A 70489-nucleotide genomic window follows, 5' to 3' on the forward strand; every position below is an offset into this window, starting at 1 on the left:
AAGTGTGTTGTGGTTTTTTTGTCTCTGTTTTGTGGTTTTGTTTGTCTCTGCAGGACTATGTGTGTATGTGTGTCCCTCTCCAAATCTGTAAATGAAAACCACGGTTAAAGTCAGGATGTCATGTTCAGTCCTTCAGGGTATGTTGTGTGTTAAAGTGTGGCACCTGTTAGGAAAACACACAGCTCTTTCTGGTAAAGTTCACATTGTCGTGGGCTGAGCGGTTCCCGGCAGACGTCTTTGTTAAAGCTGAAATGGCAATTACACCTTTGTTTGGCATAAAACACCAAAAACCTGCTGGGTTGGTAAACGCGTCTGTTTATTCTGGTTGTCCACCAAAGCCATGGCGCAAGATTTCTGAGTATTGCAGTGTTTAAATTTGAAACAGTTTCAGCTCGTGTCCATCTGGTTCCACCAACCTGTGACTCTGATCAGGCAGCAGTGAGGGGTCGGGCACACCAGCATTTCAGATAGTTTGTGGTGAAAGCGATTCATCTTGATGTGGGGGTGGGGGGAAAACATGTTGAGGTTAACTCACTGGTGTCAAGTCTTGCATCGTCTTGCAAATAAAGTTCTTGATTCTTGATCTAGTTTTATTTAACTTCCTTTGTATGAGTATTATTCTATCAGAGAAGTTCTGTACTATACGTGCTGTAAGGCTGCAACCATAATTCTTTTCATTATCACCACATATGACGGTTATTGTCCATGAGACATGCGTGCGTTTGAATGGAAGCTCTTGTTGTCTGTCCTCCTGTGGGTTTACAGTCATTGTTTTCAGTTCCACAGCTCAGAGGCAAAATGCTGGGTTGTTGATCCCAGCGCATGATTTGTTATATTTTTCACATAATGTTTAACTCGTTCTCGTTCCACTCATCTTTTATGACCTTTCATGACTGCGTCCCCTGGCATTTAAATATTTCAAAGTGGCTGTAAAAGTTTATACTTATGACCTCCAGCTTGAATTTATGTCATTTCAGTGGTGAAAAAGAAAGTTCCAGAAACTTCTCAAGCCGCACAACTCACTGGTCCACTGTCTATTTGTGTTATCAGTATGTCCCAAACTTTCACAGTACTGTATGGCAGAATACAGAGGCCGTCCGAACAGTTCACTGCACAAGCAACAAAGGGAAATTATGCAAATCTGCATTTAGACATATTTGATTTCTAAATGCACATGCTTCCATCGAGGGCACAGATTTATCTGTAAAGGGACAATACAGATGGCTCAGACTGAGCAAATGTGTTTACATGTATGCCCTGACATACATTATAGGTGTACATGTGTATAGGCTGTGGCCTTCAGTCACCAGATCTCAGTCTAACAGCTCAGGAAGTGATGCACCTCTCTCCGCCACCATCACAACACACCAAACGAGGGAAGGATTAGTCTTCAGGAGGTTTGTGGTCGAACAACTTTTTTTCCTTAACTTGTCACATTTCAAGAATCCAGAAAATTCTGTTTGCATCAGCTGAAACCCGCTGGTCAAGACTGCCACACCTCAGAGTGACACAGGGTGTGATTAGGTGTGGTCAGAGATGACAAGTCATGAGAACCACATCTTACAGTGACGTTGGCTGTGATCAGAAAAGACTATTGACTGTAAACGTAATAAAGTCACTCAAACAATGCTGTTTTATTTATGGCTCTGAGTAGCTCTGCCCTCAAAGAAGCATTTTAACAACTGGTCTGTCTACTCGAGTGACGTACTTCAGGCATACAAGAGCGTGGAAGTGGACCTGGAGTTGAGATTTGTCAAAGGCAGAGAGAAAGAAAGTGTAAGACTGATTAAATATTAGCAGTAAATATAACGAATTATCATAAGGGTCATGGAAAGAGTTATACAACAAACATATTAAAAATCTTGAGACACATGAGTCCAAGCAAAAAAAATAAAGTTTAGGGACACTGACAGCGAGACCGCTTTGCCTCCAAGTTTCAAAGAGCAGTTTTAAAACCATACAAGGACATAAGTTCCTGAAGTTTTATGCCCCTGTAGTAAAAAATGTGCCAGTCAGAGAGAGTCAGCTCATTTTCTCACAGTTCAGGATGGACTCAAGTTCCGGGGCGTAAACTGGTGTTATCAGCTTTATGACACCAAAAGGGCCAGGAAGTGAGTAGTAATCAGTTCCACCTTGGCAAACTTCAACAGCAAAAAAGAGGGTTTACGTGTCCATGTATATGTCACTTGTAATTTATTCCCTTACATCATGGTAAAACTCTGTTTGGGTCTCAACCGACTCCCGAGGAAAATGTTAGACTCTTTAGCTGCTAAATGTTTCACTGTGTTCGCCAGCTAGTTGCTAACTGTGTGTCTGTCTGCTGTTTGCTGCTGGGCAGGTAGAGCAGAGTGTATTTAATAGAGCAGGTGCCAGCAAAATGTCCTACAATAGACCTTTGACTTACCAGGCATGTGCTCCACCTGCTGTAACCACACCTAGCAATGAAACAGTTTGTTCTTATCGACTAACCCATGCCATGAATCTTTTGCCACACGTAATTTTCATTCTGTCGGTTTATAGCCTGAAATTCAACATTAAAGGGGGACACAGCAGCACCACTCCTCACTGTAAACAGTCCATGACTTTGAACACTGCAGTCTGACTTTTTGTTCTGTGTTCTCTTGCAGACAGGATGAGGGCAAATACTTGATACTGAGCACGAGGCAACAGGTTGGTGCCGGCTCTGCGGTTTAATTAGTCAACGTCCTGACACAGTGGAATGTTTCTCATGTGGTTTGTTTGATATTCATTTCGTGTTTGGTGCCAAGCTGGATGAAAAACGCACAACATTACAACCACGCAGTGAAGTCAGCGAAGGACATGGCTTGTTTGCTGTGAACACAGTCAAATGCACACACACACACACACACACACACACACACACACACACAAAGGAGAAGTTGGAGAATGGTCTGCATTCTTTCCTGAGACAAAGACCTTTTGTCTGCTGGTCTCTTATGATCACGTTAACCCCCTCTGGTGGTGGAAAAATCCATATAATGACTGATTTTACAAGAATTACATCTATTTTCCTGTTCCATTAAATGAGGAAGCAGGTACATACAACAGTGCTACATCTGGTTTCTGCTTTGAAGACGTCAGTGAGAGGAAACAATGCTGACGTTGGTGAGAAAAGCAGAAGAATGAGGACAGTAGAGCAGTGTGGATATTTGTTATCAGTTTTCAAAAAAATGGAGAAGAGAGAAGAAACGGAGCCACAGATGTCGATTATTTAGTTGCCGCCCCAGAGATTCTTCAGCTTGTAAGACTTCCTGTTAAAAGTGGGAGAGCCCCACATCCCCTATTTGCTTTCCTTCTGAGAGTTAGATGAAGATTGATGCCACTGTCATATCTGTACATTAAATATTAGCACTAACGTCCACTGTTCCTCTGTTTATCTTTCTCTCTCAGTCTTGCTCTTCCTGGCTTTTTCTGCATCGTTCTTGTATGTTCTCTCTCAGCTGCTCCTCCCTCATTTACTGAAATACGCCCACAGCAGGCACGTATGACACACACACACACACAGAAAGGCACGTATGACACACAGAAACCCACAAACACCGTTTTTTTGAGAGAAAAAATTCCATTACCATAAATGTTATGTGTGGAATTTTTTAACACTGATCATTCTGTTTTGGACTGACTGTAAACCAGAGAAAAAACAACAACATATAATTATTGTTACAATTAGAGTCAAATTGAAAATGAGAGTAGGAGGAAGCTGACCTTGAGGGGGAACTATAAAGTCCTTCATAATAACACCACTGCTATAAAACAATGTAGAGTTTATTGACTTTATTGACGGTAAAGTTCAAAACATTTGGGGTTTTTACTGTAGATCCTCCTCACAAAATATTTCACTTTGAAACCTGTTAGAGATGGCAACGCTGTGGGAGCATGACATTTGAACACTGAATGAAACTCATGTTTCATGACCAGAATCTGTTCCTAAAAAAAAAATAAAAAAGAAATTCCCTTAAACACACACACACACACACCTTTTCCACCTACACACTGTCCAGAAAAGCAGAGGGTTTCTGTTCAGTGATCAGTGGTTTTGGACTGGTTTCTTTGGTTGGATAGAAAGTGGTTCCAGCTAAAAATACCCGGTGTGTCTGTTGACTGTAGAAGAGACCAGGTCAAATTTCATCATTTTCAAACTTAGGTGTTTATGCGACAAAATGAAAAGTGCAAGCGTTGTGAGAACTCAGGTGTTTTTCCGTTCACACGCGTTGGAGCGTGTGCATGACCAAAAACAAAAATGAATGAATGCCGAACACTCCTCGTTTGTTGTCACCGCAAGATCTAAAAGACTGAGAATGTGGCCAGGTAGCTTTGTAGGTATCAAAGACATGACTGGAATTCTGTTCATATGCAATCAAAACCTTTAGAGAGCACATACTGTACATCTTTTACATTTGTACAGCTCTTACTCATGATTTCATTAATCGACATATATCACTATTGGGATAAAAACTAATTGAAAGGATTTGATTGAATGGAGTCTGGTATCACAGGAAATGAATTAATTATCAGTACAATAAGTTTGGAGCTGATGGCAGATTTGTTCCTCCAATAATGTGCCCACTGTTGCTCACTGCATGCCTTGTTTTGCTCAGTAAACCCTGTAGCTGATTAAATGTCCAAGTGCCAAACACTGGAAGGCACTTGGACAGTGTTGCTTGATCTCAAGCAATTATTTCATAAGAACTTCAAAGCTGCTGTGTTTAAATTGTGTTTATCTGCTGCCATCTAGTGGTGATAGAGGAGTAGAGGTTTGTGGAGGTGTATCTTCCATGACAAGTGAAGGTGTGTTCCATGAAACGTGTGTGGCTTTTAACTGAAAGAGGATGTATAATGAACAGTTTCATGGAAATTCACATCTGTCCTAAACAAAGTCTTAAAACTGCACTAACCAATGGGTTATTTATTCAGGGAAAACGGGGGAATTACAGTGGAAGTTTGGTGAAGTGCAGTAATCAGTTTCCCTCCAGGGGAGATTTTATCATGTTCTTCTTAAATGACAAAGCTGGGGATTACTGTTAGGTAATGGTGCTACTGCAGTATGATGAGAGATATCTGACAGAGTCATTTGGATGTTAGATGTTGATTGAAAACGAAAGAAATGTGAAAGCAACAACAACAAAAAAGTAGAACAGAGCAAAATGAGGCTACAGGGAACGAATGAGGATCTGAATAGAAGGACAAAAGGAAGAAAGATGAGTTGGAAGACGAGTGAAAAACAGAAAAATCAAAAAAAAAAAAAAAAAAAAACGGGTTTTGAAATTTAAAAAAGAAGTGACCCTTTAAGCTGACCAGCTATTTGTAAATCTATTATCTATCAAGTTTCAAATCGATTTGCTAAATAAATCAGGGTCATATCATTAGAGCAGAGTCACTGTCTCCCCTTCAGCATGAGCACCTGCAGCCACTGCTAATTGCTGGTTGTGGTTTTGGCCTCTAGGTGGCGTCAAGGTAACACAGCAACTCAACACAGCAGAAGAACACACATGGCTAATGTGTTAGCTGCCACTTTACACATCCACCAGCCACAGAGCGACATTAGCAGCCGTTGGAAGTGGTTTCTTTTGTGCACCCGGCCAAAGTAAGTCAGCATTCACTCACTATTCACTCTGCTTTGAGCTTTGCTTTGGTCTTCACTGGCGTCCGGGGAAAATACCTGGCTCTTTAGCTGCTACATGCTGCTACCTTCTACAGCAGTTTGTGTGTCTGCAGCCTGGTACTGACCAGGTAGAGCACAGTGGGTGTATCAGAGCTGGTTTCCAGAAAACAGACACTCAGCCATGCAGGAAATGTGCCCGAAAAATAAAACAGTGAGCTAAGCTAGTTAAATGACTTTTATGTTAAACACAAAGCTTTAAAATGCAAATCCCCATGTGCAGTAATGCAGGATGTCACTGACACTTATTTACAATATCCAGGGGAAAAAAATCAAGATACAAATTCAATATTTCTGTCTATCTGTAAAATGTCTTCGTTATTTCCTCCACTGTCCATTAAAGAGTAAAATTAACAACATTAACAAAAGAGGTGCAGAGTTTTTCAGGATCATCAAGTGCAGCTCAAGTCAAACCACTAGATGTCAGCCCTTCTCTTTCTGTCCGATTTCATTCAGTTTTAATTGAATGACTGATGAGCACATGAGTTCATGCCCCACTTCCCTCTCTCTCTCTCTCTCTCTCTCTCTCTCTCTCTCTCTCTCTCTCTCTCTCTCTCTCTCTCTTACATGGCTCTCTATACCTCCCCCACCCCCCCTCACACAGCCAAAATAATAAAATGCTGACTTCTCAAAGTGCTGTCAGTATTCCTGTCTCAGCATAGCAGCCCTGAAGCCTGACACAAGAAAGAAGAGAGAGAGAGAGAGAGAGGAGTGAGAGGGGAGGGGGGGCTGAGAGAGTGACAGAAAGGAGGGTGGGGGGGGGGGGAAAGAGAAAAAACTTTCTGTGGTTTCTAAGTTCTCTGCCTTGCCGAGGGGCTTCAGCACTGCGCCTCTGAGAAGGTAGGTGTGAGGCTGCTTCCTTCTGTCTCTGTTGTTCTGTGTGTGTGTGTGTGTGTGTGTGTGTGTGTGTGTGTGTGTGTGTGTGTGTGTGTTTTGGATGGGGGGGTCCTTCTGGCATGTTGGGGCGATCCCAACTTTAATCTTTCCTTCTGGGTTGCCTGTTTGGAGTCGAGGGGGGGCTCCATGTTAAAGCGTCTTCTGTGAATGTGAGATCCTGAGGTTGTGGAATCAGATGTTTCTGTGCAGATGTTTGGTGACTTACTGCTCTGCTGGATTTGATTTTGTTTAATTTTGATGAGTTTCCAGGCTGAAACTCTCATCGGGAGCAGGTTTGTGGGAGGCTTCTGCAGAGGGTCAGCTGAAATCTGAAATACGGACTCTCACATGAAGCGATCATTGTGGCACGTGCAGGGGTCAAGCCTTCTAATTGCTGTCCATCGGTGTGCAGCTTATTCGTCACAGGGGATTTGGAGATGTTGTCTCCGGTCGCTGTACAGTTTGGAAACCAGGGCTAAGTCGGCTCCCCCCCTCCAGCTAGGATCCTTGACATTTGCGTACCTGTCACTGGATCAGATTGTCTTTTGGGGCCTCATGGCTGAATTGTCATGGAAGATAAAGTGGGGGCCTTGTTTTAAATGTGGACCTTACTGCAAATTTAGCTCAGCTGTCAGGAAGAGTTGTTGTGGTCTGTGTGTGTGTGTGTGTGTGTGTGTGTGTGTTGAAAAACACTTCCACTTGTTGCCTCTTTGTGATAATCTGCATCAGTGGCCTGCAGCAGTTGCAACATGGCACTGTTTTAGTAGAAAAGAAAGAAAGAAACCTGGCTGCCGTTTTCAAAATGGTGCTCCAATACAGTCTCAAGGAGAAACCCAAGCCGTGCTGGATTCATACGGCTGGAAGTAGCTGACCTGTGAAGCTAAAATTAAGCTGAGGACTGATTTGGAATGTTGCACTTGGGCGGTAAGACGTGGAGAAGACGACCCGCGGATGGTGACAAATCTCCTGAGCTGTCTGTGGCAGAGTGGAAACCTGCTGCCTGGTCAGTTAAAAGTCCTCTCTTACTCTGCTACTGTTACAGGGAAAAAAAAGCTGTAAAACCAAGAGAAATGACTTCAGAGTTTATTTTCTGTCCCAGTAAAAACAAACACTCGGGCACAAAAGTGGAGTGTAAATCATTGTAGAGCGTTTATGAGAGTATAACCTTTGTCACTGTGAAATCTAAACCCTTGTAATGGTCTTTGACTTATAAAACACACAGTAACTCCTGTGCTGCTTGTCTCAGTGCAGCACTTCTGACATGGAGTTACTGGAGCTCCTTCCCATTAAGGACAATAAGAAATTGTTGCAGTATATCATGGTTTTACTGCGTCTATCTACAAATTAATTTGCTTTTTCTCTGCTGTGCAATCAAGAAGCTCCAGTTAGTGTGTTCTTCAGATGACTCCATAAACATTTACTAAATCCGACTGAAACACAAGCCATGAAATCTCTGGATAGTCTGAGACCACTGTGACCCAAGAGTTCATGCACATGCTCGAAGAAGCTCAGCAGATGGTTGGAGATGGAAGGGTCAGAATAATCAGCACAGCTGAGACAGTTGCCTTTCCCGTCAGATCAAAAACATTTGCTCCTCGTGATTTCTGTCATGTTAGATGTAATTTGTGATGATTGAGCCCAGCTCCTCCTCACACAGATAATGTACAGTCACATTACGCCTCCCGCCCTGTTTCCCATGCATCTGTTTTGAAGCCTGCATGACGGACAAATTCAAGCATGTGTTTCCTGTTTTGGTGTGATCTCCGCCCGGTTCCAGCGGACTCGCAGGTCAGGGTTCACCTTTGTTCAACTTTGACCAAAGCAATGTGCTTAGTCAGCCGACAGTGATGCTGAATGTTTACAGTTTGGGATCAGTCTTTAACTCCTGCAAACATAACGCACACAGGTGTGTTCAGCGGCTCAGGTTGAATGTCTGTGGCTGAATTCCAGTTCACACTCTGGTCATGCTTTAGCCAGCAGTAAATTGAGATTTCAGATGCTTAGTCATTAATTAATCATGGTCATTTTGCATCATCATCACTGGCAGGCGAAACTGGCCAAACTTTTAGTTCCAGCTTTGTTTTGGTTTGTTTGAAAGGGTTCAGATTCAGCTGATCTGGTATTAACTGGATTTAATACACACTTGAGATTTTATTAAACACTACCTCACTTATGAGTAAAAAATAAAGTGTCAAAGACCGAGATCAACAAGTGGCTCAGGGTTAATTTTATTTGTCTAACCTTTTGGAAAACAACATTTCTAACGGCCATGTTCACACTGGAGGCCGTCATTTTCTTCTTTTTTTAAAAATAGTTCCAGATATGAATTTTAGTTCATACAAAACTCCAGCTCACTTCCGACTAAAATATGAGTCTCTCCTGGATTCAGTATTAATTTTCCAAACTTTTATTTTAGTTACAGAATGATCCCTCGGGTTTTCTATTAATTTCGGCTTCTAATTAAACCTAAATTAGTTTGGTTCTCGGTTCCCTCTTGTGCCTCTTTGTCCTACATTAGTTGTAATTATGGTGTTTGTCTCAGGAGAACGTTAAAAACACTCACTCACTGCTGGGGTACTGATGAGAAATTCTGTTGCGACTTGCTAAGAAGAAATCACAAGGAGGTAACATGTCTCTGGATGTGATTTCGTGTAACTTGTTCCAGGTCAGAAGTCCAAAAAAAAAAAAAAGAAAACATTAGACCTGTGTCACATACGATGGAGAAATCAGACCTGGCTGAAGTTTGAACATAGTCAAAATGCTATAGAGACAATATACGGTAACTGTCTTTAATCCAGTCCCAATAAAATGTAGTCATACAATTATGACCAGGCTCAGCTCATGTCATGACTCCCATAAAGACAGCAGCTGCAGGTGCAAGAGATGATTGAGATTTAAACTGGAAAAAGAAATGCCTGGAGCCAGCTGGCAGCAGCAGGTGACACCACTCTGTTCCACTCCCAGTTTGTTGTGGTTCACGTAGAAACCCTGTTGGGACTGCTGGGGGGCAGATTCACATTCACAAACGTCCAGTTGGTTTCCAGTGTGGTCGGAGGCTTCCTGGAACGTGGAACGTGCCAAATTAAATGTCAAAACAAATGAAAACACAATGATGGCGCTGGATGTTTCTGTTTTCTGTTTTCCAAATGTTCCGTCAGCACTGTAAAGTATTGATCTAATCTGAAACTGTAGGTATCTGTAAAATACTAGAGGAGGAAATGTAATGTCAGAAGACTCCACAAACCAAAGTCAGTATGATCTCTCTCTAACACTGTATGATGATCGTCAGTTCCTTAACTGGCAGGCTGCTGGTACGCAGTTGTCTGAGTCCTCACTCTTAGCTCAAGTGTCAGAAAACAGCCACGTATTTAACTCAACAATAAGCGCGGCTCAAAGGCTTCGCCGCACGCGAATCACATGAGCCATGTTTGGAGGGAGCCCTGGGTCACATTCACTTCTTAAGTCACAGACAGGGGAAACTACGGGGGAAACTATTTAAATGAAACTTCAAATGTTCTGTCTGATATAGTTTTAATTATTGCTTCTTTTTTTCATTCCAACAAATGTGAGCTTTAGATTTAGAAACATCCTTAAAATGAAATGAGAGAGAGAATCTTTGTGATTTATGAAAACCAGGCATTTGAACAGTGAGAATGTTCACTGTTTCAAACCAGAAACTCCTGAAAGTTTTTGTTAAAAATAAAAATATACCATTTATACTATCATACCATCATTTAATTTTGTATGGTAGTTTCATAATGAAGAGGGGAGTGTAAATCAACCTCTCAAGATTTAAAGTCTGATTTTTAGCCTGAGGCTGATAAAGGCTGGTAAAACCTTTTATCCCTGATAAAAAGTGAGTTTAGGTAGATTTATCCTCCACCTGGTTTCTCTGAGCTGCAGCCTCCTTCCCCTCATCCTTTAAATCTCCTCCATCTTCCTCCACACTCAGCGGTGTGATCCGGTGTTTGTGTCACTGGCTTTACGCATTAGAGCCACGCAGCTTCAATGAGCAGCAGCAGCTCCTGTGTCCTGTGTGTGTGTGTGTGTGTGTGTGTGTGTGTGTAGCTGTCTGGTTTGTGCATGCAGGTGCACACAGTCACAAGAAGTGTGTATTCTGAGTTTGTGTATGAATGTGTACATACGTGTGTGTGTGTCTGCTCAGACACAGACTGTGTCCTTGACTCTGTACTTATACCAGGGATACCACAAACACACACAGTTACAAGACACAAACAAACAAACCCATGCACTGACTGGAAAACATTCAGTTCTGTATTGAAGTGCAGTAGAATTTAACTGACACCGGCAGAAATGTTAACGTGTATCTGCCAGAGAGCAGACAGGTTGATGGTAAATACCAGCAACTCGTCACAGACGTTATCAGTTATCAGATTTGCTCCCTGAGCATAAACATGGTCGTACACTGAAGCAGAAAGCTGCCTGCTGTGAAATGCTTGAACTCGTGTTGCCATCACAGATGCCTGCTGACATAGAAGCAGAGCGGCTGGATGAAACCACGTTCTGTGACCTGGACTGTGATGGGTTTTCTTCTGTGGCCAAGTTGGGATGAAATTTGGACTGAAAATGAAAACATTGCACCTCACAAACCTGATATCTGCATTACTCATACTTTGACCCAGAGGTGTACGTACAGTATGTGATCGTTGTGGTATTTCCTCGTCTCAGGGCTCTGCTGTGTCGTTTGAACTTGCTGCTCTTTGCTGTATTAGAGAGTAAGTTGTGTTTGTCATTATGTGTGTGTGTCCAGCTTTTCACCGGGTGCAGATATGGTTTGGGTGGGTCCACTACTGTATGAACAAATGTCTGTCAATGATAAGTCAGAGATTGCACTTTCCACCCCTCTCCTCTCTACGTTCTGCTATTCTTAGTGTGGTGAGCTCAGGGTTTAGAGTTACAGAGACTTTGCTCACGCTCTATTTTTCGCTTTCTTCGCTTCTCTGCCTCCTCGCCTTCCTAACTGCAGGGCATCAGCGGTGGCGGCTGTTCACCTCTCGTGTGTTTTGAGGAGAAAATGAAGCTTATGTAAGAATGTGACCTGGAGGCTGCAGCAGCATATTTATACAGACTCTGCCCTCCTGAGAACTGCACATTTATTTTTGGAAATGCATCTATTATTATCATCGTCACATTATTGAAGCGCTCTGGATAGGGCAGCCGATAAGCTGAATGAAGATCATGAAATTGTTTGGCAAGGTCAGCGATTCACAAAATGTGGGGCAGGGGACCCCTGTGCGGTACTTGACAGGGCTCCTGGACTGGATTGTATGAACCAAAACAGAATTTTCAATACAACTGAAATTGATTAAATACTCACATGATATGAAATGAAACGGTATGAGACTGTAAAATACATTGCAATAAAATGTTTCAGCTGAAGTTAAGTCAGCTTTATTTACACTAAACCTTGTGGTAAGGGCAGAAACAGAGGTTGGGGTGCAGATCCCACCGTACTGAATGAGCAGGGATATTTTGGACACAACACCAAGGCCACAGGACACTATAAAAAAACTAAATGTGACCCCCCCTCTCCTCTCTCTCCCCCTCCTCTCCTCTCTCGTAGTGCCCTCTCACCCAGGGGTGTGTAGCGGTGTGTATGAGTGAGTGTGTGTGCGTGTGAGCCGGAGCCTCAGGAGCCATGTCGGACCCCAGGGACATCGACGAGGATGCCATCCTCAGGGGCCTCAGTGCTGAGGAGTTGGATCAGCTGGAGTATGAGCTGCAGGAGATGGACCCCGAGGTAGGAGGAGGACTCAGTTTGTCTTAAGTTCGCCAGGCGGTCGGCTTCTGATCACTTTCTCCAGCACCAAAGGAGCTTGATGGTCAGATCTGGTGCCAAAAGTCCACAAGTCCTGCAGGCTTTTGTTCCCCCAGGTGGCCAGTCAGTGTGTTTTTGTACACACAAAACACACTGTACAAAAACCTGCGGGGTATAGGACATCAAAGAGATGAGAGGTGTGTTTGGTCCTGCTTAAACACAAAGTGTCCCGATGTGTCATGATGTCCACCAGCAGCCCTCACAACCATTAAGAGGAAAATTGGCCATTAAACACTTTCCCTAATTTAAAATAATAAAAGAAAATAATAAATAAAAATAATAAAAGAAAGTGCTTCAGTTTTTTTTTCCTTCAGTGTCTACACAGTTTGTAGAGTACACACTGAAGATGAAATTCAAACAGGTGAATGACCTTTGTTTTTCTTTCACAGCATCGAGTCGACCATTTCCTTCTCAGTTTTGATTGTAAATGTAAAAATTAGCTTCGGTTTGTAGCCACGGTTCCTTCCCGTACTGCACCAACAGTGTGCAGCTTTCACAGCGTCATGCTGCTCTGCACTGGGGAGCACACCTCATGGTGTGGGCAAGCCTTTCATGCCCTTGCTGGAGGGAAGGAAAATTATGGAAATCAGGGAGGATGTTATTGCTACGGCTGGACCGGCTGGTTGGAGTAAAGATTTATAGACTCTGGCCTCCTGTGCACATGATCATCCATCATCATGTTCAGAAACTGGTGATACATAAAAAATGATGTAATGCATGAATGTGGATTAATTTTTCAGCTGTACATTATATGGCGTCGTAAAATGAAATACCACAGATACAGTTTGCAAATGACCTTTGTACAAAGCCATGATTGGATGTATCCCATTTGCAGAGCCATAAAAAGCCAGTTCAGAGTTTTATTCAACACGTGGGGCTTTGTTGGTCTAAGAAAAATTCAAACTCATGTCATTTATTCCCAAAGAAATTGGAAAATAAAACAGTTGTCACTTTGCTCTTCTACTCTACTCCAACTTTATCCATCCAGGCACACAAGCAACGACCCCACTCTCTCTGTTCTCTTAATGCTACATCAACATAACCTTTGACCTCCTGTTCTTCCAGAATGCCATGCTGCCAGCTGGCCTCCGGCAGCGTGACCAGACAAAGAAGAGCCCAACGGGTCCATTTGACCGTGACGCCCTGCTGCAGCACCTGGAGAAGCAGGCCCTGGAGCACCAGGACAGGGAGGACCTGGTGCCCTTCACCGGGGAGAAGAAAGGTGGGGGAGCCAGTGCTCCGTCCGAGGAACTCGGCCAGATACAGATAGTTTAATGCTGCATTCAGTCTTGAACCAGATTTTTATGAACAATACAGAAAAAAAATGGAAGTTAAATTGCTAATTTATGAACGGAGCTGGCGCCACATAGATCATGTATTTTCTTTGAATTAAGCTAAACAAAAGCAATATAATGTCAAGTTTTCAATATCCTGTCATGTCATCAGATTTAATCACAGTGCAACCAGATGCCGAGGTTTCATCACAGAATTTCCGTGGGCCTATGTACTGGATATATAAAGAAATGGTTGAGTAGGCCTTCAGTCTCCGTAGACTTTTTGGCTTCCCCCTCAGACAGCTGTACAGTATTGTACTTTGTGATGCACCAGTGCACAGCAGCTCAGACTCTCACTTTCAGGTCTGTGTGGGATTTTTGCAGCTCACTGAGTTTCAGGGCCATTTTCATCATAGTCCCAGAGGCAGAGATGTCCAGACCAGCACCGGGAAATGACTTGGCTGAGATCATTTGTGCTGTGGTTCCCGTGCAACACTTCGAATAAATGAAAACCATTAACGCAGTAGTCATTTTCAGATCCATGTCTGGAATTGTGACGATGAATGATCAAAGTACGAAGAAAAAGATGAGAAAGCATAATCTGATCTAATTTACATTCTGAGCCATGTAGACTGCAGAAGATTTGAAAAAAGAAAAATCATTGTGAAATTTGGTTTCCAGACGAATACACTGATTTGATCAAGTGGACAACAGAACCTCTTACACACAGTCTGACTCCATCTCATGTTTCTGTTTGTCTTCTCGTCTTTTTTTCTGTGTTTTCATCGTTTCTTTCTGTCCATCCCCAGGAAAGGCCTTCGTGCCCAAGAAAGCAGCGGAGATCCCCGAGCACGAGCAGGTGATCCTGGAGCCGGAGCTGGAGGAGGCTCTGAAAAACGCCACGGATGCTGAGATGTGTGATATCGCAGGTTAGACAAACAACATTACTGCTACTATTACTATTAACAGAAGTAGTGCCAGCAGTACAGTCTATCCATACGTTCTCCTGTTTGGGTCGGGAGGGCTGGAGTCTGAGTGTCACCAGTCTAACAAACATCCACTATATACATACTGTATATTTCTAAAATTCACAGCAGTACCTCACAGCTTTGTCAGTGATTTCCGCACTGGTGGGGGCGCATGGGGGGGAAATGTGAGAGAAACTAAAGATCCGGAAGCTTTTTTCTACATTAACTGCTGCTTTAAAACAGCAGAATCGAATTGGTCCCTGTGCAAGAATGACACAGAGAACAAGACAGACGAAGAAGGAAAAAGAAAGAAAAGAAAAAGAACAATGATTCTCATCAAGCTCAAACATGAAGTTTAGTCTCAACATAGTAGGAAAAAAATGTTTTCATTTCAATAAATTCTACTTGACTGCTTCTGTTTGTAGTTTCCCCGGTTTTGTTGTGGGTAAATAGAAATGCCGTCACTTTATTAGTCGTGACGTTTTTTCAGCCAAAGGGGGAAGTGACAGAAAACCGGTCTGTTAATCACCGATCTAGATAATCTGAGACAGGAGAAACGATATCATCGTCCTTTATATCCATCCGTGATGGGACAGTGATGCTCCAGCTGTGATGGACACCTGGTTTCACACTTTGATGTGTGTGATGGCAGAGTTTTTTTTCACAGCATGAAAACACGATGCGTTGGTGAGTCAAACGGCGTGACGCGACGTGCCAAAACGCCCGCTGTGAAAAAGGTCTGCTGTGATGTCATCTGTTTGTCCCGACGCTGTTTCCCAGCAGCAGGTGTTTATTAACCCGCTACGACACCGACAGCGTGACCTCAGTGTTTTCATCACAGTGGCTCTGACCCACATAGTTCTATTATACAGACCCAGTTATCTCTCTGCTGCGGCTTCACCGTGTTTTCCCTCAGACAGACGCTCACTAGTCCCAGGCTAACAGACATGGCCAGACATGCAATGGGGTCCAATTCCCCAAACTCAGCAACACAAAAATAAATGAGCCTGGCCCCCAGGCTACCAAAGGAAGGGTGGAGTGGATGTGGGGATGGTGGGGGCAAAGATACTGTATCTCTTTAAAACAGACAAGTGGGAAGTTCCTGTGTTCTGAAACTTAAAATCAGCTGGGTAATGTTAGAGGTCTCATGAGTGACTTTTGGAAATGGTGCTTTATTTAGACATGACCTCAGACAATGTGTAGATCTGACATTTCATCTTTATGCTGCACATGAAGGTCTTAGAGTAGCTGTAACTACAACAATATAAAGGGTAGAAGCTTAAATTAGAGCCGACAAACACGTGTGCTCTTGTGTTTTTTGGTTTTGGAACGTTTACAAAAAGACACCACCCACCAAATATTTTAATCGCAGAGTAATGCTCCACTGAGACAGGCACACCTATCTGGCATATGGAGAAATTAAAAGCTTGACAGGCCTGCATCACCGAGATAATCAATGGCTGAACAGTCGCTGTGTGGGGGACGCGTTTTAAAAATTGGTCAGTCGCTTCACTTTATGTGCATTGTCCCCGATTAATACATAATGAATGAATACATAAAGATTTCTCAACCCGGATCAGGTAATATTATGTTAGTGGATACTTCACTGGATAGCCTTATTGATCCATCTGAAAATCCAACCTTTTATAAAAGCCTCTAAATGTTATGCAGCATGAATGTTACATGGTATTTTAAACAAGATCAAATTGAGTCATAAAACATGTTTCCTCTATTGAGTGTGATGCTCTGAACCCAGTGAACACCCGGCCAAACAGGCAGGCATCCGGAAAGGCCGAGCAGGGGAGCCTGTTTGTCCGGCTCCATCAGCCTGTCAGAGAGAAACCGCCGTTTTAACCCTGGACACAGTCCAACTGAGGATTAAACCTCAGTTAGCCTCTGTCAGTCTTTTGTTTGGGCTTTTTGGCAAACAGACTAAAAGGGGATGAATAGCCTGGCCGACCCGCTCCACGGGCTCAGAGAGAGCGTGGGGCCAACAAGTCACCCTGGAGACTTAATTTTCACATTTTATTTATGATATTAACACGTTGCTATATTGAGCTTCTTAGTTATCTGCAGTCTAGTTTGTGCTGTGAAGCTACTGTGGGTTATTCTCAGGGCCAAACCGGATGATGTGGGGGTGTTTATGGCCAGTAACCCCCCCCCTCCACCCCGAGCAGGCAGCTGTCTCCCTGGCCTCCCTCTCCTCACAAGGCCCTTCCCATGGTTCCCCAAACCGGGTCAGGAGGCTGGTGGGTGGGAAGGTGGGAGGACGAGAGGGGGGTTGCTGTCGCAGCAGTTGGCATATGACACACTTTGGTGCTGGCAGGTTACAAAAAGAACAAGTAAAGAACCGAGAGGGTGCAGGTCTGCCCCCTCCTGGTGAGAAACAATATCAGCAGGGGAACAAGAGGAAATTGTGTTATCGGATTAGTGTTTTTTTTGTTTGTTTGTTTTCCAATACATTGTCACTTAATCTTCAAATCTGATCTGTATATGAAATATAATGCAGTGCTAAAGATTAAACTACAGCAGAATATAATGAAATATGAAAGAGCAGGTGCCACTCTGTAGCTTTTACCACCTTTCTAGGCTCGGTTTGCTTTGGTTTTACAGCCGCGACACAGACTCTTAACTTTCTGTTTTATGACAAATATAGATTGGACGTCCAAGACACTGAGAGTGTTTATAAATTGTGTGTGGTCCTTTAAAACTGACTCAACGTCAACAAGAATAGTCCTGAGAAACTCATAGGTCCACCCCCTCAGCCTGAACCCTGTGTATTGTGTGTGGCATCATTACCAGTGGCTCCCCTGGAAACTGTGAGATTACAAGTTTCCTGCTAAGCTCGGACAACAGTATCTTTATCTCATCACACAGACACACGTAGTGGTGCCACACATGAGATGGGGAAACACCTAACTGTGCCTCTTTCTGAGCCTCTCGGAGCCGGATCCATATCAGAAACATTTTCTTTTCCACTGCAGGAATATACTCACAAACACAGGGGTTAACAAATAAGACGTAAATGCAGGGACACACCAACAACTCAGACTGTAAAAACAAACATGACGAGAGCGCAAGCCAGGGTCTTATTCAGATATCACAGAGATATTTCTACCTTTGCCTCCCTGACGTGTATTGATAGTGATTGTTTTCTTGTACTTGCAGCTATCCTTGGAATGTACACGCTGATGAGCAACAAGCAGTACTACGATGCTCTGGGTACCACAGGAACGATCGCTAACACAGAGGGCATCAACAGTAAGTATGACATCATTTCACAAACAAGTTCCGCTTTTTTTATTGGCAAAGATATTTTAGAAACTAATATTGAAAGTCATAAGAAGACAAGATGAGTTAAAAAGTAAACCGTGAACCAGATTCCTAATCTTGTTTACTTCCTCTTTTTTATCAAATATTTCCTTGTTTCAATCGTTATCTTGTCAGTTTAAGGCTCCATTTCAACAACTGTGTGACTGTAACTCATTTTACTGTGCCGCTCTGTAGCTTCAGCTGTGATGTTGTTTCTCCTTCAGGTGTGGTGAAACCAGATCCCTTCAAAATGTTTCCCGATGAGCCACCCAACCCCACCAACGTGGAGGAAACCCTGGAGAGAATCCACAACAACGACAGCAGCCTGACAGAAGTCAACCTCAACAACATCAAGGTCAGCACAATGGGATGCTACAGTCCAGAGAAAAAAATCTGATGTTAACGGGCCTCAGAGATAAAACGACGTATCGCTTCAGCTTTTTGCATCAGAGTGAACCCACTGAACTTGAGGCTGAATTCCACAATCTCTCTTCAAACCCACATTGTTTTAATTCCTGGTCATTTACAAGCTCTGGGCGTGTGCATCCTACCGTGTGCCATGACAGCACTACACTAGATTTTGACTTCAGAACCAAAGCTCGTCCCTTTATCGTTCCTGCAGGACATTCCCATCCCGACGCTGAAAGAGATCTTTGAGGCGATGAAGGGAAACTCTCACGTGGAGTCTCTGAGCATCGCTGCGACCCGCAGCAACGACCCTGTGGCCTACGTGAGTGTATTGCCCCACGAACACAACGCCGTTAATGTTAAACTGTGATATGATGTGACATCATCCTTTTTGGGACTGGTGTCATTATTATTTTTATGACTGTATAATTTTTGATAGTTTTATCAGATGTATTAAAGTATCATGGGACATAAGTAAAAAATACATGACTTCTTGAATAAAGTCAATCAGTCAATCACTGATGATCCTGCGGTGGTGATGGTACCATCCACCATCTCAGCTTGGTTCCAGCTGAGAACATTTTGTACATGTGTGTGTGTCTGTGTGTGTTTCAGGCATGTGCTGAGATGTTGCAGGAGAACACCAGCTTGCAGAGTCTTAATATTGAATCCAACTTCATTACTTCAGATGGCATGATGGCGATCATCAAAGCGATGGCCAACAACGCCACACTGATGGAGCTCAAGATTGACAACCAGGTCTGAAACATGAAATACCTGTAACCCTGTACGCGGTGGAAGACAAAGTTATAGTTAATACATGTGTTAACAACAACAAATCATCACTTTCATAACCTAAAATGTTAATTTTGACTTTTTCTAACTGTATATTTGATCTTTTAAATGGCTGAAATTCTCAAACCCACACATTAGAGTTAAGAAATCATTGTGAATGATGTGCTTTACCTCTTACTGGTACAGAGGCAGAAGCTGGGAGATTCAGTTGAGATGGAGATTGCCTCCATGTTGGAGAACAACTCCAGCATCCTCAAGTTCGGCTACCACTTCACCCAGCAGGGTCCCCGTGCCAGAGCTGCCATGGCCATCACACGGAACAACGACATGAGTGAGAAACGCTCTGACTTCCTGCTCAGAAAATCTTTTTTAAATGTGCATGTACAGTTCTGTTAAAATGGGAATAAATACTTACGGAATGTTCAGCAAGAATAGACACCTGGTGCCACTTTAAGATTTAAATGTGTGCTAAATACTGGTTTTTGGGGCATTGTAAATATATCTTAAGCAACTCCAACCATCATTTTGTTAATTTCATGTCATATTTTTTTCTTATTTCTTCTCCTCATCACAGTTCGCCAGCAGAGATTAAGATGAAAGCATGAAGGAGAAAACAGACGAACAACCACTTCGGCCCCCTGGAACCTGAAAAGACTGCCAGCGACAGCCTCTCGCCAGCTTTCTCAACGTGGTGCACCAGAGCTGAATGAATCCTCCCAAATCAAGCATGGGTAGCGTGCATCCACTAACGCGACATTCACGTCCAACCATTTCATTTCATTTACCGCGGCCAGCTTTTTGTAGACTGCTGAATTCATCATAAAGGCATGTATAGGTCACAAGCAAAACGTGAGGTGTCGTTTTTTTTTTTTGTGCTTTTTAGTTTGTGCATCGTCAACATCATCCCAAACAAAAGGTTAACTCTTTTCATTCATGAAAACATCTTCAATGTGGTGCTATCTATGGGAAGAAAAGCAATCTGTAAATACTTTAAATAAAAATATATATATTCAAATATTTCCTGTAAATGTTTGGCAAGTTTAATTTTATTGTTTCTACACCTTATTTAGATATGAGTATTTATATTGGACACAGGAATATTATGCTCAAGAAATACAAATGCACATTTAATTATGTGACACCAATAATTCGCACTGATAATGTTGCCACTGCAACATTGCTAGTCTGAATTAGATGAGCAGGGTTTCCGTCCACAAATGAAATATTTACCATCAGACAGAAATTCTGTGGCAAAAACTGGGACGTCGAGTCTGAACAGGTCCATCATTTACAAAATTATACCATGTTAAAAAACTGGATTCTGTATATAGCGAACGATAAACACTAAGTGATGGTAGAATCCCACGTTTGACATATACTGCAGCATTTTACACAGAATCACAGCTCTTTAATCTCTTAAAAGTCTCTTCTGATCCTCTGACTTCCCCCAAGCACCTGAGCTATTTTTACCCCCCAGCCCTGATGGGAAACGTAACCTAGTCCACCGGGCTTGAGTTACCTTGTTCCAAATATAAGACCCAACTTTGAGAGGGTTGCACCCATGTGCACCCGCTGAGATTTATGAACAGAAACAGCTGTTAACCTCTGAGGATTTTGACAGCATTGCTGGGGTCCCTGATGCCCCCCCCCCCCCCTCGGCCATTTCTTTAACCTATTCTTCATTTCTTTAAAGCGCTCTGGCTTAATACCAACTTTGATATTAATACAAAGTAATAAGCAGACTAGCAGACTTCTCAAAGGTCACATTTTTCAAGCCATGTAGACTTCGCTGACATTTGGCACCTTGAAATGATTTAAAGTCGGCGTTTGCCACAATCTATTCTGAGAGTTTCTCTTCCCTTTGAACGTTGTTTTGCAGTAAAACAGAGGTGTATTTTTGGATTGCAATGCTGGATGCCACGCATGCTGTGACAGACGTATTCACCATACTGTGTTCCATTTCTTTCTTTTTTTTTTGGTCAGATTTGCGTCAGGAGGATTGTGTAAGTTGTAACATTGAAAGGGCAAGCATGATATTAAAGGTCATCAGAATTTAAACATCGATAAATTTGTCTTAAAAAAAAAAATCTTACAACATTTTATATTTCATCCTGCCAAGTCTCCATGACGAGCGAGAAAAACCTTACGCATACAGAATATTAAGTGCGTCCCCATGTGGTGGTGACGCCTCAAGCTCCAAAATAATGAAGTGAGCTTTCCACACATATTAGCGTTGTCATCAGAAACTAACCCATGTTAAGTCCCTCTGTCCCCTCCCATTGACCCTGATGGTATTATCCAATTTATACCAACCGTGCTGTGAAGAATGCTAACCAGTGGCTTCTCTGCCCAGATTAGCACCAACGCTGCCTATCTGCTGCTGATTTATAGTAAAGCTGACTGAGGATTAGTCCAACCAGACAGAGGTGACTGGACTCTATTGAAAGGGGTAAAACAGACAACAAAGGGTGATGAAAATAGACTTCGCTTATTCTGTGGGCGATAAGAAATATTCAGCTTCAGCTCTCAGTGCTGCTCTTTAGGTGTCAGTGAACAAAACAAAAAGCTGATACTGGTGAAGTGAATATGGTCCAGTCAGTGTGTAACAGTGTTTGAACTCACGGGAGAGCAACATTGCAGTGACACCTCTCTGTGATGTTTCCTGTTAGGGCAGGATGACGGATCATGGTGGAATGAGGACCTGTTCAGAGAGGGGTCACACCCTAACTGAGAGGTTATTACTGACAGTTCAGGTGCACTTATTTTCAACTTCACCTCGAAAAGAAGTGATTGAATTAATCTGGATGAACTGCTGGGCTTGTTGTCTGACCGCTTGTTTCCTCAAAGGACTTTGCCGCAGAAATGTCTCTGTGCTCTGAGACCTCAGACACTACTTCAGTGTCAGCATAACCAATAGAAAAGATGGTCAAAACTATAAAAACAATCCTCAAGTAGAAATAAACCAGTTTTATTGTCTAACGGTTTGTTAGACAATAAAACTGGTTTATATCTTATTCTGTCAATTATATGTTATGACATACAAAATGTTGAAAGCAACGTTCTTTTTATTAAATAGTGAGTTCTCTCAAAGCTATAAAAGCATAAAGAGTTACAGCTGATGATCACTGGTGAGTAGCAGGTTTCTATTACAACTAAGGAGCGACTCCACAGATTACACAGTCGCTGTAGAATGAACACAAGAAAACCATGTGATTGAGTGAAAGGTGGCTGGTTGGTATGAATCTGTTACATAAAGTCCTTGTACACAGAGCTGCAGCACTGTGGCTTTTGAACATACCACTGTGGTATAAGTTAATCTGTGCTTTTCCCACAGTTCTTAGTTCTCTCAGACACTGGTGGGTAGGCGGGCAAGCGAAGGAGGCTCCTCCTCATCTGAATCAAACTCCACACTCTCGTCTTTAATCCACTGGCCACTCCGGTCCTGTAGCCACCCATCACTATGAAAAAGACAAAGGTGAAATACACTGTAAACTATCAGGTCGGTCCAGTGAAAAATACTGAATATTCTGATACTGAAATACTGAATTCTAGTAGTGAGAATGGTCAACTTCAACCAGTAACACTTAGGCTCAGTTTAAACCAAAAAGAAACCTGTTTTGTACCTTTTCAGTTTGAGGTAGTGCTCCAGCTCTCTCCTCCTCTGGGCTGTCATGGGCTCGGCCTGCTGTGCCCCTGTAAGCTGAGATCCTTTCATGTCTTTTGATTGATGTAACTCTTTATTGGCTACAAAACAAAAAACATCACCACAGTTAAAGCATGATTGGGCCTGGGTTTTCTTTAACACTAAATCTGAAAATAACAAAAAAAAAGATTTCCTGTGACAGGCTTTACCTGTTATGAAGCCACTAGAACTGCCTGGTGGTACACTGTTTGAAACTTCAGATTTCCAACATGCGCTGTGCTGCTCAGGTGGCGTTTTGCTGTAAGCGTTGCCACTGGGATCTGAACTGATGCTCACTGGTCCTTTTTCTGATTTTGTGCTTAAAAATAACAGGTTTGGGTTTAAAGTTGTGTTTCTTTTCTGAGTTTTAAAGTTTATTTGGTAATTTCTATATTAAACAGGCAACTCACTCACCTGGTTTTTCTATGGCAACTGTTGTATGGTACAGTCTTCAATAAAGCGTGATGTGTAAGCTTCCGTGTTTGTGCCAGTAAAGGGGCTGAACTGGAGGGTTCCTAGAGTCACAACAACATAATTTATATGCGATTATATGGACTGTAGACATTTCTCGAATGATACTGGGAGCTCACTCACTAACCATTTCTACCAAATTCTCTTTCAAGTATTGTTTATGTTTTCCACAATAGACAACAACTTTAAATTGGCTGGCAGGATGTCACTTGTCAGGGTCATATGATGGTCACAGGGCTGCTATGTCTTTGGCAGGGGACAACATTATGGACCAACAGTCTCAGTCAAAGACAGACAATGTTTGTTCAGCTCGTGTTGTTGATCTCCAAAAATGAATCATTGACCTTGTGCCTGCTGAACGATCAGGTTGACTTCTATCGGTTGTTCATGAGTTCCACAATATCACTGCACTACTTAATGTATCAAGGGATTCTGAAATATTTGCTTACTCGTCTTTATTACAATCTGTCAGAGCAAACACACCTGTTACATTTACCAACCTGTCTCTTATCTTCAGCCTGGACGTAGGTTTCATGTTGCCGTTTTGTTATTTCATTCTTCAGCTGTGCTTTCTTGCAATAGAAAGCTTTTAATCCTGTGGAGATAGAACACAGAAAAAGAACTATGTTTATGTTCCAAGCCTTCTGGGTTTGAGATAATATAGACTATCAGATCTGTCACTCACTGCAAACCATAGAATTCATACCATTCATTTACAGACAGCAACATAGATATACTTAAATCTCTTACCTTCTAGATGCCTTTTCCCCTTCCTGTGGACTGTCAGCATATCAACTGTGTCAAACACAGGCCGGTAGGAGCACACAAGGCAAGTGTATCTACAGAAACCATGGGATGAATTTCAGCTTCATGTCATCGGTTATTATGTCTTCACAGCCTTTAACTACTTCAAGTTACAAACACACCAGCATTTTTTAGTTTCACCTTCCATTTTTCATAAGCGCTGCTTCATCTTCTGGAATAAAATTAGACAGAAGATCTGCCACACGCCGTTTCTGAAACACAAGACAATAACGTTGGCCGGCAGTTAATTCAGGTTTTAATTTGTCGACAGTTTTACACGGGCAACATTACAGTTTGCTGTTAGCTAGCAGGAAGCTAAGGACAACAACACGTACAATCTCAGCTGAAGTTTCTTGTAGAAAAGCTAAACAAATAAACTGATACCTTCAGGATGTTAAGCTGACTCTTGTCGTCGCCTTCCCTTTTAAAAGACATAATTATTATGTTTGATAATCTGAAAACAGGTGTTAGTGAAAGGTTTAGCAGCAAGCTAGCGACTTCACGATAACCGCAAGCTAAGTCAAGGTAGCAATGTTGAGTTTGTGGTCCAATGGGTAAATGGGAAATCACAATTACTTCCCATTTGAAAGTACCGTTCAGCTCAGTTTTAGACAGAAAATTGTTTTTACCCCAGAGTAATTTAAATATACTACTTATCCAAGTGTGCATAATGTTTAGATGGCAGTAAAATAAGCAGAAATACCCAATCACTGCGTGTCAGTGTAGTAATTGTATTTAGAACCACAGACTATATATAAGGCGTCATTTGGTATCGGTTTCTTCCAGTCGTCATGAATGCAGCACCTGAACCCGGCAGCCATGGCAACATATGGCGGCAGCCAGCTGACTGTAGGAGTCATGCAAACATTTACGTGAACAACTTTCTCGGCGTTTGTTTGAGAGATAAGGTAGGTTAAACTCATAATTAGACAAGTTGTTGTAACTACTGTGTCAAGCGCTCGACGGGTAACTTTGGCAAGATCAAAGTCAAAGTTTCACAGTCGAAAAAAAGACCGAGCGTCAACCGCAGTTAAGTTGATAACTTAGCTAGCAGGCTAACTAAGCTGCTAGTTTGTGACTTTAACGCATATTTATGGTAAGTAAGTTGCGTTCTCGTGATGTGAACCACAGTAAGTTTGCGGGTAACCGGGTTATACCACAGTTCGGTTGGTTGCGGGCTTAACGCGAGCGTAAGTGGTTCACGACCATGTCCGGGGAACGTTCGCCTTTGCCAGCCGACGGGAACGGCCTGCTCCGCGGGAGCCGCACAAGATCTTACGGCAGTTTGGTCCGGTCTGCGCTTTCTCCCGTTCGCCAGAGACGCATTGAACACAAAATTCAGCCAGGAGAGACACTGCAAGGCCTCGCCCTGAAATATGGAGTGTCTGTAAGTATGAACCAGATGGCTTTTAACAGTCACCTCTGCAACTATTTCAGTTAGTTTCATTTCTTTGTAATTCAGTAATTCTCTTACAGATGGAGCAAATCAAAAGAGCGAACAGGCTGTACACCAATGACTCAATATTCCTGAAGAAATCTTTGTCAATCCCTGTGCTGTCAAACTTGGATGACTGCAGTAACAGGGTGGATTTGGCTGAAGAGGAGAGTGGAAAAGACAATTCTGGCTGTGCTCCTGCTCAAAATGGGCACTCAGAGAGCTCCTCTGGGAATATGGAAGATGATGGCAAAGGAAGGGCATCAGACCTTAGTCCAGTGGATTTTTTGAAAAGACTGGATGACTTGATAAACCAGTCCAAGCAGGCTGCTGCGAAAGGATGCCAGGATGCAGAGAAAAGGTATGACTCCATGGCTGTCACTGCTTGCTTGTTTGTGGGTCAAAAACACAGAGGACTGACCATTTTGGATTCGTTTCATACTTGATGTAAATCATGTCATTGTAACTAGTGCACGAAATTGTCAGCTTGTGTCTCCTTTAGTTTCTGAGATGTGAAGGTTTAAAAAAAAAAAAAAAAAAAAAAGGGGGGGGGGGGTCATGGTCCAAATAAACAAATGCTGCTAATAAATTGCAAACTTTAAGTTTTTACTTTTAAACTATTTATGCCACATGCAAAAATTTTCAGGAATTGTTCTACTCTCTTAGATGTCTTTAACTTCTAAAATGGTTGGCCTGCAGTTGCATATTTGCCAAGTTATGACTTGCTGAAAATTGTCTTATCCATGTATGACAGTCTACCCTATACACAGTCATACCACTGAAAAGAGGATGTTTTAATTAGTGAATGCTCAAAACATTAAGTAGGTACCTTGAACCAAACTCTATTTCTTGAAGTAGCATGGTTTTCACAGGTTTGGGTGTTTGTTTTCTTCATAGTTCACAGGCTTGCTTTGTGAGTCATATGTCTTCAGACTTACTGTATCTTTTCATCCGTTTATTCTTCACAGGGTTGCCGCCCTAGAAGCAGCTTGCACCAGCAGGACATCAGACTGGCGGCCTCTTACAAGGTCGCAGAGTGTCATTTCATCTTCCAGAATGCAGCAGCAGGCAGCACATAGGGCAGTACCGCTCACAGTCACCAAACTCACCAAGAAACTGAGAGACAGGGAAGATGAGATCTTTGAGCTGTGACATGTTGTTGTTTTTTTTTTCTGCTTTCTCACTTTGATCATTAAAAAAAACTTCCCCAGAAAGAGGATTGGCCTCCCAGACAATAGAGCATTACAGACAAAGGAATAGATTTCTTGTGATCCCACTGCTGCTGTATGAACTTTGAAGCTTAAAAGTCTTTTCATAATGCCATCGAATAGAGATCTTGTCATGGGAAGTTAGAGTCTTTAAAGAAGTCTTTTTAAATGAATATTCCATTCTTGTAGCCTCATTATTTATTTGTTGAGATATAGTGTAGGTTAGGAAAGTCTTCATATGACCCACAGCTGTGTTTTCACATGCAGGAAATCAGAGCATGAAATGTTAAAAATGGGAATTTGCAGTCACATGTTGGTTTGGTCATATGACTGTTCGTATGGTCAACTCAACACGTGGCTGTGTGTAGTGCTACCTCACAGCCTCATAATACAAAGTTTTTCTGACTAAAACCTTTGGTATGTGAAGTACATGAATCACGTTCACTGTAAAATTATGAGCACAAAAGTGGATCTTTGTCTGTCCCTGCTGAAGACTTTAAATTCTGATGTAGCCAAAGTTAACTGAAAAAGAAAGAAAAAGAGACGTGTTTTTAGAATATATTTTGACAGCAGTATTTTTATTGTTTGTTATGGACACATTTTTGAATCATTTAAGTTTTGTATAGTTCATTTTAAAATAAAAGTTTTGATCCCATGTGTAGGTTCAGGTCTAAATATGTTTGTCCACACTTGTCTTGAAGGGATGAGCACTCTTGGACCTCAAAAAGGTAACTCCAGAGACTTACTCTCATTAGTACTTGATCTTTAAAAACAGCTTTTTGTAACTGACTTTTCTCCATGTTATTGTGTACACACAGGAAAATTGCATGGCACTTTAACACTGCATTATAATATTTGATGATGGTATGATGTGGAATCTCCTGTCAGGACCTGACTTTCCCTTGTCCACTGAAATTCAATGTCTTTATCATAGAAAACCAAAGAATAACACCTTGATCTCAGCCAAAGACCGTGATCCGTTCCTCAGAAAAACATGAATTATGGGATTAACATTCAAGCTCGCACAGTCAACGCTATTTAAGTGTGGTGATGCTTTGAAACATGTTTTGGAACTGCAAAGTATTGGTGGGAGTAATTGTCCACTGTGAGGTTATTTGCTTTCTTATTGGATGTATTGTCTTCTGGATGCTTCAGTAAATGCTGTACATTTTTGTTGCTGATGCACCATCTTGACCACCAGATGGCACTGCTGTATCACAGTGGCATTGTTCCCCGACAGGCTATGCAATCTGTCCAGATGTTTTCTCGCCTCCTCGCCATAATACACATCAGTAGTAATGAATGAAACATTTCAACGTTAAATTATTAAACATTGGATGACATTTCGTTATCTAATAAAATGGCTGATATTATATAAACCAGTTTATATTCAAGTTTGGTTTTTGTGAATTTTGTCTGAAAAGACAAGTATATATCACAATTATACAGTATAAATCACCTCCAAACATTTAAAAAACAAAAACAAAAAAACAAAAAACTGAGGAATGACTCAACCAACTTTATTTTTATCCCACATGTTCTTTGAGAACGATGGGGCAGCAGTTTTGTTCTCAAACTACCTGTCTTACGTTACCAGTCCTCAGAAACAGTAAGACAAATTTTGTCCAACAGTCCAGAGTCTTAGGTGAGTCTGCCTGTAGATCTCCCAGTGTCTGACTGACATTTGTTGTTTCTCTGTCATATTGTTCCTTCCTCCACCAGTTTGTTGAGTCCTTTGCAGATCTTGGTGAGGTTGGGTCGGAAGGGGCCGTTGGGGTCGTACAGTTTGGTCAGGAGCTCCGGGTCAGAGTAATGGTTGAAGACGTGGTTGATGCGACCGTGAGATTTAGGGGTGAGGTGCGCGTTGACCAGCTTCAGCAGCAGATCCCTGCAGCTCGTCAGGAGTTCTGACATCACTGTCTTGTCGAAGGTAAAGTCCACCTGCACCAGTGAGGAGACACGTTTTTGATAGAGAAGTGACACATTTTTCATACAAGTAAATATCCAATATACTGCATACAGGAGCAAACTCATTTATTATGGAATAATGAAGTCCTTTAAAAGAAAAATGAATAAAATAAATACACTTAAATACAGCTACATACAGTTTTTAGATGGTGGAACCTTTTATTCTGACAGTTTTCCTTGTAGTTGTCATTCTGATGTAATATAAAATCATAGTGTGATAATGGCCTGTTTAAGTTCTAGCGTATCAGGTGAAAGTGGAGATGTAAACAGGCAGTAGAATTAGTTACCTAGTGTGTAGTTGAACTAACATAAAAGCACTTCATGGAAAGTATGAGCCACGTTTAGTACACGCTGACTCTTAAATACAGAACTGTTACTCACTGTTTACTGTTTTGTTTTTTTATCACGTTTTAATTAACTTATTTTACATTTTGTCCCTAAACAATTAGTTTACCGGTCTTTGTTCCTATGTTATTTGTTTATCTGTATTAAATTGCAAAAATTCTTGACAGAGTTTATTACATTAGTCTCAGATCAGTGAATAACAAGTTCCTGAGTCTGACATCTGGCTTTAGAAAACATGCACATTTCCTGCACATTAGAAACTTAGTAAGAGGAAATGTACCTCGTAGAAGCTGATAGCAGTCATAGCCCCTTGGTGCAGCTTTTTCTTAAATTCTTGGGCCACTCCCAGCTCTTCTTTGTTGAAACGGTTGTTTTTGAACAGCACCCCAATCTTCACCGCAATCTTGATCAGGTCTTTGATGACTTTCTGAGCCTCCGTTTTATTTCCAGAGTACTCTTTAGAGATGCGGTACAGTTCATCCAGTATCTCACTGGTGGTGTCATCGATGAACATTTGCACAGAGCTTTTGTTGGCCATGGTGCTGAGGATCTTCTTCTGTGCCTTCAAGGCCATGTCCTTGGAGCTGAAGGCGTCCATGGTTGGCTGAATTGTCAGGAAAAAGACAAAAACATTTTAATGACAGTATCGGTGAAAAAAGACCTTGGAAATAATAAGGTCATTCACCTGTTTTATTATCCAAATAAGTATTTTACTGCTCTTTTTGAGAATATTTAAATGCGTGCGTAGAGGAAGACAGTAATTAAAACTGAAGAAATGAACTTCTTGCTCACATTGTTCAACATGACATTGAATATAATATAATACTCAAAGAAGAAAGATTGAACTTTACTATTCTGTCTTTCTTTGAGTTGGTTGATTGCTCACTGGTGTGCATGATGTAGTTTGTATTTTACATATGTTTGGATTTTTCTTTTCCTGCAGCCATGAAAGATTCCCTGTCACTGTCCGTACCTGGTAATAGTCAAAGTACAGGAATAAGTACACTTCTTCCTTTTAAGATGAGTGCTTGCTCAGTTAAAAAAAAAAAAAAGAAGGTATTTATAGTCATATCTTTAAAAGAACAGGAAGAGCAACATTTTCACACCTTGCCGTTCGGCACAAATTCAGTCTTTTCCTGCCAGCCTGTGAGTAACTCCAGTGGAGTAGGTGGAGGTTGAGTGCCATGTTCAAGGGCAAATGGTTTGTTGTTGTGGAGGCTGGGGAGGGCAACACATGTTCACCTCTCTTATCCAAAATTCCTAGATCATCTGGGGATTTGAACTGACGACCCTCCGGCCATTACTGTGACTCTCTAATCTTCAGGGTGCCATCCACCCTGAGGCCTTATCATCAAAGTACATTTCAGTGTTTCCAGTATTAATAATTCAAACTTAAATATTTCACCACTTACAAAAATACAAGGGACATCCCCATAGTGCTAAATCAAAACAACACTTAAAATACATCATATTCTGTTCAATTTGAAACAACCACTCTTATGTAATGTTAGTTGCAGTGTTTGTTTTTGTATCTGACATGGACATATGATGCCAAAAGGGAAAAGTACCATGGAAGAGACTCCACAGAGGCTTTTAATTTCTCCACTGAGATTTTAGCCACACCTAGCATCCATCACAGAGAACCCTCTGGGAGGTCATCAACATGCATACAGCACGCTATGACAGAACTACAAAATCCACTGTTTATCTTTGATTGTCAACACAGTTTGAATTAATTCCTTTTTAATTCAGTTTAATTTTCCCCTAATCTCTAACATGAAAGCAGATTTGGAGTGGATCATTAACAGAGGAAAACTACATTTGCATTTTATTTGGCTGATGTTCTTATTAGAGAGGTGTGTAAAAGCATAGAAGCATAGTGAGGTTAAATTCCCTCATCAGCCAAACAACAAATAAAGATTGAAAGGATCAAAGTAATATGACTCTTACAACAGAAGAAGCAAAATAGTGTCCTTGTAGAATTCTTGTGCTTGACAGAGAAGTCGTAGTTAAATCTCCAATACCTCACACCTCACCTTAATGCTGAGTATTTTTCCATAAGAACAGAATCGAGCAAAGACATACAGTATTTTTAGCATGCATCAGTGCCATTGAAACAGCTGTGTATCCTCCCGTACTTCCTGTGCCATTTGACCTCACATTCTCACACATTTACACGATCGTAATGTACGAACAGGCCTGGAATTCAAACAACAGTCACTGAGTCTCTTTCATTGTAATTTTCACTTCTGTGGCCTGTGTGGACAAGTATTTGAGAGGTGCAGGTAGGCTGCATAGCTGAGGCAGGTCCATGCCTGCTGTTTGCAGATTGCATCAGTGGTGGGGCAAGAACAGAACGTGAGCACCCTGAACCCAATGACTGTTTTAATTACTGGCCCAGGGTCTGCTGCTGGGAAAAGAGCAAGAGCGACTCTGTTACTGAAACATCTTGTGCATTAGCAACAGCATATTGTCCATAAGCTGTCAGTTAAACGACTGCCTGACGGCGGCTTTAATGTGTTTCTGTCGTGCCTGTTTGTGCTTATTAGACAGTGTTATTGAAATGATGGTGTTCTCATTGTCCAGCTTCAGTGATGCTCAGTCAGCACTGTGAGCAAACGACTCGGCGGCTCACCGATAAATGAAAAAGCGGTCCAGTCGCGTTAATGATCATATCATGCAAATAGGCAGCGCTTGCTGTGACTCTCCGCAATCCCGACTGCTACATCCATAATGAGCAAACAGCCACTTTTATAGCATGTCTCACTAGGTGCTGTTGTACATGAACAACCATTCATTTTGAACAAGTGTCACATTTCTAATAGCTGGCTTTGTTACAAAAGCTTCAGGTTCCCTGTGGGGAATTAAAGAACATTCATTAGATTAATTTCCCTTAACGGTGATAATGGAAGTGGAGCAGCGTGATAGCTATTTCAGATTCATGCTTCAATCTCATTTATTTGCTAAAAAGACTACAGGGATTTGAGGGACGTGCATGGTGTGTAGTCATCAGCCAGAGTTCTGCACAGTGAAATGTAGCTCCCACAGCTGGAGACTGCTTGTCACTTGGCTTTTTGTGCATCTGCATTGTTTATTTTTATGCAGATCCATTGGGGGGGGGGGGGGAGTTGAGGCTGTTTGGAGAGCATTAAAACACTTCTGTGTTACAGCAGCACATTGCCATGAAACCACTTTTCTGTAATGGACGTCATTCAGTCGGTCACATCAAGGGCGCTTTCAATGTTGAGCATCAATTTTCTGGTACAGATGGACTGAAGAGGGCCTTTAAGCGTCGGTTTGTTGTTGACATACACCAGGGAGTGACTGCATTACATGTTCAAGTGTTTGTTTCCCTCCCAAATGCCTGCTGGAATTGACAAGCACCTGTATACTGTGTGAGATATAATACTGTCAGGAGAACAAAATGAAAACTAACGAGAGCAGAGGTGGCGCTGTTAGAGTAGAGATGGTGGTATTTTGCTTCAGACTTACTGTTACACCAGGTAGAGAGGAATCTTTAAATATTAGGTTAATGGACAGTCAAAGAGAGAGTGACGATCGGTGGAGTCCAAGCAGGCGGGAGAGGTAAATATTTAGCATTCCTCAGATGACTTCAGCATCGAGCCTCAGTGTTTGTGTGCACGTATGAACTTGTGTGCATGTAGATGTGCATTTCTGAGTAAAAGTGGTTTTTGCACTCATGTATTTTTGCGAATAAAAAGGATTTATTGAATATTTGGTTTATTTTTGCCCCTGCCCTGAAGCCCCAATGAAAATGTGCCTTGCACTGTTATTAGAGTGCAGCAGGGGCCTCATTACTATGAGCTCGACAGATAGACAACCTCACTGACGTTCATCGCCGGGCCTGGGTTTGGGTCGAGTTGGTTGTAGCTGGTGAGACTGAGAGGAGGGGGTTAGGTCTCTTTTAGCTGCCTGCAGCCTTTGATCAGTTTGAACAATGAGAATGTTCCAGAAAAAAAAAACACACAGAAAAGCCATACCAGTCAATCAGATGAAAACAAGGAGGCCTTTGTTGAAAGGTCATCACTGAGCTACAAGGGTGTTTGTATTGACCTGGCAGAAACTTTTATTTTCTCCTGGTAATGAACTCGGAGAACAGAGTAACAGTAAAACTACGGGGCCTGTGTGTCCTCACACAGCAGCTTTCTGTGAGAGATGAGTACTGTACCAGGATGAAATGTCACTTCCGTTGCGTGTTTTCATCTGAGGACAACAGAGCTCTAGGCTCAGATGTGTAGATCTTATTTTTGCACTTCAGCTCCGTGTGTAACTTGTCGCTCTGAATGTTATCATATTGAATTCCTTATGCAAGTTTGACAGGATGGAGTTGGTTTCGTATTTGGTTTACTAACTTCCTTCTTCATTTGACAAATCTTTTAGACAAAAAAAAAACTCCATAAACCCGTCATTAATGGTCAAGAAACCATTTTGAAATCCTAAAGAAGTACATATTGCAGTTTCTCTTTCAACATTGCACAACTCTTCTGAATGGTCATTGCTCAAGTCTGCCACCCATCTGCGATGCCTCAAAAGGGAAGCGAAACAGACAGCAGTTGGCTAAACGGTGGGGTGTCATCACTAAAGGCCCACAGCTTGTATGTGTCCCTTGTATCTCGACTCCAGTGCAAGTGTCATCTCAGCCTTTCGCAGTCTTTGGCCAAACATGCTTTAAATCAAAGTAGGCCTGTGAGGAAGGGAAAGTCCATTGCCTCGAGATTTGAGTTGAGCAACTCCCAGCCTGTGCAAACACAAGTGTGAGCTCTACATCTGTGCATGTCACTGTACTTGTTCCAGCATAACTGCGAGCGTACAAGCATATCTCCCAGCTCGCGCTCAAGATGGGGAAGTGGAGAGTCACAAAATTAGTTCCAGCCATCCCTCTGAGTGTGTCTGTGCTGGGCGCCAGCGACTAATACTCTTAATTTTTCCAAGAACAAAAAATGGAGACATAACACTAATCTAGGCCCCAGAGGACCCTTTTACTGGCACATGAACAAGGCAGAAGTGTCTTACCTGTGTGCGTGTGTGCTGAGTCCCCCTCCCTCCTTGTCTGTGGCAGATATCTCTCTCTCCCTCTGCTCTGTATGTCAGGTTGACAGCACAGGCCGGTTGATTTAACAAGATCCCTTCATCTTAACCACGAACAGAAGCAAAAACCCCCCGGGAAAAAAAACAGCCCTCCTGCAGCGCCTCTGTCACTGCCACACTGTCTTAAGATAATGTTGAGTTGTACTTCCTTGAGGAACTAAATTGCTATGACACACCCCTCAGCCTGTCTCTCTCTCTCTCTCTCTCTCTCTCTCTCTCTCTCTCTCTCTCTCTAACCTATCTTGCGTTTCCCTCTGAAATTCAAATTCAGACTCTTCGGTAAAAACCACAGTATTTCTCTCTTGCCCTCACTCATCACTCTTTGGCACTCTCTCTGAATCTGCCTGTCTCTCCCCCTGCTCTCTCAGTATTGCTGACGTTGTGCCTCTGCTTGTTCTGACAAGTGAAAACCCTAGAAAGAATTTAGCAATAATCCAGTGGATGCAGCCTGTTGAAAGGGGAGCGGCTTAACCCCCCTTTTTGTGTTCACCTTCGCTGGAATGTGTCTCCTGTCAGTGCCACTGAGCACCGTGTCCCTCCCCATGTGTGTCTTGTTCAAGGTAGAGTCAAAACAATGACTATCGAGGAGTGTGTCTCAGTCTGATGCACGTGTGCAGTCACAGCTCCGCGACTGATCGGAAAAACTTAACGTTTACCAACCTGCGATGTTTTTGATATGACGTTTATTGACTAAGAGCAGTGCTATGATACATAACACCACCTCTAGCTTGTGTGTGAATTATCTGCCTCTCATAGCTGCTTGTTGTGTTTTAAATGTTTAGTCTGTAAAATGACAGGATTGTAATGTATGCATCTTCGAATATTTTTTATCACTCTGCACATGCTTAAATTTCTACCTTATTTACTTGTTTTTAATACCAACAAAGAAGTGATGCTTCGTTTCAGGTCTGTTTTTTATAGTTGAGATGAAAGACACTAACTTGATCTAGCTGACTGAATCCGAGAAACTGACATTACAGTGGTATAATTCAGAGCACCTTGTCCCTGATAAATAATGTATAAAGTCCTTCCCATTAAAGCAGTGGTTTGATTGTAGTCACAGCACAGGCTAATAAAAAGTGACGGTAAACATCCATCTTATGAATGAAGCTTTGTTTGAGCTGCTCGCCATAAAACTTGTCAACCTTCCTAAAATCTAATCTGAGTGAGTGAAATATAACTACAGATGAGGGTAATAAAGGACATAACCCAGAGTAACCAATATTGAGCGTGTTATTGTTAACAACAGAGCACAGCTGCAGCAAACGTGTCCGCCAGTCCGAAGTCATGAATTCACTGATTCATTTAGAATCAGGAAGTGTCTCCTGATTCCAACGCAGCGTGTTTATCTGTAGGTTTATCTGAATGGCTACCAGCTGTGCTGAAGGGCTGTTGGCTGAATCACAGGCCATTCAAAAAGGCCCGTCCAATGAACGCTCGCAAATGTTAATCGTTGTCAGATGTTGGGTTAAAGGTCACGCTGAGACCCAGCTGGACTGAGAGGAGTGCCTGGACAGGACACCAGCCCACCAGAGAGCACTGGAAACCGAAACACACCTGCGTCTTTGTTTTGCCTCCCACTCAGCCCCTCTGCAAGAAATTAACAAGAGTAAAGTCATGGTAAACTTTGTAACTGCAGAATGAGGTCTGTCACCATGGCAACAGACAGGAAGTAGTGCTTAAGCGGTTTCCTGATGGCTTCCTCTTTATCATGTAATGACATCTCACAAGGAAACATCAGCAGAGAGCGCTCAGCCGAATATCTGTGTTTGAGTGTGTGCATGCTTGCATGTGTTTGTGCATATGAGTGAGCGCTGCGAAGGAGCTCGTCCTCAGATGAGCTCTTACACGCTTCACCTTCGCACTGTACACAGCTTACTCATTCGCCTCTTTTGGTTATGAGATAATAAGAGGAACTTCAATTATGTCACTTATCTTTCATTAAAAGATCACATAGACCTTCCAGCCTCTAACCTTACACACACACACACACACACAAACATACAGTCACTCACATAATGGCAGTGTGTTATCAGCAGATGACTAAGACAGGAATAACTAACCTCATAACCACTAAGGTCAGGGAATTGCGCCTGAAGATTTGGAGCCTGAATTGGATGGAGGATTTGGTGAGCTTAGGTGCTTTCTGCGCTCGTGATGTCTTTCCCGCTCGCAGTGTGATAAGATAGATGGTGAGCACAGATCGAGATGAACAGATGCTGGTTCAGGGGAGGCCTGAGATTTAATTTGATCAGTCTGCAGCTAATAGTGATTCATTTTCTCCCCGTGGCATGATCAGATATAAAACCTTTCCATCTCACTTGTTTTTTTTTTTTTTTTTTTTGGATATGAAGAACCTCAGGGATCCAGGGATTAACTCACTTATTGTTCACAGTCCCTGATTTATTAACTAATTAATTTATTCATTAATTTGTGGTTATCCTATCGCCTCCTAGTGGCTGTTTAAAGGCATGGCACACATCCGCTCTGCAGCTCTGTGGACCTGTGTGAGCTGTGATGCTTTTTCTTCATTTTTTTTATGTTCAAACAGGCCACAAGCCACCAGCAGGTGAATTTCAGGTAAATGGTGGGCTTTCTGAAACCACCAACCACTTTAACCGGTAGATTAGTGTCATGACCTAATTAAAAAAAAAACCATGACAGTTTTAGTGCCTGTACATACAGTTTTATATAAATAAACACTATCATACAGTGAAACAAATACAGTCACATACAGACAGTAGAACCAGAACTCTTTAAGACAGTGTGGTGAAGGTCTAGCCAAATGCCTTTTTAATACTTAATTACCATACGCCTAGTTTAAACAAAATAAAATACAACCTCTGGTGATGTCTACTCTCAGTGAATTAAATGAAGTATCCATAGACTTTGTTTTCCCTGTTCATGTGGAGGCTCCTGCCTCAGTTAGATACCACATAAGCCCTGTCACAAAACGGCTTACTTTAATTTTCCAAAACATCCTGTAATTTGTTGTCATTACACGTTTGAACATGTAGCAGTAAGAGCAGTGACTCCATGGATTGCTGGTAGAGCTGTAAAATAATACAGCTAATAGCATAAAGAAAATCAGAAATAAGCTCATTGTCATGGTTGTCATTACATGTAGTACAATTTTTTTAAGTTCTCTGTTCCTCTATGCGTGTGTTGTTTGTGTGTAGAGGATGTTGTACTTCCTTTTTTTTTTTTAACAGTCAGTAGAAGGAAGGCATGTTGTGAAACCTGTAAAATTCTCAGTATTCATGGAGGAGAAATAACTGTTTTTTTTAAAAAGTACTTTCTCATTATACCAAACGCTACGCTTTGTTGCAGGAAATCAAAGAAACAAAGGAACAACATGCGGGTTTGCTCCGTTTGATGTTTTCCAGTGTGGAGGATTTTTTTAAATTATCAAGCACTTGCTGCCATAAACGTAATAAACCGTAATGTAAGTGGACTTTAGGGGGAAATGTGTAAAAGTTATAGTGTTGGTCTTTAGTTTTAGTAGCCAGGTAACTCTTATTTTACTCAAAATGTCACAAAAGCCTAAATCTGTCACAACTGCTTGACATGCAGTGCTATTCAACGTGACTGAAAACACTGAAATGCCTGCTTTGTCTCGCCCCTGATTAAACTTCACACCCTCGTTGTGTGTTGGCGTCGTCTTGTATTTTTACACTACGGCCATCTTCTCACAGAATGGAGCAGGCGGCGCTGCGCATTGGCAGGTTGGCGGGCAGCTTGGCGTACTGCTGCCTGAAGCTGTTTCTCTTGTTGTTGAGTAAAGGACCTGGGTTTTCCAGCCCGTCAGGGGGCGGTGAAGACTCTGGCATTGCATTTCCCTGGGGCACATCCAACTTGGCCCCCTTGTTGTTCTTAGTCTTTTTGGCTTTCTCCTTCTCCTGAGGCTCGGCTGAAATGGTGGGGGGCTCGTTGGAGGCCTCAGGTGGGGGCAGGGTGTCCAGGGGGAGGTCGCTGGGGCTTGGCTTTCCTTCTGCTTGCTCCTCGCTGCTGGTGATGTGGAGGTTGGAGGCCATGCGCTTGGCATTGGTGCTTGTGGAACTAGTGAAATTACACATTAGCTGAATTCACCACGATTCACATGATGTACTCACACAGTCTGAAATCATACATTTTGATATTTGGCCCCACGGATGACAGTCGTAAAGATCTTAGTCTCTGGGACATGAGGGCTGTGTTTTTAGTGCAGTGCTGTTTTTGTCTCACAATTTTTTGCGGTTCCATATGAGTGGAAAGTTTTGTTTTTGGTAGTCAGTGAGACTAAAGCATGTAAAACTGATGCTGTTGGGAGCAATGAGCACAGCTCTGAGTAAATCAACAGGGGGCATCCTGAGTCCACACTGTGTACTGTGTGTAGAGGAAAACCGATTCTTTGGTGCAGACTGCTCTGCTTTTGTCTACTCACCCATTAGAGCTCTTGTCCTCAGAGTCTTTCTGTTCACTGCTGTAGCGCAGCTCTGCCGGGGTCTTGAACGAAAGATCTTTCTTTCCTTTCAGCCAGTAGGTCTTCATGTAGCCTTTACCCTGTACGATATTATGAAGTTAAAGTGTTTTGATTAAAAAAAAAATGCAGTATAGACATATACTATACTGTATATAGAAATGGCAGAGACTAGCAAAACATGTGTGTCAGGGTCAGGGTCAGGGCTGATATTAACCTCTCACCTTTACGAAGATTTTGCCCCTCTCCTCAATGATATAGGGCTCATGTTCCAGGTGGTCTTTGGTGGTCTGACTGATGTGTATCTGCATGCCCTGCTCAGACAGACGCACATACAGAAAAACTACTGCTAAAGCTTAGTATTGAAACCTTCTTAAATCATCAAAGGGAAGTTAAAACATTCAGAGTTCAATCAGAGTTCTTCCCTTCTGGAGATCTGTAGTAAGGAAATTAAGCCTGTACCCACTGCCTCCTTTTCAATTTATTTTCTGTTCATCACAGACCAGATTTCCCACACAACATGACATTATCTTCTATTACTGTAACTAATGGAAAGCATATGAAGTGATTAGCCTGTTGCATTAACTTAAAAAGCAGCATACTCAGTGGCATCATTAAACAGAAAATGGTTTTCTATAGTGATCTACATGAATTCAAATTCGAAGGAAGCCCTGAATGTTATTGCAGTTATTTATACAATTGCCGTGGGTTATTTAGCACATTCGGCTGAGCGCTGGATTGTTAAATATGTTAGTGTAGTCACCACTCCATTGCTCTCCATCCTTGAGGCTGTGTTCACTGTGTCGCCAAACAGACAGTAGCGAGGCATCTTCAGACCTACGACGCCAGCCACCACCATACCTGAGTGAATACCTTAGAGAAGAAAAAGCAGTTTATGGAACCAAACAGGAGCTGATTTCTGTATGAGCTGCCTGAATTTTGCCAGTGTTTTTATAGACGTGGCTTACATTTAATTGTTTAACTCTAACTTAACACTGTTTTAAATTCTAAGATTGTCATAAGCACTTGAGAGTGACAACAGGGTCATAACTTCTAGCCAGTCTAATTGGGAAAATTAGATGTCATTGGCCAGTGTCAACTTCAGGTCAGCGACCCCTTGTGACCGTAGGAAATGAATTTATTGATCTGTAAACTTCTGGTTGGTTGAAGGAAAATCCTTCTCTTGTGTCCCAAAGTCTCAAAATTATATTTTAGGGGCTGTTACCTAAAAGTCGTTTGGTGGACAAAACCCTCAACTTGGAAGTAACTGTAGTTCATATACTGTGTACTACTACTGATAAGCGGCAACAGTCAAATGCCAAAGCATCAATGGTGCCTTATCACCACTGAGCCACTGAAGCACCACACAGCTGTGCTGCTCACCGACTCGGATCTGGATGTTATCCCCGGTGGAGGGGTCTTTCAGGTGGTCGATGGAGCTCAGCATGTCCAGAGCCATGTCACAGATGTGGTGCGCGTGAAAGGTGGTCTTGTTGGGCACGCCTGCCACCACCATATAGGCATCACGGATCGTCTCCACCTAGACAGAAAGACAGGAATTTGTCTTTTTTTTTTTTTTTTTATGAACAAGAATTTCAGATTAATTTTAAAACACATCGTGACTTTAAGAAAAGCCATTTTCCTTTTTTTGCATGTTAATCAACTTTATTGTGATTTAGATTTCAGTAAATTACATTAAATTCCATTTTAGTGTTCTGACTGTTTGTTTTAGAGGTTTTCCATCCTGACATGAAAGAAACTAGAAGAAGAACGTCGAAGATAAACCTCAAAACACACATGACAGTTGAAACTAACTGAATCCCATGCAGATGCAGCTGGCTGTGCTGCTTTCTTGGTCTCACCTTGTAGACGTTGTGCTTCTCGCTGAGCGTGTCAAAGACGATGTAGATCTCGTTGAGCATGTCCACCACCTGCATGGGTGTGATGTGGATGCAGATCTCATTAAACTTGACGACGTCGCTGAACAAGATGGTCACATCTGGGAAGACCTGGAACGTAAAGTTAGAATAGTTACACACACAGCAAACACGGGTGCACTCACTGTGACTCTAGATGTGTTTGTCAGTCAGTTTATCTTTATCTAGTTTCACATGTTGTGGGTCTGCAGGTGATTCCTGTGGAGAGGGTGCTCTCTCTGTGAATGAGCTGGGTGCTGTGGTCACAGTGTCACATTAACTTGGGTAGCAGAAACTCCAAAACCATAAAAGAGCAGTTAGTGATTTGTCAGAACCTGACGCTCTGATATTTAGTGGCTTTGAAGTACTATTATCCTTGTTAACAAAAACCATTGGCTTGTACCTGGCACGTCTCCAGTGCAGTGATCCCCTTCCTGAGGCGGTCGGCCACAGCTTTAGGGATCATGGCGTACAGCAAAGAATCTCCTCTCTTCTTCTCTTCGTCCAGCTTCTTGATGATTTCCTGCAGCTGAGCATATTTTTGTTGCTCCTAGAGGATTAGAAACGGGACACAACAGTCCACAGTTAGTCTCACCTCTCTTAAAGCTAAAAAAAAAAAAATCCCTCTTTGCCTTTACTAATCCTTTTAATCCACATCTCTCCTGCATAGCTGAAGTGGATTTAATGGGTGAAATCAATAGGAGAGCAGAGCTTTCACCTGGGCTCACCTGGTCCGACTGCTTCATAGAGACCTGACAGTTCTTACAGTTTGTGCACTCAGTGTATCATATAATATGGATCTCTTTGAATCACAGTTATATAACAGTACATTTTATAGATAAAATGAACCAGCTAAAACTGCCCTGTTCCTGCTGCTCCTGTTGAACACCCGTCTGCTTTGTTAGCATGATGCTTTATCTCTGGAGACGAAGGGTTTAGTATTTTCCTTCACCTGATCGAGGGCCAGCTGCAGCTCAGCCGATTGCTGTGTCCCGGCCAAAATCAGCTCTCTGCTGGAGTCATGCAGGTTCAGATCATTCACGTATACTCCCATCTTTATCATGTCCTCCACTGTCTCTATGCTGCAGGGATAAGGAGAAATGAAGATATATTCACTGTAAAATGAAAGGAAAGCAAGATTATCATTTCAGTGATTAAAAACATTTGGTAGCATTCAGAATAATTAGCACTGGACAGGTAAGGTGTCAACACACACAGAAGAAGGCCAGGGTAGAGTATGGAAATGTGCTTGTTTACATTAGAAGTAAAATATTTACCCTAATCCTGGCTCATATAGAGGCTGCAGTAAAACAGGAAATTGCCTGTACTATAATGACTCGCATCAAGTCAGAAAATCCCACCAATGTATTTCTGCAGAATTAATTCCTTCAGTACAGAGACGTGCAGTAATCCTTCCACACTCACCACTCTGAACTCTCGAGTTTCTCTTTTCAACAGAACTTCTGTTCTCACGTAGTTTAATTCTGATTATCACACATTACTGTGTTTTCTCAATTAGGATGAATTTAATTGAATCTAACACTTACACAAGTACAAGTTTCACAACATAAAGGGACTACGTCCTCTGAACCGCTCAAAATGTTTGGGTGTGAAACATATGGAGGAAGTGTTGGGTTTTATCAACATTAACAGCAAACAGCAACTGCAAAGAGGAGCAGAGCAGCAAACAGGAAGGCTTCTTTCTTCACAAATGTACTTACAAAACAGGGGAAATTAGAAATATTCTGCACGCCTATCGCTAATAATAGCCCGCCTGAAATAAAGGTCTGTCCACACTCACTGTTTGTGTAGTAATACTTACCATTGTTTTCAATGTAGTTTTTTTCCCCAGATTGGTTTTTTGTGTGCAACAAAATTTGCTTTTTAAAACCGGTCAAAAATATTGGACCCATTTATTTTATGTAAAAAAAAAAAAAAGACACTTGACTCAAAAGAGAGGAAATTTCGACCTGTTTCAAAATAGACCAGCATAATTCAACCCGACTCAAAATACGGTTGATTCAAATGTCTCTAATACAGGAAGGACACAATGACACTGGCAGCAGCACAATGTGCCACCTGTTAATAAGCAGCTATATCTGAAAAGGGCAGAAATACCTGACTTTTTTTTTTCATAAACATCACAGTTCACACTCACCTGAAAAGCCATGTTTACCACATGATATGACCGAATTGAATCTTAAAAAAACAAAACAAAACAAAACAATATGGACCTAGCCCAACTCTAGTGGATATTTAAAGACCTGTAGTTCTGATTCAGTACCATTAAAACATAGTCAAACCACAGACTCTGGTCTTACATGGGTGTTCCCAGGAAGATGAGGGAGTCCCACTGGGGGACATACTTCATCTGGCCCTTCAGATGGAGAGGCTTCTTAGGGGGCTCCCTCATGTCCTCAAAGATGGTCTCACTGCACTTTCCTGAGAATAATCATGAGGATCATGAGGTTTTCAAACTTTAAATAGGAAAGATGGTCAGCAGGACATAGGTTGTCTTAAAACAGCTGACCCCTTGCGCTCCTTCGTGAATGCAAGCGAAAAACTAACTAGCAAACTCAGGAATACTGTGTTTCAAAGGTTAAAGTGTAAAATGCTCTGACCGGTGACAGTCTGGAATGCCAGCAGTTCAATATCTTCCCCTCCAGAGTTGGCAGAGCTGTTGTATTGGGTGAGAGCGCTGCTGTATTCTTGGTCTGTGCCCTTCATCTCTTCCACTGCCTTTGGCTCTGACGGAGGGAGAGAAACAGTAGAAACAGTGAGTCAACCATGTGAGTTAACAAGGGCATAAATGTGTGAAGACAGTGCAGTGAATTACAATCACACAGTCAGGCAATAGCGGAGTAGCGATGTTCAACAAGAAGATATATGAAAAATTCATCACTGTATTATAAATTCTGTTTGTGTGCTTTCTGTATTATGTCCAAATCAAAATTAGTTCCATTCTTACATATAACATTAAAATAAAAATTGTGATTGTCGAATCCTCCTGAGATAATTACATCTTTAACGATATGCTTCCAATTAAATTCCTGACATGCAAAAAATAATTCTCTTTACAGTGTGAATTTAAAGATAGTTAAATGTGCTAGAACTGCAGCTGTTCATCACTGTTAAATGAACAATACTGGTTTGACCTCTCCATCAGTTTGATATTCATTTCTATTATCAATATTCTATTTAGCTCTGTCTGGATACAGTAACTATGGGCACACATGAGGGAGTGACTTGACGTTTTGTGATCCCATCCATTTGAAATTAACCCTTTTTATACATTATGCATTTGAAAAGAAGAAAAATGAAATAGAAAGACTGGTACCTCTTTCTTCTTCCCTCTTTGCTTTCTCGCTCTCTTCCTTTTCCTCTGGCTCCTCCTTGCTCAGTTTGGGGATGTTGACCTTCTGCTTGCTCTCCACCACCGCTTTAGACAACAGCTCAAACACGTTGTTTAAATGGGTGTAGATCTGATCGGGGAAGCAGAGAGATGTTTGTGGTATTAGGCAGTGATGACAAAACGAAGACGACTGGGTGTAGGAGTGACCAAAAAAAAAAAAAAAAAAACTCCTTTTGAACTCACATTATCCCAGCTGAACTCCAGCATGGGTCTGACCAGAGTGAACTCTTCATTGACCTTCTTGCCCTGGAGGTCAGAGAAGACCTCCTTGAGGCCGTCACCAATGCGGTACATGGTCATGTCTCGGCGGAAGATGACACTGAAGGGGAACATGTCAAAAAAGATACCTCGCTTCATCGGCAGCTTCTCGTAGCTCGGTGCTGTCTTCTGCTGGGGCATGCGGTGCTTGAAGGCCGCATTGTCAAAGTTCATCTTATAAACCTGGATGAGTAAAGAGAAGTTTATGGAACCTCTGAAATATAAGAAGTTTAAACTTCAAAAACCACAATAACTGATGTAATTGTACGTTTTTTCATAAGTTTGAACTTTTGAAAACTGTTATTTCACTTACAATTTCAAAAACAATCTCTGTGAGAAAGTATCCCCACTAAATATTCTCTTTTCTGTCTTTTCTTTCTTTCTGGAAAAAAAAAAGTTTTCTAGCAACTAGAACTGCAACTATCACTCAGTTTATTTGATAATCGATCGGCACAAAACCAGCAACTATTGTCAGCTGATGCTAGACAGTGTGGCAACAAGTACACAAGGCTTCACCTTTCATATTTTGTTCTGCTGTAAATTCTGAGTTTACCCAGAGTCCCAGGCCAGTAAACACTTATCTCCATCCAATAAACACTTGCTGTTTGAGTGTAAACAAGAATTCCACCTGGCGTCTCACTGAAGTTGATGGAATCATTTCCATGCTGATAGAACTGACACAGGGTCAAGGTCAGGCGCTCAGCAGCCCGGCCGATCCTTGACCTGAGCCCGAGTACATACCACATATGTCATTTTCTCGGTTTCCTCTTTCGACAGGATTTCCACTTCGATGTCTGTGTTGTAGAATTGTCGTCCCACTTGAGAAAGCTGCCCTGCAGGAGCCAGTAACACACACACACACACTGGTCATGGATGTGTGGAGGTCAGTTTTGCTTAGAAGTGATTCAGTCAAAATGGGCTTGTGTAAGGTTGATTTCAGAGCAAACTGCAGTGCTAAGTAGAATCACTGACTTTGCCTGGATAGATTAACCGTGCCTGATGGTGTGACGACTGCCTTGTCCTCATTGACCAAGTCAATTGTTTTACTTCTCAACCAAGGATAATGGACATGTACCCCCATATTGTACATGTATACACACTGTATATCTATTTTTGCCAATCTTTACTAAGAGAATCTACCTTTTTTTTTTAAGGAGAATGGCCAAAAAACACAAACTAATATGATAGAATAAGCTCAATCTGCTACCTGATATTCACGATATTTAATGTCTCAAATCGAATGCAATTAGCTTGAAACATACAGTACATTAAAGTCATTCTCCTTGACTTTTTCGTTAATTCAGTTCTACTGCTTACTGCTTTGTTAAACACAATCTCGTGTTCTGAAGGTGTTTTTTAACCTTTCCGTTAGCTGTAGGTTTCAGCTGATTGCACTGCAGTATGTACATTCATTTGCAGAGATAGGTAATTGTGAAATTGTCTAGCACAGTGAACATAATTTTACTTTTATACTGTCACCGTTTCATTTTCTGGTAAAGTAGCAGCGAGTGCGCAGTGCACTGAAACTCAAAAATAGGACATGCTGTTCACCGTGCGTTGCCTGTCTCAAGCAAGTTTCAGTTCTCTGGAAACTTTTATTTTTGTACTGTAATGAATGTAGACCTGTATCTGAAACTGCAGCATGTGTTGGAAAGTAATTTTAAGTAGGTCTGATTTGTAGTAAATGAGGTAAAACAAGTAAAAACAATTTGAACAATTGTTCAGTAATTTTTTTCTATATGCCATATTCATGTTCACATGAGGCTGAATCCTCTCCCAGCATGTAACGCAGAAACCCTCGCAAATACATGGGGGAAGATGTAAACTCTACAGCTTCCTGTCACTGCGGTAAACTGTCTAACACCCAGTGTTTCCCCCGGCTCTGCTTGTTGTTACCTTTGACAAACTGGGTGAAGCCCTTGCGGGTGCTGCGGTAGTGCAGGGTGAGGCTCGTTTCGCACTCCTCCTCCACGCAGAAACTCGGCGGCTGCACCTTGGGGAAGGAGAAGCGAAAGTACTCGTGCAGATTGTCCAGTTCGTTGATGAAGTCGCGCACGTTTCGCCCCAGCACCTGAAAAAGATGGAGGACATGGATATTTAAACAGTACACAAAAACTGTTGTTTATATAATATGAAAACTATTTCATTTTCAGAAGCTTTTTTTTATGTTGTCAGGATACTTAGTAGTTATGGAAGTAGTTTTTTAAAATCTGTTTTAATGTCTCTTTGGTGCTAAGCAATCATTGCGTTCATGTTTCTTCACTGCAACTTCCAAATATCACCTTTAGACTCCACTACACAGTAACAGCACATGCAGGGAAGTATTTTCACTCAGATTTTCTGTTCATGTTTCATTTTCTGTGAATATATGGAACATTTATTTCCCCTTAGGAAATTTCATTCGCACAAATATTTTGAAGGTGACGCCTTTTTACAGTTTCTGGTCAGCTATATTTAGAACCACTGAACCATTTCTTACTCCATTTATTCAGAAAAGTGAAACATACCACTTCCCATGTGCCAGAGGGCATTTTCCTGGGAAATACCTAAAAGACCAGGTGAGCTGGGTATGCAGTGAATCACCAATACATAACCAGTCATATTAAATCAGCCTGAGGACATTTATTTTTTGATCATGATATCACCTTCAGGATCCGCTCATATCCGTAGTTTCCAATCCTCTTCACCATATAGACCCCGAAGGCGTACATCAGCTCATCATGGGTCTTTCCCAGAACCTCGCCTGCTGCCTTTGCCAACCGAAGGATCAGGTTGTCACTGTAAAAAAAAGTTTATAGGGAGTTAAAAAAACCTGAATAGTTAGAATCAACCAAAATCAAGTGCAGGGATGAACACAACATCGTAATCGCTCTAAACACTAAAAACAATAATTTAACACTGTGTTAATGTTAATGACATTGTGTTCACCTTGTGCTAGTGCATTGTCACAGTTAACTACATCAACACGTTACAGCTGCAGACCGAAAATGTTAGATTCGTAAATAGAGCTTTGTCTGACCAAAGTATAAATATTTCTTGAATGCGACTGGCAGCACCTTACATGCAATTGTTTCAGGTTTCAGTGTGGTGCATTTGAATTTTGCAATAGTTTAACCACTGAAAAGCTGCTGTGCTGTTACATTTGTATGCTGTTATAGTTCTTGATATGTGTCTGGTGAGACCTTTGCCAAAAAATACAATCTGTTGCTGCTCAAGCATTGAAAACCTGAATTCGTGCACAGTATAATGGGGAAACACGATTGACAAAAAACAACCTACTTGTACATCTGATGTCTGACAAACTTGAGATGGGGTATCTCCGCTCGGTTCTCGATCAGTCTCCACACATCCTCTCCGTAGGATTCATTAATGTAATCGTTCACTGCTTCCAAATACAGGCCGTACATCTTCAGAGGGTTGGGAAACCTCCAGACTGCTGCCTACGTTAACTGCTTAGCTGAGGTGAGACCAGGGGAGAAACGACAGATCTGAAATCAGTCATCTCTGTTAGTGTCAACAGTTTAAAACAACACTGAAAAGAAGACATTTTGATTGTTAAAAAAAAAAAAATCTACATAGAAACTTAAGAAAGATATACTATTCAGTCCAAATGTTTTCAGTGAAAGAAATCATTAAAGTCTTTTACCTGTGTAAATGAAACCTCATGAAACCTCAGGTTACCTCCTCAGACACCAGCTACATCTAAGAAAAGAGCAAGATTCTCAGTACATTAAATATTTTTTAGGGGAAAAACACTGAATTTTTAGCAGTTACTGTGCATGTCTGTGACTTATTGTAAAATTTTACCACTATGGCAAATGCAAGCTGCTCAAAAAACATCACAGGGAAATCAGAAAGCACAGAATCCTCCCATCTCATCAGTTAACTAAAATAAAACACAGAAAATAAAACCAAAATGATAAAAATGATGCAAAGGTGAAAAGAGAAGTCCCCCTTACCTACAGTCCCTCAGTGCTGTGTTATCCTGGGCTCCAACTGTGTCAGCCAGCGCCACAGCATCGTTCCCTGCTGAGAGTTTCCACCTGCAGCTGACATGTGCTCTCCCCCCTGACACTTGCCTGTCAGGTCAACAGGTGACCTGAGCCAAAATAGCAGCACCAAGGCATGTTTGTGGCAGGTAGCAAAGAAAAGGCTGAAGAAAATGTTTTTCCGACTCTCAGCTGCAGGGACTGGCAGACCTACTGGGTCCAATTTGTAAGGCATTTGTATGGAGATGAAGTCTGTGGGTGGCTGTTACTGTATGTGGGAATCCCTTAAAAAAAAAAAAAAAAAAAAACATTTAGTTTCTGTGTTATGTAAAACCGAGCACACAGTGTGAGGCTCATTATCCGAAATTAGCCTGCACTCTTTTCGCAACAACTCATTAGGGCTACCAGGTTTCTTGGCTAATTACTTCAAATTTGCATAATTACGGTCAGGTGCACGTTAAACTGACATGCATTGTGTTGAGATTGGCATTTGAAAGGTTTTGCATTGCTTGTTGCTTTGAGAAGTGAAGCTCAATAAAGGCTTTCAAAACATTCAGGCGTCCTGTTAAGGCTGCCATTATCTGCCACCAATCAGCGAAGGTTGAAATGTGGCAAACATTTGTGTTTTGACATGTATCATTATGTCTGTTTTGACCTGCAGAAACTACTTGCGTATTTGAAAAGAATATTTTTTTTTATTGTAGAGCCTGGCACGTTTATGATAAGAGAAGCTTTTTTAATCAACTGTCAACTAGTGTGGCAGACTCAGCATCAGACTCAGAGGAATACGCACAGGGCACCTGCAAATTCAAAGCTGATGCTCTCCTCTTTACTCACCATTTCCACTAGGGGGCACTGTTACAACACCCTTGATTCAGCACTGGTTTATCCAATGCTTCCACTGGAGAAAATTAGATTGAAAATTAATAGAAATGTGTGACTCTGGCCTTTTGGTGAGGCCACACAGGGAAGAGCAGGCATTCCGTCATTTTATGACATTTGTGGCCTTTTATATCTGTCCTGCTGCAAAACACACAGATCTGATTCATTTTCTTCATAAGAAAGACCAGGTTTGGTCTTCAGCCCTGAAAAATGACTCAACTCTTGCTTCTTTTTCTTCATATTTAAATTCTGACCTGGAAGGTTAGGAGCCTCACACATATCATGTAAAGGTTTAATTAAGAAAACACTTTGTGCCAGAATTACTTTATCCAGCCACCACTTTCCTCCTCACACCTACATTCCACCTGGGAACCAAAGGTGTGTCGACAGCTAGCCTGTAATAGGCCTACCCGCTCCGAGTGATAATGAGCTGCTCTCTGTTCCATTTCTTGTGTGGCTCTCTGCTTCCTCTTTCCCTCCGTTCCCACTGTCTCCCCGGCGTTCTCCTATTTGCCAGGTGCTGCTGTCTGTCTTTAATGGCCTCTAGTGTGACTGTGCCACACGTGGCCTGGGAGGTCCGCCGCTGCCTCTTAGCCGGGAACAGAGGGAGATAACAATGTGCTGATGGTGCCAACCACAACTCCACACAGATGCCGCAGGAACTTTCATTAAAGACGGCATGACTCATCTTCTTTCGCCCTGCCAATATTACACCCTGCCTTCCTTCCTTCCCACAAGGAGAGGGGTGCTGCTGTTTCTAAAGGTGTCCATTCATATCATTTTTCAAACGCTAACAGGGAGCCAAGGAACACCTCCCTCCCATTGTTTGATGTGAACAACACAAACACGAGCAGATGCACACTTGTACAAATGAACACACAGCCCTGTTTTCCTGTCCCTCCACCACACGTGCAGGTGGTATCTTTTTCACTCCACTCATATGCGTTTCCTTTCTGTCCCTGCTTGTTATCTGTTAAAGGAGTTATCAGGCTCTGCCAGCCTAACAGAGGGATGGTCCAATCTCCGGGGAGTATCAGGGTCACTGGAGGAAACCATGCATGGTCGGGCCTGTTCAGCACCAGCAAAAAGCTGGATGGGTGATATCATTTTCGTATTGTTGAAGCAGGAAAAGAGCTCACCATTCAAAAATGGGACATTGATTAAAGCATCAGCACGAAGCACAAACAGGTTATTGGAGCATTTCAACTGAGTCTCACTGCAAAGTTAGTGTGCGACAAATTCACACCATAAACTGCTTCTTTATTGTTTACAACCAGCCGCCCCTCCAGATAAAATTGTAAATCCCTTCGGTGTAGCAGGACTGTGACTGCACAAAAGCTATAGGGATGAATCCCGGGATGTGGCAAAATGGAAATATGTGGACGGGCTGTAACTGCTGTGACCCTGTGGTTGAATACTTAATGGGAGTCTATCTGTTTCCCTGCCGTCCTATCTCTCAATCCCTTCTCCCCCCCCTTCACTGCAAATGAATGTGTCATATTTCTCCAGCACAATCCCATGATACCTCCCTCTTATTGGTTTTACTGTAGACACAGTTGGAGCCAGGCTATAACGCTACACTGGCTGAATGCTAACGATGTAGGGGCATCTTATTGTGGCTTTATGCAGCAAGCGAGGGCCTCTCTCTCTCTCTCGCTGTATTTATAGCTCCTCTGCGAGTTCTCCCCACTGTCCTCCTCCTTCCCCTGCTTCTTCCCTCTCTATTTCTTTTCACTTCCACCTGTCACTATCTCCATCTCTCCCCCAGCATCCTTTACTCACACCTGCTACTTTTCTTTTTTCACCTTCTTTAAGCAGACCTGTTCTCAATCTCCTGTAACGCTGACTCTCTCCAACCTTCAGTCATTATTTAATGCAGCATTTTTAGCGATATCAGTCCACATTGTTGTTGTGCTTCCTCGCATGCCCATACACCCGTGTCCTCCCTCTCTGTCTCTCTCTGCATTAGCTTAATTGAATCTTCCGCCGCTGTTTAAAAAAAGCAGGTGATGCGGGGTCATCTGTTGTTTCTGCTTTTGCATTGATTTCTATGGTATAGTGCATGGAAGCTAATAGCACCTGACCGAAAGCTGCTCACATTCACTCTGTCTCTCTACAGGCCCTTTCAACTGTAGCTGATGGAAATACAGTGCTCTTGCAGGTGTAAAAATAGTGTCAAATCCTAACAAAGGCAATTCTACAGCGACAGATAGGAGAAGGGTAGAGGGGGGTGGGGGGTGTGTGGGGTTGCACACTGTTCGGAAAAGAAAGGAAATTCAGGGTTCCACAGTCTGCATATAAATATTCCATTAACTTCAGCCGGCTCCATAACGGGATAGCAGTGCGGTTATGCATTCAGTGCCTGGAATTTGAAATGAAATTATTGTGGAGGTGGAGAAGGAGGTAGTAGCGGTGAAATAGCCGTTTCCTTTCTTCCAATTTTCTCCTCTTCCCTCTTTCGCCCCTTCGCCTTATCACGGGTGACACTAATCTAATTTCAGCTCTGCTTGTGACAGCTCTAACGTGGTTTTGTGTACCGATTCCACCCCCTGTGCGCACTCACACACACACACAGACACACAAGTGATTCATGCACATTCTGAAAGGTCACGTACAGTATCCAGACATACACACTCACGCATGCATGTGTTTATTTGTCCAAACGTGCACGGTACAGTACGTACACACACACACACAAATGCAAAACCTCACATATCCCTTCCTGACTGCACACAATACACAGACTAATGACACACTAACAATCTTCATGTCTGTCACTTCCCAACACCAGTTTACAAACGATACATCATCTCTATGATCCATCGACAGATCTGAGGGGAAATACAGACTTAAAGGGTCAGTTCAGCCAAAAAAACAAAAGGTAAAATTCAAAATCTAAATGACCTCTAACTGTATCCAGCCGTGCAGATGCTGTAGCCCCCCAAAATAATTTAAGCTGACCTGAATTTCTTTCCCTCTCTGGAGCAACTTATCTTTCCAAAACCAGTTACTCACTATAATCCACATATTTTATGCCATTTCTCATGTTGGAAAATGTTCAGTCTCAAAACCTTAGTAAATCAAACCGAAACCATCTGAAGGGTGACATACTGCCATAGGGACAAATGGAAAACTATGTTTTTTAGTGAGTGATCTGGGCGAACGAAGCCTGTGATAATTCTACGCTCAAGGTTCACTCACAGCTGAAAGCTCAGTAAGTGAACTTTGAGTTAAGAGTTTTTATCCCAGTATATGTGTGTTAAGTTTCACTTTCCCTCCATGATTTGTTTGTCTGTACAATTCACTGAGCGAACAAAGCAGGAATCTGGAATTGTTTAATTCACACATTTCTTGAATTTGGTTGTTTTTCTGTTGTGCATATTGGTAGAAAGTGGTATTAGTGGTTATGAGGTAAGGTGTGAGTCTTTCCTTTTCCTCCCAACACAAAATGTGGCCGCATATTGCATCAGTCTCTCGGGGCCACTGTTGGAGAAATTAGTCTCTGCGCACCTTCTATGATGGATTTCTCCTTGTTTGATTATTGAATGTCGGCGCAGAATTGCAAGATTAGAAATAAGCTCCTCGCTCTTTGATTCTGAGTGACTGACACCAAAGCCTGACTTTTGCCATTGATGTTTTAGAAATTCCATTTTAGTGGTTGAAAATGAAAAAAAATACTCCGAACAACAAAACTGGACAGAAATGGAAGGTATTAGCAAAGACCTAAAGCCTTTAAAGGCCTTCATTTTAACCTGTTGACACACATACAAATGCTTAAATGTCTCTTTGTTATATTCTGTTATACATGACCGTCCTCACTCAGAAACATCAGATCAAAAAATGTTTAATGTGTTTTGTCATTTAGTTCAGTGGAAATTGTAAATATACTTATTATTTTAGTCAGTAACTGAAAGATTGTTCCTTGAGCTGGATTTTCAAAGGAAAGGTACTGATTGCCACCTTAAAATTAGTAACGTTAGCGTAGTAAGTTGCCAAGAAAGCGTTTCCTTTGCAACCAAGACATGTGTGAAATGTATTTATTACTTGAGTAATGCGAGGCTGCTAACAGATGCTGCTGTTGATTGTGTTATTAGCAGGCACCCGACACTGCATCGCTGCAGAGGGTGAGGTGAGGACACCGAGGGTCGACCCACAAGTAGTAAATGAATTGTGATAATTACTATCAGTGCTTTATTCTTTTGCTTCCTTTATCTGTTTCTGTCTGTGGGTGCCGGCATTAACTAGCTTTTTATATGTAATTTACTGATCTGCCATCTGCCCACACTGATTTTTACGGGCCAAACAGCCCACAGTGGACTGAATGAAACCAAAAAGCAGATAATTGAGCCCATTGTCAGTGATCCTGGCAACAATTCGGTTTTGATTTTAAGCTCAAATCAGGATGTAACATCACATGTAATTTTGTAAATGACAACCATTTGGCTCCTTGCATACGAGATGATTCATATAAATCAGTTCATAAACTTGATTTGTAAATTCCCGTCTTGTAGGCTCCAGAAGTGGCAACAGACCTTGTTCCAGTGTTGGAAGTACTTCGGCCTCGGTGAAGTGAAGCTGAGTTTTACATTTTATTTTAGTGACTTGAACAGGAAGCAGTTCTTCAGCAGCTTCCCCTCCCAACAAGTGATTTTATGGTGATCACGCAGCACAGGAAGCAGAAAAGACGACAACAAAAAGATGTTGAACAGTCAATGCTTCCACCTCGTCTTCTTTTGGAGTTTGTTACTACCACACATATGCACATGCATACACAGAGGCACACAACTGACTATGTACGCACACACACTCAACCCACATGCGTGCACATTCACCCTTCAGCACATCAGTGAACATCCCATTTCCCGTTCTTATTCCCCCGTGTTTCCGCTGGGAATTGTTCTTCAATTGTGATTTTTATTTTTTTTTTTCCTCTCCCTCTGAGTAGCGCCTTTGGTTCTTGCGCGGTTGGGTAGCGGTGTCTAAATGGGAGGCATGGTCATGGAGTCTTTGTCAGAATGCTCCGGAGAGAACGCACAGAGAAAACAAATGGTGGTGAAACAAAAAGCCAACATCGCCCTTCGCAGCAAGGGAGGTAATTGCATCAGAAAGTGGTAATTTAAAACAGGGTCAGAGCCAGGCTGTGGTAGGCCCGCTCATATGCGTGTCTTTATGTGTGTGTGTGTGTGTGTGGTTGTGTAGTATATTGTTTCAAAAACACAAGCCTCCAATGGTGAAGCAGTTCAGTCAGCACTGTGTGTCGTAAATCATTCACACAACAATGCGGCAGAGTCTTGGCGATCGTGGCTGAAGTATTGTTTACACTGAAATAATGGATGAACTTCACTCTCAGTTTTAACCACATTCGTCACAAACTGTCATCCAGCACAGCCTGAAACCTAAGAATTCCTACTAGTGGGTCGATGATGGTGGTAATGAAATGCTTCATGGGTAATAATGGGCTCCACTCTGTCCTCAGCCGCTCTGTTATTATTTCACAGATACCATCAGCAAAGTATTAGAATATCTAAATTTAGCATGTTTACTCATGTGGTTCAATAGGTTTGTTTTGGTGATATAAAATAACACTACAGGAACTTTCCTGAATCCATCAAAGCTCAATAAAAGTCATTTTTCTGAGCAACAAACAAAAACTAAACAAAGTGTTGTGTCTTTCTGGGCTGATGTTGTTGGTTTATTGCTGTAGAGAGTCCAAAGAGGCTCAGATGTCAGATTTTAATGTTCGTCCCTCACAATAAAAAAAAAAAAAAAAAAAAGTAAGAGCTTCTTTCACAATTTTCCTTCAGTGCTCAGCAGTGATACAGAGAGAAATATGTTGGAGAAAAGACTGATTGTACACACTCACAGTTGTCTTGGTAGACCAGGATAGAATACAGCCATAAGACAGTGTGTGTCTTCAGCAATAGGCAACCCTTATTTTTCTTAGCTACAGTATCTGTGCTCACAGTTACTGCAAATAGGTCCAGGTACTTTGTCTGTGTGTGGACAGTCAAAAGCAGGGCCCCTGCTTTCCATCTGGGTGCTGTAAGCATAATTACTTTGTGTTGCCCACAACTCATGTTGCCTTTTTGAGGCCATTCTTTCCAAAATTGTTGTAGCATTGTTGCCATTATGGCTCAGGGCAGGCGCAAACCACAGGGAGATGGAGGCGGGGGGGGGGCACCATAATTCATTTCAGTATTTTGAGCAATTATGTATATTATCTTGTAAAGCCTATAATGGTCTAATGATGCCTATCGTAGTTGTGCTTCATCTTATGATTGATGATCATTAAGCTTTTTTCTTGTCCCCTCAGGCTCTTGGTGCCCTACGCACAGTGCGTGGTTGGCATGTGCGTAGCCAACCATGGTCCAGAAGTTGAGAGAAAGGGGTCTGCAAAGAAGTAAACCACAGAGCAACCAGAACACAAAGAATATCACAGAGGTAAGAGACTGAAGTGGGAATTGTCCTTTAATCCTGACAGCCTGCAGCACAGGACAGGTCATCTGGCAGACTATGAGTCCCAGTAGCACTCTTAAGCGTGATGAGCTGGTTAAACACCCCCTGCTGGATAAACCAGCACAGTGCTTCTGTCTGAAAGCTCTTGAAATGGTCTGAGTCCTCCGCCGACCCACTCCCCAGCACAGCGGCTGGTGGTGAAGCCTAGCAGCATGAGCTGGGACTGGATCCATAATCCTCTGTCTCTCAGAAGACGCTTCTGGAGAGCAGATGATACAAAAATTTGAACTTGACTCACACAGTCCCTCTGCCGTGTGAGGTCTTTTTATCATTCATGACAGTGCGTATCTGCATCTGCTGGCAACTGACAGTTGGCAACACATCTTTGCAGCAATGTCACTCATTTTTAAGAAGTTTGATGTTTTGGGGCAAAGCATCTAAAAATAGAAAGAGTAAGAGAAGGGAAACCATATTTAGTTTGATTTGTTCCATTCATGGTATGCATTTTAAGTGTATAATATGATTAAGGTTGATCTGATTTTTATTTATATATGCTCTGGTGATTTTGCAGAAAGGGAATATCTTTTTGTATATGTACCTCTGGGTATGCTACAGAAAGATTAAAACTACAACAAGGATGATTTTTTTGGTATAATAGCTAATGTCAATGATTGACATTGGACATTTGACATCAAAATTCTGTATTAAAACACGTAGGATGGACCCTTTGAAGAAATTTCATACACATCAATGGCTTTAAATCAATCCACGCCACCTCTCTATGAATAGGAATTTTATTTTTGTGTTATCTTTATTTTATTTATTTTTTACATATATGCTCACTTTAATATCATTTAAGAGACAGTGATTGACTTCAACAGCTGAGTTTAAGTAATATGAAGACAGATTGTTTAATGTCTCGGTGTAGAATTACAGCACTGCTGAGCATGTCAGCTTGGATGTTTCGCCCTTGTAATGTGTGGATTTGTTAGCATGCCAGAGCAGATAAGATGCTGCTGTGTGTTTTGCCGCTGTGTCCGATGTATTGCTGTGTGGCTGGTTTTGGATGCTGTGAAGCCAGGTCTCTGCCAAATGATTGGGTCTTCGCAGGGAATCTCCACATAGGAGGTAAATGGATACCAGATTGTTGGTCTCATACGTTAAACTCATTAATGAGACGCCTGCCAAAGTGCCAACATGCTTCTCTGAGCTCAGGCTCTATGTAATGAAAAATGTGATGGTAAATGATAAATGTGCTGAATCGACAAGATATTACAGTTTTTTTTTTAAAGCCATTGTTCCATACTGATGTTTAATTTTAAACCCGAGGGCTGCTCATCACAGGAGGATGCAATTATAATAATTTTTTGCACATGTACCGTAGATACTGCTTTATGTAGCGTGCAGTAACCAGTGTTAATGCATGCTAACTAAGCCCGATCATTCTGACTAAATCACACAGTACATTTGAGATTGAAACACAAATGTTGTCTCTTGTACTGGGAGTTAAATGAGAAGAATATTATCTCTGCAATTAAGAGAGAAATACTGTGTCCTGACCTATTATGTATTTAACCTAGCTTGGTACATACAAGGTAGTAGATGGAAACAGTCTCTGAAAAGACAGATTAAATAGAAAAATCTGTGCACATCAGTGTGTGAATGTGTGTGTGAGTGGGTGAATGTGACTTTGAGTGGTCAACAAGACTAGAAAAGCGCTATACGAATGCAGTCCATTTACCATTTAAGCCCACTGGTTCTTCCACAGTGAATAGCTCTGATGCACAGCTGCTTGTCAGACCACAGTGTCGAGTTTCCTCTTCCTACTCTTGTTAAATACACAAGGTGCCGGACATTGTACAGCATTAATATGACAGCTTAGGTGTAGTTGTAGGAGGGCATCTCAGCAGAGATAAGCTAGCGGTTTCCCCTTGCTTTCAGAATATGTGCTAAACTAAACTAAACACGCCTCAGAGCAACTTCAGACTCAGTGCACTGTGATGAAATTCATATCGATCTTCTCATATAACAGCTGCTAAGCCAGAGAACAAGTGTATGTCCCAATATGATGGAGTTTTACTTTAATAACATGCTATGTTAGGCAGTTTGCAGGTATGAAGCACTTCAGGTTGGTGGATATTTCCTTGCAGTTAGCTTCCACTGTAATGAGTTTTGTTGCAATGGGAGAGAAATAGTGCAGACGCAGGAGGGATGAGAGCGCTGAGCAGTGTTTTCTCTCTGTGTTGCTGTGTGTAAAACATGAGAGGGAGTATGACTCATGCTTCCCACTGGCTGCTTCTCCATAGCTTCACTTCAAGTACATAGCTAGTACATAAGTGTTATTATTGTATCTGTGTTTCTATTTTTTTTGTCTCTCTAGTCTCTTTCTGTCTCTGTCTCTGGCTGTGATCGTGTCTCAATCACAGTGGTGGAAGATGTACTCAGATCTTTACCATTAGTAACAGTAGCAGTGTCACAGTGTAAGAAATGCAGCATTACAAGTGGGAGATCTGGATCCTCGTTAGTGGGAGTCCTGCATTCACACTGTTAAAAATAGAGAGCAGGCAAAAGTAGAACGGCCCTTTCACGGTGAAACGTTTACATACACAAATAAATGAATAGAATAATTAATTGTGCTTATAATTGCGTTCCTATTACTGAGTCAGCAGAAGATGTAGATCGTCAAAGTGGAGTTAATCATAAATACTCATTACCATGGCTGTCACTTGTCATGGCTTTTCTGTGTAGTACCTTAATCTATAAATTTTGCACAGTAAAAAGTGCCAGATTTGTGGCGTACAAAGTAACATAAAATGGAAGTACTAACGTAAAGTACAAGTACCTCAAAACTGTAAGAACGGTGCTTGAGTAAATCTACTTTTTTGCATGTGGATTTATCAGTTGTCTGGACCGATGTGGATCCATTTTCAAAGATCCAAATTTTTCTCTTCAGGCAAAAACTGTTCGTTTGTGTGCTGCCTTTTGTGTCTTTGAAAGTAGGCAATAACAACATTACAGCTATCTTTTAAAGGCCTGCAATTGAAGACCAGGAAAACAGTTCTGTAATTACAGTCATTACACCCAGCAAGGTCTTCACGGCCAAGATGAGCCACAAAGTGTGTAAGAGGCTACCACCGGGCAGCTCTGCACAACTTCATCAGTTCATTCAAGAGAGGGCTGTGTTGAAGGAGTTAGGTTTCCATCTTGTCAACAAAACCTCTCATTTACTGCAGATACAACTCTCCTCTATAATTCGCTCGCCTGTGACCACCCAGTCCTTCGTAACGCAGTCGGCCCCGGGATGAGATTACCATAAACCTTTAGCCGTCCACATTCCTAGCACAAACAGCGAGGCCCCTGCAGTGAGGGGACACGCAGGCTGGATTTTCACAGCCCAATTGTCTTCCTGGATGCTGGGTGGTGAGATAAACCAAATATAAAGGCAGGGAGGTGGGGTTGCCGTCAGTGATGAGGGCGGTTGCGGTGTTGTGGGGATGCACGTTTTTCCTGTGCCATCGGTGCCAGATGCTTGTCGTGTGCCAAAGACAGCCACGTGCCGCCAACCCCCCCCCCCCCCACTCTGTCCTTTGCCAGCTTGACACAACCATCTGCGCGTTCTCTTGGCAGCCTCTCCCTCCAGTCAATTTACATTCTTCCACGATTCTCATTCCTTCCCGTTTGAGCCCTCTAAGGAATGTGTCAAGGTGTTGGAGTCCAAGAAGTCCCCAGAGGATGCCTGTGAATGAGTTCAGCAATTTGTAATTCCTAAACTCTACCCCGAGCACTCTGTATTCTATTAACATTTATTACAGCATATCAAAGGCCTGAGAGGAAGCACTGAGAAAAGTACTTTGTTGATGCTGTGCACTGACAAGGCTCAGATTTTTAGGAGGTACGCAGCTTCATCTACCTTCATCCTGAGTTCGACGTCACCCGGAGCTGAAGTTGGCCACTTTCTTTCTTTTTTTTTTTTTTTTCTTGAAGTGTGATTACATTTTCTGTGAGGGCTGCAGATTGACTCATTCCATTCTGGGCTGAGAGAAAACGTATCTGTGTAGAAATAGGCCTTTTGTTCATTTCATTTTTTTTTTCATCCCTGTAGAAATTGAGGTACAGTTAGACAATCTTGGCCACTGTAAGAGTGACGTGCAACATAGGAGAACAATTCAGTGAGAAACACAACAGATGGCGAGGCGTGTGGAACAGGAGGAATGACATGGCATATTGTTTTTTTTTTTATAAGATTAAATCAAAAGCAATAAAGGAAATATAATGCAAGCTGATCCGTGATCACATGATCTCTGAACTCTCTCAGTGTGTCTCCCTTCCTGCCATGCCTCGTTGTCTTTCACATACCAATTAACGTTGTGTATAATTGTTCAAGTGATTTTTATTGCCAATCAGATAGCCGCTGTGCCCCGGAGGTCTCTGTTTAATATTTTATCCACAGCTGTGTGGATATCATCAGAAGAGATTTCCCTTTCCCCTCGTTTCATTTTAAGCTTTCATTTAAAGCCTGCTGCTCAGAATAGAGGTATCAAAACCCAGTCTAAATAACGATGATGACATTTACATAACTAATTGATGCTACGGTACCATCCCATCTTATTCTTTTGAAAACACACAAGCGATGGAGAGCGCTAATCCGCGCTGATGTAGGGATCAAAACCGTACAAATTTAGAACAGTGGTATTAGCCAGGGGGGACGTACAGTAACAGAATATTCTGAGGGGATATGGTGGCGGTTGTTTCAGGCAGTTATGTTGTTAAGGAAGTGAGTGTGTGCATGCTTCTTGTGCAGTGGAAAACAGAATTTTACTAGAATTTTCACTTCAGTTTATCACTGAGTTTCTTATAATCCATGTAAAACTCCTGCTGTAGGCTTTGTCTATACCCATGAGCAGATTTTGTTGTGTCTGTATTAAAATCAGCCTTTTCAGTCCGTTGTTTCTGTGAACTGGTTAATTTATCGGGTAGATAGTAAAACTGCAGTGATAGTATATTGTAACTTGTTTAATTTGTATAGTTTTTGTGTTTCAGAGGGAGCAAATCTGTGATGTCTGTGATCTTCTGCTTATCCACTTGCTGTGAGAAAACTACTCAATTCAGCTGATTAACAATTTATATTACTCAGGGGTTTATTTTTGCAGTTACTGGCATGTAGTAGAATCTCCAGTATGAGCAGGAAAGAGTAGTACGGTGAAGAAAAGCCAAACCTTAGTTACAGTCTGCAGTGAAAGAAAAGTTGGGAACCTCTAAACAGTAAGTGACTGTAAAGTTGTGGAGGGAAGAAACTGTTCTTCCTGTGTATTCAGTGAAAGCTTTGCACTCTGCCTGGTGGGTTCCACTTTCTGTAGGTGAGCCTGACAAAGTACAGCCTGCTGCTGGTCTGGTAGAAGAGTTTATTTTTTTAATGTTTGAATATTAGGTTTTGTTTTGCCTGGTGTTTAATTGATATTTTTGTTAATGAACTGTTTTGCATAAGCTTTTTAACAACATCTGTCAGACATTAGCAAACTTTCTGGCAACCCAGCAAATTAAAGTCCAATATTCACCTGTATGTTCTCCTTCCAACACACACTGGGAAAAGGCTGCTGTATGCTACCCATAGCATCCTTTTGGTTGTAGTTGGACCTGCAATGTGTGTACTTACTTGCCTGATGCAGCTGGAGATGGGGTAGATGCGAGTGCTGACACCGAACCAAAGATTGAGGCCATGAAACCTAAACACTGAGCTGAAAAAGGTTCAAATGCTCAGGAAAGTTGAAGGTTGGTGACAAATCTCCGGAATGTTCAGTTAGTTAGCTTTAACTTTTATCAAGTAGCACTAGTTTCCAAAAACCTACCTTAATCAGAGAGTTTGCAGATCAGACAATAGTCAAATGATTCATCATAGAAACATTCGCAGGCATCGTTCTTGAAGGAACTGACTGTAAGATGCATTTAAAGGCTTCAGAAAAACTTAGTGAACCTTGAGCAGTTACTTTTTTGTTCATTTAACAGCCAATTTAACAAGAAAAATCTCTTGTGTGAGACCCCAGTGAGCTATATCAAGGTTTTACATTTGCTCTCATGGATAGGAGACAGAAACTAGAATCAAGTGTGTTTTGATGTTGAATGTATCTGATTGGCTCCATCTGCAGCATCTGAAAGAGCTGCTGTGGCTGTTTACGGTGCGAGCGAAGGCCAGTTGGAGGATGGAGGATTCATCATGTTTGTTAGTTCTTAATGAAACACAAAGTGAATTTTGATTAGAAAGGTTGCACACAAACAAAACATGTTAATGAAAGCTCCACAGGGTACCCTCTAAGCAAGGCACTTCAAACCCAACTCCTCTGATTCAGTTGCTCGTCGGCCAAAAGCAGAAATCTGTGGCTGTACCAGCTCCCAGGCATGCAAAACAAAGTGAATGTGAGGCAGGGATGAATAAAGCACGTGTGTGCTCGGCGAAGGATTCTTTGACAGAGTATAAATGTGAGAACTTCTTTCGTCTCCTACCTGGATGACAGCAGCCTGAAAAGCCACTGTTACTCAGAGTTATTGAACCATTTTCTGAGACCCACAGAGGTTGTTGTTGATGTTTCTGGCACTTAATTAGAGACGTTGATGTCACCTCTGAAATTTGGTGATAAAACGTTGATGGCTTTTATTCGCATAAAGCTTTCTCACAAGGCTGTATATACTGCAATAATTTACCTCTCCCCTCTCTCTGGTGTGTCATCCAGCTCAGCAGGCGCAGCGTTGTTTTATGTCTTTAAAGTTATCTTATATCACATCAGAGTGCTCGGAATGGCAAAGAGCACCGTGTTCTCTTTCTTTCTATCTCTGAATATATAACATCATGTATTTCAGCACATTCTTGCCTTCTCTCTCTCTCTTACTTCATCCAGCCTCATCCACGATTCCTCCTCCCCACTGTGACCTGGGCATTTCTCACCACTCACACTTTGTATTGTAACTGTATTGATTCACATGTAAACAGGACGTGGCTCCGATTTTCCCATGATGCAGCTCCACCTTAACGCATTCATCAATATGCCAATGCTCTCCTCCCAGATCCCAAGTACACGCTCACAAATTGTTATCTAGCATGGGCTAAATGAATGCCTATTAAAATGAATACATACATGAGTGGTCTGTGCATCCCCTGTTTAGATAAACAGAGTTTCACCTCTCAGGTGCATGTTTGATCCATGTAGTGACGTCTGTGGAAAAAGAGCAACAACCACATGCTCTTAAAGCCACGATGTGTATGAGTTTGTGTTTGAACACCTCTGCCCGGGCCCCACCTGGTGGTGACCCTGTTGTAGAAACGCTGTTGCCTGACAGCAAGTTTTACAGAATTTCACCTTGATTCTCTTATATTTCTACGAAAATAAATATCTGTGGTATCAGAACAAAAGATGCTATAAGCACAAAGATTATAGGCATGGTAGTGATGACTGCAGTAATATCTGCAGGTGAGTTCTTTCCTCTAACGCACTGTTAATCTGACATTCGGGCGTCAGCTTGTTCGCTCTCTCACTGAGAGTTTGACGGAGAGTTGATATCAGTTTGGTCTCTGTGTTCTCTGGTTGGTGACGTGGTTGAGGTGCAGGTGACGCTGTGACCTCCAGGTAACTGGTGTGTGTTTTTGGCTAATGTAGCAAATGTTAGCAACAGGCACTCTTCCATTTGGGCCTTCTTTTTTAGAGTGTGTAAGTGATCTACTGAGGTCAGGGCTTGTGCAGAGTTGTGTGCTGTCACTGAGGCTACGATTGTTGCTGGACAGTCAGTAAATCCCTCTAAATCTTAGAGCTGCTTGTTAAACTGTAGTATCTTGTTCTTAGTATCTGTTCCTACATGTGTTGAATACAAAAGATCGTTTAAAGGCATCTTTGACAGAGCTTTTTTAATGAGTGATGTGTAATAAGTGGTTGGTGATTGCCCATCTGCAAACACTGAGCTCAACTTTTACTTTCCAGCTTTGTTCAGTAGCGAACAGCCTTTTTCTTGTTGTGTCTCCTCCTACCTTTGATGATGATGATGATGATGATGAAACCTGTCACTTGCCTTGCATGGGGCATGTTTTCACATTTCAGAAACCATGTTTATTGCACAAAGTTTCACAACACTGTAATGTCTTTCCACTCTGCACTTAGTAGTCCCAAACAGAGCACTGCCACTGAAACTGTAAGTCATTCGCTGCATGTACGACTGCAGCCAAACAGCTTCATCTAAGTACTCAGACACCTCTCACACTGCTGCGGTGGATGGTTCTGCAATTCTGATGCTTATCATCAATTTCAGTGTGGAGCTTTTTAATGGCCCGGTTTTATTTTGCACAGAAAAGGTGGATTATATACATTATTCACATTCTAATATTGTGGTGCTATTACAGACCCTTCCTCCACTGCCCCCCCCACGAACACACACATATACACACTCTCTCTCGCCTCGCAGTGATGAAATATGCGCATACTGTTTACAGCCTCATAAATTGAGGATGCAGACTCAGACAGAAAAGATTACATAAAGCAATTCCTTGTGGTTATTTTTCTCGGTTCATTCTCCTCACATGGAAATGAACTGCAGAATTTCTCCTCTCAGAGTCTCCTGGAGTCCCCCGGTGTGACTGCGTGAACCTCCGGCTTGCCTGCCATGCCACAGCAGAACTATTACAAACAGGAAAGCAGTGTGGGTAGCCGTGGGCAGGGAAGCCTGTTTTCCTTGTCCATGCGCTCTGTAAAGAGAGGTGCAGTACACTAGTTTTGTAACTGGAGGCCCTGGAAGCCCCTCGGTGCAAGAGGAAGACTTGACTAGCTGACCACAATCTATTATTAAGCACCGGATCAAAGCTGAGGGAAGATGGGGGCATCTGCAGGACTGTCGGGGGGTCGACAGGATTCATATCAGCGGCTTGGAAGTATGGAGGATATGAAAGCAGCTTAGAGGGACATTCATTCATTTTACATTCTCAGCATATGTGATGTGGAGGTTTAGTTGTTTAGGGGTGTGTGGTAGTTTGTAGCAAGAAAACAGCAACTTTTCTGACCTTTTGACTCAAAAGAGAATGAGGCAGAAAAAGGCATTTTTTCCAAAACCACAATGGTTCAAAACAAGTCGTCATGTTTTTTTTCTTTAGACTTAAACCAAAGTAAAGCTGAAAATCCTTCTTAATGTATGTGCATGTTTGCACAAAAGAGGCTCTGTTGAATTAAATTGTTTGGCCTGTGCTTAACACCTACCTTCAAATAAGAAAAAGACCACGCACCAGTGCCATAGCTCTGCGACCTGTACAGTATTAAGATGTATCATAAATTCAACAACCAAACAAGATGCACAGCAGTTCAGCTCCAAATGTGTGTAAAAAATAAAAAAAGAAAAAAAAGAAAACAGTCTAGAGAGAGAGCCCCAAGCAACAAACTGAGCTTATCCTGATTTGCATTCAGTCTGAATGCCAGATTTTTCGTTCTATCCACACTTACGGCAAAGAAAATGCAGGATATTATTCTAATACCTTACCATGAAATGAAAGAGAGACCTGAATGAAGTGTTAAGATAGAAGATGAAATATGTGAAAATGTAGGGAGTTTGTCATCAGGCTGATCATATGAGCTCAGCTCTGCATGAAAAGATGAAATGATCAGTTTTGCTGATTACTGAACATGGAGCTGCTGCTATAAAATAAAAAAAAATAACTGCAATTTGGTGACTTTGGTTGTGAACAAGTTCAGTTTATGTCTTGAGTGATTTTTTTAAACAAACAAGCAACAAAACAAAAAAGAAAAAACAGATTGCCAGAGCCAAAAACAATGACATTAATGATAAATAGCAGAAACACTGTTTGCTTGCAGCTCCCAGCCTTCTGCATGAACATCTGGACAACACCTGTAGCTGCCTCGCTGCATCTCTTGTCATAATCCACAGAGAAAAGTCTTCATCTCAGGTTACAACAAGTCAAAAGCAACTTTGGGAAGAGGTAAACAACAGTGCCCTGTGAGGGAAGTTGCCAGGAAAGATGAATCCGCATTTTGATCTTTTATTGCGGTGTTTACCATTCTTAGCCTCTCTGAGGTAAGGCATCCATTTTTGGAACGAATCAGAGAAATAGCTGCACCATTTGAGAGTATTTCTGCTGGGATCACAGCCAATGTTCCATTATAGAAAGGACAACATACGGCTTGTTTATGGGCATATTTTCTTGGTTAAATATTAGTTTTGGCTCCTTTTACTTCCAGGCTTAATGTCTCCATATAAGGCAGGATGCAGAGACAGTGCCCTCAGCTGTAACCTTTATGCCTCCCTTGTTGACATAACTGGATCGATAAGTTAATACAAAACACTGGAAATATAAGGGCAAGAAGTCACACTCCACCTGCCGGTGACCTTTTAAAAGGAGTCCAGGAATGCTGCGTCTGAAAACCCCTCGTGCTGCCTCACAATGCTCGGCAGAGCTGCACAAAGCGAGAGTCTAACAGAAAGGATCAGGTTGAAGCAGGACAACAAAGTGTTGCATCACAGTGCTCACGGCTTCTTAAAACACCCCCTTTGCTAAATAGACTTGTTTGTCTGCCAGGGGGTTCTGTCAGGGGCTCTGCTGTCATTAATATTTGATGGAGCTCGATGGAGGTAACCTTTAAGGCATCCCACTGCTGTACACTCCCAGGTGACCTTTTCTTTTTAGCTGGACTCCTTCCTTCAGTTACTAACTTGTCCTGATGCTGGCTGGACAAGGTGTGCACAATAAGAATCACACTCTGACACGTTTTCCTTATTTTCACCTAAATATTTGCAGAGATTATCTGGAATGAGCTGCTAACAAGGTAACAAGTGTTCATATCAGTCTCAGCTCTTTCACTTATCGTAAAAACAACACAGGAATTTTTGGTTTGCTTCATTTCATAATTAAATCAAACTTATTTGTTAAATTCAAATATAGTTAAGCTACAGAAAAAGTAACATCTGCTGTTCTGCAGTTTATTTGCAGCTGTTTTTATAAAATTACATCAACCGTTCAGGTGGCGGTTTCCATATTTCACATCTTTGCCATTCATTTTTTAAAAAATAACACTGTAGGTGTATTTTTTGGTGGATAATATATCTTCCAAGCAGACGGGTTCTGATTTATTTCATCACTTACTCTCATAACTTTCTCTTGTTGCTGTTGTTGCAGCTACTTTCTGTTTTAAAACTGCTCCCAGGTTTGTGCTCATGGACGTTTCAACCAATGAGATTCAAGAATCGGCTGCAGAAATGCAGGAATGTTCACGGACGCATCACCAAGGAAAGTCATGATCATTGTATTTGCTAGCACTAGCAGCACCACGTCATGATGAGGATGAATTAATACATGAAATCAAACTTAAAAGTAAAAGTGTACTTTGGAGAGCTGGTGGTAGCTATACATAAATGCTAATACATAACATGCATGGACAGTATGGACTCCTTGTCTTGGCAATTCCAGTATCGAGTCTATGTTGATATTTATTTGACTGGTGCCTTTTTCCCTTCCATTTGTTGACTGTGACAGAAAAATGTCTTCTGTTCTTTCATAAATATATTTTCAGACTGTAAAAAGTGTGTTTTGAGAAATTCAGCATTTGAGATCTTTTTCGAGTGGTGCTGTGTTACCAACGTTCCTCAAAGTTTTTTTCATCTAAAGTCCCACTTCAACAACAACACAGCGCTCACTGCTTCAGCAGAGTCCCTGTTTGATTTCCCGGGAGACGCTCGGTGCCTCGCCAACTGATGTGAACACAATTACTTCGAGATTAATGTCAAGAAAACAAAGACGCGATCACAGCACTCAGCTGAGATGTTAGCAGACTTCTACCTGCGCTGCTCAAAAGGCCGCTTCTATTAAAATGTTGATGGTGTACTTAAGCTTTGCAGCAACAAAGTTTATCACACTGCAGCTTAATACCATCAAAACCATTTAATTTAAATCCCATTCACTCAATGTTTTCAATTAATAATGAATCAAATGAGTGAAGAACTACATGGACACATACTCAGCTCTTCGGCAGCGGTTTCATTTCAACTGCGGTTTGATTCAGTGATAAGTCGTTCAGAAATGAAATACATATCTCAGCAGCTGTAAAACACTCCAGACGAACTTCTGATTCTTTTTATCACCAGCACGATGACCTGTTGATTCCTGCTGAAGAGGCTTTCAGGGCCGAGATGGCACACAAGGATCTTGACTTTCTTTTCTTGTGATGAAAAAACTGATTATGTGTTTCGCTGTAAAAGGATCGAAACGAGAGTGTTAAGACTGTTCACAGCTGAGCTTAGAAGTCGTTTTGCACCATGTGTGTTGCTGAGGTGGTAAGACAGACACAAAAGAATCACACAAACCTACCCAGAAATCTTTATTACGTAGAACTGCTAAAACTGTTTGATAGTGACAAAAAAAAAAAAAAAAACATTGGTGTGGAATATATTTGCAAGTCACTTATTTCTTCAGAAGTAATAATATTAATTTGTTTGCTTGTTCCCCAAGAGCTTTCTTGTTGTATTACTTTTCTATTACACTGCCTGAAGGAATCATTTCCTCATTTTTAACTTCAAAAATCTGAAATCAGGATGACTTGTGTTCCTCTGGCTGCATGATCAGAGTAAATATGACAGTATGCTGTAATATTCTTTTTATCCTCTGTCTTTGTGTAATTTTTCTGGTGCTTTTAAATCCAAATTGTGGACTATGTGCTATATATGTGAAAGGAAAATCTTACAGAGGATTACAGCAGGACAACAGCTATGTAAACATTTTGAAAAATTCAACATCAAGCTGATATTTACCGGAACTGGCAAAAAAAAAAAAACAGACAAGTTTCTTTAAAAACTATTTGTTTTTAAAGAAATAGTATTTAATGTTTAATATGTACCATGTCTGCACTGTCACAGACTCTCAGCCGCAGCATCACACTCTGAGTTCCCACCTTCCCCCCTTCTACGCTTCTCTTATACACTTTTACCAGACTGTCAGACAGAGAGATGGAAGCATTACAACTTTAAACCGTGTTACAAACTCACTCATTAATATGTGACCAAGTTTATCTTGCTTGAAGCAGTGCAGGTGGTGACTGACTGACACATGTTTGCCCCTCTGGGCTTACCGAAGCTGTATGCTCTCACTGCAGAGATCGTTCTGACACGACTGCTGCTGCTTCAGCTCTCATACATACTCAATGTCCTGCTACTGACATGACTTTTTTTTTTTTTTGTTTTTTACAGGGAAAATATAAGTGCAGTGAGTAGCCTATGTTTCAATATTTTAGAAGGATAATGAGGCATTTTCTTTACTCCCGCTCAGTACCAGCCCATTCTGTTAGCGAGTTCTGCACTTTTGTGGTACACAGCGGCTAATACTTCAAAACCTATAAACCAGTATTGAGGATTAGATCTTCCTGCTACCAGGGTTTCGTGGTGTTTAGCCGAAATGCAAGACTTGAACAGAAATGAAAAGGCTTTTAATACTTTGAACAGCAGCCTGCAAAAACATGCAAATGCAACATTTAGGGCAACGAATCATGCAAGAATTATTAATTTGAGGTTAAAAATGACTCATTTGGATTATGAAATCCATGATGAAAAGACCTGCCATTCGTCGCACAGGCCATTTATGGGCAAAGGATGGATGGAAGCAGAAATTTAAGCCCTCGTCCACCAGCTTTCTGACTGAAGTAGAGCACATATTGTTCCTCACACACATTCTCATATTTGCCTCCATTTGCTGCTTGTTAGAAAAGGAAACCAGCGTTTTCTGGTAGAGACAAGTTGCACCTACATTTCCTTAAAAGTTTCAGTACAAATTTAGTAAAATTAGCTGAATACGCAGTTGGACAGAATTCTGACATGCCAGTAGACTGTACTGGTGAGTCCTGGAACAATTCAAATGCTGATAAAAACTGGTGATGTATTGTAAGACCTTACTACACACTAAATTATGGCACCTGTCAGGAAATACAGCATGCCCCTAAGCATATATCACAGTCCACATATCCAGCATTTTAATCACTGAGAACATTTCAGGTGTTCAGGTATCGGAAAGAAGATTCGGTTCTGTTTTCGTGTCAGGTGTCACCTTGTTTTCAAGTTTTGAAAACTTGTCTTCCAACTACAATATCAGTCTTCCTAAACAGGTCAATGGATGTTGCTCTTTATGCTGTGTGAGATTCAGAAGACGAATGGGTATAAAATAGCTCCGGGAGCTGCTGGATAATGATTTTATTTCATTCTCGGTGCAGTGTCCAGCAATACTCTGGCAGATTGTTTGGGGAGCAGATGTGTTTGTGCCATTGATCTTGGCCATCTGATAAGGAAGCCCAGCGACAGGCTGTTAACCTCAAACGGTGGGAGCATTAATCCATTTCAAAACATCCCGCTGCTTTTCGCTTTGCTCTGCTCGATTTCTCCTGGGCAGGCACACAGAGGAGGGACGCTGCTAAACTACTCCTGTCTGCCTCATAACTCCTTTTTATTTTTCCTCGAATGCGACATGATAGTGGTTTTATGAAACACAATCAAAACTCCTGATGAACTTTGAGACGTGCATTGTTATCAGTCAGAGGGAAGGAATAGGATTGTTTCTCTGCAATCCAGAAAATTAGATTTGTTACAGGCTACAAGGTTTTCATCTGGCTGCAGCTTTATACTGGTAGCAGATTTAATAGAGAGAATTATTTAGCCCTACAGCGGTTTACAGGCTTTTTGAGTTAACAGGTCATTCTGTTTCAAATGTTTACTACTGTAATGAGAAACGGTAGCTCTGAAAACGTTTGGCTTGAGGCGTGCCTGAAGAAACATACAAGACTGGGCACTAATAGATTTATTATAAGAAGTTGCACTGATGGAATTTTATCATTAATGGGTGTGTTTTAAAAAAGAGCTGAAGGTTAATGGAAATTGCCTTAAGGCAAAACACTGGATCACTTACCACCACGGGATGGTTACTAATGA

The 70489-nt window shown here is 41.8% G+C and overlaps 5 protein-coding genes across 7 annotated transcripts; 2 read left to right on the plus strand and 3 right to left on the minus strand.

Annotated features, from left to right (window-relative positions):
- The first annotated feature begins 6366 nt into the window (after positions 1 to 6366).
- On the plus strand, positions 6367 to 22950 carry tmod4 (tropomodulin 4 (muscle)). The gene is made up of 10 exons (XM_041045128.1): positions 6367 to 6520; positions 12141 to 12317; positions 13461 to 13617; positions 14479 to 14598; positions 17806 to 17898; positions 18174 to 18304; positions 18572 to 18679; positions 18973 to 19116; positions 19339 to 19483; positions 19727 to 22950. The coding sequence occupies exons 2-10, from the start codon at positions 12216 to 12218 to the stop codon at positions 19747 to 19749; spliced, it is 1023 nt and encodes a 340-aa protein (XP_040901062.1). The 5' UTR covers positions 6367 to 6520; positions 12141 to 12215; the 3' UTR covers positions 19750 to 22950.
- scnm1 (sodium channel modifier 1) lies at positions 22469 to 24623 on the minus strand. 3 transcript variants are annotated; one of them, XM_041045130.1, is made up of 8 exons: positions 24494 to 24623; positions 24251 to 24321; positions 24056 to 24144; positions 23806 to 23900; positions 23249 to 23349; positions 23005 to 23153; positions 22776 to 22896; positions 22469 to 22610 (listed from the first exon to the last, which is right to left on the minus strand). In XM_041045130.1, the coding sequence occupies exons 1-8, from the start codon at positions 24542 to 24544 to the stop codon at positions 22499 to 22501; spliced, it is 789 nt and encodes a 262-aa protein (XP_040901064.1). In that variant the 5' UTR covers positions 24545 to 24623; the 3' UTR covers positions 22469 to 22498. The 3 variants fall into 3 exon arrangements, with proteins under 3 accessions (XP_040901064.1, XP_040901063.1, XP_040901065.1); XM_041045129.1 differs by having other exon boundaries at positions 22776 to 23153; XM_041045131.1 differs by lacking the exon at positions 24494 to 24623 and having other exon boundaries at positions 22776 to 23153; positions 24232 to 24321.
- Positions 24624 to 24842: 219 nt separating this feature from the next.
- lysmd1 (LysM, putative peptidoglycan-binding, domain containing 1) lies at positions 24843 to 27407 on the plus strand. Its single transcript, XM_041045132.1, has 3 exons — positions 24843 to 25496; positions 25586 to 25905; positions 26513 to 27407. Exons 1-3 carry the CDS (start codon positions 25317 to 25319, stop codon positions 26694 to 26696), a joined length of 684 nt encoding a protein of 227 aa, XP_040901066.1. The 5' UTR covers positions 24843 to 25316; the 3' UTR covers positions 26697 to 27407.
- On the minus strand, positions 27310 to 34523 carry tnfaip8l2b (tumor necrosis factor, alpha-induced protein 8-like 2b). Its single transcript, XM_041045133.1, has 3 exons — positions 34100 to 34523; positions 29346 to 29669; positions 27310 to 28693 (listed from the first exon to the last, which is right to left on the minus strand). Exons 2-3 carry the CDS (start codon positions 29661 to 29663, stop codon positions 28451 to 28453), a joined length of 561 nt encoding a protein of 186 aa, XP_040901067.1. The 5' UTR covers positions 29664 to 29669; positions 34100 to 34523; the 3' UTR covers positions 27310 to 28450.
- Positions 34524 to 37350: 2827 nt separating this feature from the next.
- Positions 37351 to 47626, minus strand: LOC121186209 (soluble guanylate cyclase 88E-like). The gene is made up of 16 exons (XM_041044887.1): positions 47499 to 47626; positions 46865 to 46997; positions 46116 to 46290; positions 44961 to 45052; positions 44145 to 44402; positions 43887 to 44031; positions 43171 to 43296; positions 42871 to 42991; positions 41502 to 41631; positions 40953 to 41099; positions 40496 to 40642; positions 40017 to 40173; positions 39397 to 39506; positions 38858 to 38947; positions 38598 to 38716; positions 37351 to 38233 (listed from the first exon to the last, which is right to left on the minus strand). The coding sequence occupies exons 1-16, from the start codon at positions 47624 to 47626 to the stop codon at positions 37864 to 37866; spliced, it is 2448 nt and encodes an 815-aa protein (XP_040900821.1). The 3' UTR covers positions 37351 to 37863.
- Positions 47627 to 70489: the final 22863 nt, after the last annotated feature.

The sequence above is a fragment of the Toxotes jaculatrix genome, chromosome 8 (assembly GCF_017976425.1).
Source record: "Toxotes jaculatrix isolate fToxJac2 chromosome 8, fToxJac2.pri, whole genome shotgun sequence".
Classification (NCBI taxonomy): domain Eukaryota; kingdom Metazoa; phylum Chordata; class Actinopteri; family Toxotidae; genus Toxotes; species Toxotes jaculatrix.

Coding starts and splice junctions, on each gene's coding strand:
- tmod4 (XM_041045128.1), top strand. CDS start 12,216: ATGTCGGACCCCAGGGACATCGACGAGGATGCCATCCTCAGGGGCCTC. Junction 14,599..17,805: donor TGAGATGTGTGATATCGCAG/GTTAGACAAACA, acceptor TTGTACTTGCAG/CTATCCTTGGAATGTACACG. Junction 17,899..18,173: donor TAACACAGAGGGCATCAACA/GTAAGTATGACA, acceptor TTTCTCCTTCAG/GTGTGGTGAAACCAGATCCC.
- scnm1 (XM_041045129.1), bottom strand. CDS start 24,544: ATGTCTTTTAAAAGGGAAGGCGACGACAAGAGTCAGCTTAACATCCTG. Junction 23,901..24,055: donor GGGGAAAAGGCATCTAGAAG/GTAAGAGATTTA, acceptor CTATCTCCACAG/GATTAAAAGCTTTCTATTGC. Junction 23,350..23,805: donor AGGCTGAAGATAAGAGACAG/GTTGGTAAATGT, acceptor TTGTGACTCTAG/GAACCCTCCAGTTCAGCCCC.
- lysmd1 (XM_041045132.1), top strand. CDS start 25,317: ATGTCCGGGGAACGTTCGCCTTTGCCAGCCGACGGGAACGGCCTGCTC. Junction 25,497..25,585: donor CCCTGAAATATGGAGTGTCT/GTAAGTATGAAC, acceptor ATTCTCTTACAG/ATGGAGCAAATCAAAAGAGC. Junction 25,906..26,512: donor TGCCAGGATGCAGAGAAAAG/GTATGACTCCAT, acceptor TATTCTTCACAG/GGTTGCCGCCCTAGAAGCAG.
- tnfaip8l2b (XM_041045133.1), bottom strand. CDS start 29,663: ATGGACGCCTTCAGCTCCAAGGACATGGCCTTGAAGGCACAGAAGAAG. Junction 28,694..29,345: donor CTGCTATCAGCTTCTACGAG/GTACATTTCCTC, acceptor TCACTGGTGCAG/GTGGACTTTACCTTCGACAA.
- LOC121186209 (XM_041044887.1), bottom strand. CDS start 47,626: ATGTACGGCCTGTATTTGGAAGCAGTGAACGATTACATTAATGAATCC. Junction 44,403..44,960: donor CCGAGAAAATGACATATGTG/GTATGTACTCGG, acceptor TTACTCATCCAG/GTTTATAAGATGAACTTTGA. Junction 40,643..40,952: donor CTGCACTGGAGACGTGCCAG/GTACAAGCCAAT, acceptor TTTACGTTCCAG/GTCTTCCCAGATGTGACCAT.